The sequence below is a fragment of the Pholis gunnellus genome (assembly GCF_910591455.1).
Source record: "Pholis gunnellus genome assembly, chromosome: 9".
In the NCBI taxonomy this organism is placed as follows: domain Eukaryota; kingdom Metazoa; phylum Chordata; class Actinopteri; order Perciformes; family Pholidae; genus Pholis; species Pholis gunnellus.
Genome location: NC_136535.1, coordinates 23,730,598 through 23,802,415, shown reverse-complemented (window position 1 = coordinate 23,802,415; position 71,818 = coordinate 23,730,598). Strand labels below are relative to the sequence as shown.

Here is a 71,818-nt window from a genome sequence, read left to right as displayed (position 1 = left end):
ATTAATTCAAAACATTTATTTATATGAAAATGCATCGGATAGCATCTTTAAATGTGATTCAACAAAATCTCCGTCCAATTTGCCGAACGTCTTTCCAATCTGCGCTTTCTCTCTTTCATCGGGCCTCGGAGCGCTCTTCCTATTTCAATTTCGACCTGTCAGTCAGTCGCTGCACCTATTGTCTGCCGTTTCCTCTCCTGCCCTCTGGCAACAGTCCGTCGCAGATTTCATATCATATTTTTTTTGTTCTCCAGCATCTGCATATAAAACCCCCAAGCCCCTCCCGTCCTGCAGCTCCCAAGGTGCTGGGAATGGAGAGAAAGCGGCAAAAGGTGTGATTACGATGTCAATTCATAACCGCCGCCGCGCCCCCCCAGGAGACTGCGCGGATGAAAGCGTCAACGCCACTGGAAAATTACCCACCCAGCCGGGACAAGTCATTTGCTACACGATAGAGCAAAACAACAAAAACACTCAGACAACTGGCATACACACAAAGCGAGGGGGTACTAACCGGAGATAAAGGTCAAAGAAAAGTGAAAGAGTGAAAACTGATGGGGGCAACTCAGAGGTGGAGGAGTTCAGCAGGAGATGAGATGTGTCTATATGCAAGTGTGTGTGAATGTGTGTGTGTGTGTGTGTGTGTGTGTGTGTGTGTGTGTGTGTGTGTGTGTGTGTGTGTGTGTGTGTGTGTTTGTGCCTCTCTACAGGTGTTTACACACTAAAGCTGTCCACACCTGGGTTAGGCTTTAGGCAGCAGGGGAGAACTGTCACTATTCAAACAGATGGAGGGAGACTCACCAGGACTGAGAATAGCAAGGCCGGGTGTCTCACACACACATGCACACAAACAGCCATTTAATATGTTCTTGAGCATCAGGTGGTCGACACTCGAGTGCTCGAAAATACCACCTGGGAAATGCCACACGGCTATATAATCTATTTGTTTGGAGACCCACAGCATAGCATAAAAGTAGAGGACTCATTGATATTTAAATGGTGCACGAGTGTGTGTGTGTGTGTGTGTGTGTGTGTGCGAGCGAGCGAGCGAGCGAGCTAGCTAGCTAGTGAGAGAGAGAGAGAGAGAGAGAGAGAGAAGGCAGCAGCTGTGTGTATTCCAGGAGCATTACAGTGTGATTTTGAGACGTAGTGAAGGATTAGAAAGTAGATGTTTCTTTGCATTCATGAGGCAGAGATAGATCGTTTCATATCTTCTCGATATATTCGACCATGACTCATGAGAAACTGAGAAAAAACAAGGTGATAGAAGTAATAAATTATTGTTAGTCGTCTGATCCTGTGACCGATGATTAGCGACAACCTTCACATACTGTTCAGGGATCACTGTAACAGTGACCAAACGGATCTCATCCATACTTGTCATAGCGTGGTTACCGCTCGGAAACGGTCGCGGTAAACATCTTAAAACGTGGTTAACGTTTTGAAACGGTCACTTTAACGTGTTAAAACGTGGTTAATGATGTAAAACGGTCACTTTAACGTGTTACAGCTACAGCGTGGTTAACGATGTAAAACGTTCACTTTAACGTGTTAAAACGTGGTTAACGATGTAAAACGGTCACTTTAATTTGTTACAGCGTGGTTAACGATGTAAAACGGTCACTTTAACGTGTTAAAACGTGGTTAACGATGTAAAACGGTCACTTTAATTTGTTACAGCGTGGTTAACGATGTAAAACGGTCACTTTAACGTGTTACAGCTACAGCGTGGTTAACGATGCGAAACGGTCACTTTAACGTGTTACAGCTACAGCGTGGTTAACGATGTGAAACGGTCACTTTAACGTGTTAAAACGTGGTTAACGATGTAAAACGGTCACTTTAACGTGTTACAGCTACAGCGTGGTTAACGATGCGAAACGGTCACTTTAACGTGTTACAGCTACAGCGTGGTTAACGATGTGAAACGGTCACTTTAACGTGTTACAGCTACAGCGTGGTTAACGATGCGAAACGGTCACTTTAACGTGTTACAGCTACAGCGTGGTTAACGATGCGAAACGGTCACTTTAACGTGTTACAGCTACAGCGTGGTTAACGATGTGAAACGGTCACTTTAACGTGTTACAGCTACAGCGTGGTTAACGATGTGAAACGGTCACTTTAACGTCTTAAAGCGTGGTTAAAGATATAAAACGGTCACTTTAACGTGTTACGTGTTAGCTGAGCGCCGTGTGTGTCTCATACGAACGCTAAAGGCTGCCTTGTGCGTTGGTATCTCGATGCTCGGGGCCTTTGCTGCAGCGGCAGATTTTGCTGTTGCACTTTTGGTTTTGTGGATTTGTGTTTCTCAAGGTTTGTCCTATAGGCCCCAAAAACTTAATACTTTAGTATTCAATCATATTTTCAGCTAATAGCGTCCTTCCAACTTTGTTGCAACACTTCGGGGGAAGCCATTCCTGCTTCAAACAGCTGTGATATCAAGTACAACATCTGCTCTTATTGTGGAATATTCTTCCCAGAAGAGTGGAGGCCGTAAGAACAGAATATTTATGCCCGTAGTTTGAAAATGAGATGTGCAATCGTCTACATACGCCATGGATTGTATATTTTCAACAATTAGTTTCATGTCTCATTCTATATTTTGGGATGTCAAGTTCAATAACTAATCGCATCATAAATAATCACTTGCCAGCCTCCGCTGTATCCTTGAGCAAGGCAGCAAATCCCAAACCGCTCCATGGAGCTTACCCGCATGCAACACTACAGCACCTGGTGAGGCTGAGGCTCGACAATAAACAGTGAGTATATGCTCAGCTTTATAAATATGAACCGAGGGGGGGGGTGTGTTAGAAAATAATGAATTTCTTTGCCCTTGATAAATAAAAGAAGAAAAACATACCAAGCTCTCATCTAATTATATGTACAGAGAAACAGAGGAGGAAATCAAGTCCCGAGTGTTTGCCAGCACAGCCTTGTCATATTATTCTAAAGTAATCCCATTAATTATTAAAACTTCTCTGTGTAATAATTTGTGCTCCTCTAAGTTAAGACCACATTTTTCATGAGCTCATGCTTCCCCGTCGCTTGCAACGGCTGTTGAAACACGGCCCCATTTTTCTCTGTGGTTGCTTTCCCTTTGTCTTTACTCAAGAGGGCAAACATGCTGGAAGGGATTGCATTTCATCAGCCTTTCACTCTTGCCTCCATCTGTCGCTGTGAGAAGCTTTGCAAGCTTTAGCGCTGGTTCAGCTCCGCTTGTTTCACTCTACAAAGTCGTCTCATGTTAAAGCTATAGAGCCTGAGGCCGATACCCGATATTGATACCTGAGAATAATGATAAAATAAAAAATCCAAAAGCATCCACATAAGCACATGCTGTAAACTGGGGGATGATGGCTGAGAGGTTAAGCATCTTTCACACAGGGACGCGGTTCACACTGCCGCTGGGTTCGCATTCACGACGTCGCGGCTCCGCCGTTGGAGATATGATGGTTTCAGAGCGCAGTGGTGCCATCGTAGCGTTCTGTAGACCTTCATGTAAACAGTTGAACACTAGCTGAAAATAAATAATCTCGCCACAAGGTCTATTTAGTAGACGGGCCAAATATGAGACAGGGCCCGGACAGGGCCCGGGTACAGCCTTTTTTGTTGTTGTTCTCTGTCTATTTGTGGTAATTTTGTGCAGTTTTGTAGTTGTAGTTTATCCCTTTTTGGCCTCTTTTTTGAAGCCTCTTTGTGGTCATTTGAGTGTCTTTGTAGTTGCTTTTGTCTCTGTGAGGTTGCTTTATGTCTCTTTGAGGTTGTTTTCCCCCTTTTCTTAGTCATTGTGAGTCTCTTGATAGTCTTTTTTTGTCTCTTTGAGATCATTTCGAGTCTTTTAGAGGTACATCTTGTTGGTAGGCAATGGGGGCCCGTGACGCTTACAGCATCAGCTACTGCGCCCGGTAGGATTCACTAATCCATCCAATGTTTGCTCCCATCTGTCAACGTTTGTTTCTTTAAAGCATAACTATTATCGTTCCCTGACCTTAACTGTGTGGTTATTATTATAAACTTTAACCGTAGCCGTGTACAGTAAAATCAGAAAAAACGGTTCTATTTAACAATGTCTTTCTGCTGATAGAGGAGTCAACACGTTAGTCATTCCTTTGATTCAGGGGACTTGTTGCTCTTAAGCCAACATACACAAGAATTCCTTGAAATTCTCAGAAAGAATTATTGATAATTATATAATTTTGACAACCTGCCAACGTATCTAGTGAAAACAGACCGGATGGCACACAGTATTAAATGCAGCATACCGGTGGACTTATTTGTTTGCAGTGTAATGTTAAAATGCAACATGTAACAGTAGTGAACTTTTGGTTTGTGATGCAGCAGAACTCGGCCTCTCCTCCGAGGGTGTTCCCTCCACTCTCACAGACAGATGTTAGGGCCAGGCTTGGCCGTCCACTCTCACCATAATGAGAACTCCAGGGGCCAAGGCCCACACACGCACGCACACACACACACACACACACACACACACACACACACACACACACACACATGCATGCATGAAAAAATACAAACACCATACCTGCCACATGCACACATGAGCATAAAAATAAAATTGAAGATGCATAACCCCAACACAACACGAGAACCAAAAAGTAAGAGACAGGAGTGGTGAGTGAGTCGGGGGTGAAGTCATGATTTAATAATGATGTGCTGGTTAAAAAAAAATGAGTGACCTTCACACACACACACATACACACAAACACGGGCATCCATGTTAACACACGTTGTCTCTAAGTGACAAGATATTCAAATAGAGGTCAGGGAGAGTGAAGGAGACAGAAAGTGCTTGAGAGAGAGAGAGAGTGTGTCACCTGCCAACCATTTTTGAGTGTTAAAGGAACGAACACGCACCTTAATTATTCACCACCCTATTATTAGCTTCTAGCCCGCGAAGCCTGAACAAGTACGAGCGTGCATGCATGTGAGGAGGGGGAATAAATCATGATTCAAATCAGTGTTTTCTGCATACTTGCAAAATTTTTCATTTTTTACATGCATGAGTTTACATATAGCCATTATTTACATGTGTGACAGAGAAATGCATTAGGCGTATATGTGTAGTATGTGCGTGTACAGTATATGGAAGGATGCTTATTGCTCGACTCTCTCAGTCTCTGCAGAGTGAGTTTGGTCGAAGAATAATAACGTCAACGAAAGCTGCTCCGAGGGCAGAACGAAAACAGAAGTCAGATAAAAAAATATTAGATTTTTAAATGTCCTTAACCCAATGCCTTTCCAAAAAGGAGACTCTCCATTGGGTCCTGGGGCAAGGAGGCAGACACTAGAAGAGGAAGAGGAAGGGGAGAGACATACCCTGAGGGATGGGGAGGACAGTGCGATAAGACCTGGCTAAGCCTCGCCATCGGTAATTACCTCCACGCTAATGCTACACCGGGAAATCCCAGCGGGAGCATGGAAACAGATGAGGACGAAAGATTGAAAAAAAAAAAAAACACAAAATAAAAGAGAGGAGTGATTGAATTGGTGATACCATTGGCTCCCAGATTAGACAAAGGCAAGACATGGAAAAGACATGGAAAATGGTAAGATGTAGGGAGATAGAACAGAGGATGAACAAGGGGGGGGGGGGGGGGGGATGTACAGCGGTGGGAGAAGCAGGTACACGCTGACCCAGATCCTCCTCCTGGTAACACTGGGCGGGGGGGGGGGGGGCTGCAGGACCAGGGCAGAGGATGAAGAGATACAGGACACAAAGAGGTGCTAAAGCAGCAGCTGCCGTGGGACAGCTGGTCTGAATCACAACATACATGTGGAGACATGCAGCTTTGAAAAACAATCACATTTTTGTAACTTCCAGAGCTTGTTGGGCTTGCATAAGAGCTGACAGGTGCTCTCGGTACTCTCTCTCTCCTCCTCTCTCTCGCTTTTTCTTCCTGGGGAGGTAGATGGGAGCACCTTGATGATTTTTCCCAAAACACAGGGACAAATGAGGCCTTGAGCGTCCCCTTAAAAAAAAACGAGACAACCCAGCAGAGAGTTCACATCCCTCAGGATTTGACCTAGACGCAGGTAAACACGTACACACACGCGTTTGGGAATGCAATTACTGAGCCTGTGCAACAGCCACAGGGAACTGGGGTGCATCTTTGCAGAGGGGAGAGGAGGAGCTTGTAGTGTGTTTAAGTGTGTGTGTTTGTGTGTGTGTGTGTGTGTGTGTGTGTGTGTGTGTGTGTGTCAGTGGCCCAGTTACAGCATTTGTATAAAAATGCTGCATCTATGACAGGCCTTCTACACAAAGCTGGTCCCACCTGTTTATTTCCAACGCTCCACCTGTGCATGTGTGCGTGTCGGAGCAAACCGTCGCTACAAATGTCTTGGGATGAAGGACACTGTATATCACATTGATATGTGGTTTAAGTCTTGAGCATTCGTCTCTCAGAAGTCAAGTCACCTTTCCCCCCACACAAAACAAAAACCACAGAGCAGCAGGATTCATGGGTCGATCTGCAGAGATTTCTACAGCAGGTTGAAGATATTGCCGAGCAGCCGGCAGGTGACGATCGTTGGCCACAACTCAATACACTTCAGACTGATGGAGCAGGATTTATTTTAGATGCTTCATGGTTCTTGGCTCAGTGGCCCTGATGAGAAACAGGAACACTCACAGAGAACACATTTCTATATTCTCAATTAGTTCTTTGAGTTTAAAACACCCGAGACAGTATGTCTGCAGTCAGCTAGCAGCGGCTAATGTAGCCTTTAGCCTCAGTCAGTCATTGTTTTTTCTGATTATTGTTTCCAAACTTGTACTTCTCAGCCCCAACTGACTCTGACTCAAGTGACATCATTTAAGGCAATTCACCCAATTTGCTGAAGTCACGAAAGTCTCATCCACTCGAAATCAATGAGAAGATAACAGACAAAAAACCCAAATAAAGAAATCTCGTAACCAAAACGGCCCATCATTCATAGTAAGAAACAGTGCAAACAGGTTTTACTGGCCCTTTAAATGAATGAGAATATCCCAAAATACAGTCTGCCATTAGCACAACGTCTAACTATACGAGCTAACCGTTAAAACAACTACCACTTATAGCATCATCATTGAAATGCTGCACATTCTTTCCCCGGCCACTCTCACCCGTCCATCTGTCACTCATCAATCACTGCTCAGCCTCGACATAGCCGCGACAGGCTGTCAGCTCCCTGGTGTTGTTCTCACATATCTCCGCCCCTCCAATATTGCCGCACATTAGTGTGTATGCAAATGCCCGCTTGCACCGCGCCACACTGAGCCGACGGAAACACAGAAAAGGTCCATCCAGCAAGTCTGCTTTCAGCACAACGGAGAGCTCCAATTGCTGCCGTTTTCTTGGCGAGAGTCTTTATTAGTTTCAGGACCAAGAACAGCGCCTGGCCTTTCCCTTCATGTCTGCTGGTGTAGAACTCCTCCGTTGCCTTATCATTTTTAGTCAGTGTGCATTATTACTTGCAGCAAAAAAAACAACAGCACTCTCAAACAGCCATCAAAACAACAGCAGTGATGCAGCTTTCATAAAAGCCTTTATAGTAATAAGATGCATCAACACGGATTAAATATACATAGGCTTGATGATTACAGTGTATTGAGCGAGATAAATGTTTGGCACCTTTTTGTTTCAGGAATACCTCGTGACTCATATCTCAGTAAACAGGAAAGGAAAGCAGCGGCGGTTTGATAACGGCAGAGATAATGTAAGTAAACAGACATAAGCCCAGCAGACCTTGTCTCCAATCACTACCTATTATCACCAGCACAGAGGGGGGGGGACAGACTTCGTAGCATCTGTTGGCAGGCTGGAGTAACGCCAGGGGCACCGACACTAGTACTGTAACTCACGACAAGCGGCACTACATAACGGGCCTTTCATCAGGGCCGACGTATCCGTGGACCTCCTGCCGATGGAGTTTCCTTTGCCAAAAAGACGTGGGAATAATGAGCCCTGCGCTGCAAGTGGAGAGAGAGAAATGTCGGTATGTGTTTATGTTTCTATGTAAAGCAACAGCGTGTGTTTTTATTATGTTCTTGTGTGTGTGTGTGTTCAGGAATGTTTGGGTGTATAGATATAAGCTCTGCCAGCTCCTGTTCAGCCTCTAAGTTGCTAGCATATGGGATGACAACTGTTGCCTTCATGGGGAAATGGACGGATTAATTGAAATTGAGCACAGACACGCGAGTGATGAGCACTTAACACAATCATTAAGGCTAAATCACACAGGCACGGCGAGTGTGCTTGTTGGTTTGTGTTGGAGCTTTGAGGGGATTCTGGACTAATGACGAAAATAAAAAAAATTACATTTGATTAATTTGTGAGTGCAGGCAGCCCCACGTCTGTGGATAATCGCCAGCCTGGCAAACCGTAAGCAAATACATGGTGCTAATGGGATTGTGTGTGTGTGTGTGTGTGTGTGTGGACTGACAATGTAAAGGGTGTGTTGCTGCTCGCAGTGCTGAAACAGGGAACTAATGCAGGGCTGACCTTAACATGGGAGTGTCCTTAGCAGTGAAACTGCAGCAGCCTCATGTTGTGTTCACACTATGAGCGACACAGCAGCAGCCACTAGTCATTTTCAATGGACGCCGGTGACAAAATAAAGTGGAGCTGGTGTCAACTTGTGTCAGTGCTGCAATGACACGGTGAAGCATCAGCCCATCGTATGATTGGTTTCACTCTGTTCCGTAAAAAAAAAAGAGATATTACACTTGCTTCAAAACAAATAGCATTCCATGCAAGCAAGCATAGAAATAGCACCAAAACATATGAGATATTAGCCGGCGGTGTCATTAAAATGAAGGTCGAACGGGGATCCAGTCAAGTTCAAATGTTGGGAAATAGGCTCATTAGCTTTCTTGCAGAGAGTTGGATGAGAAGATTGATACCGCTCTCATGTCCGTATGGTGAATACGGATACGGAGCCAGACGATTAGCTTAGCTTAGCATATAGAGTGGAAGGTAACACAATCAGTCTACCAGCACCTGTAAAGCTCACTTGTTAACACATTATATTGTCTTTATGTAAAACGGTCAAAGTATTCCTTTAACTCCATGTTTTAGGTAGACATGCTGTATACCACAACATTGTTTAGATTGTAGATTAATTCATAATTAATATTTGTCAGGGCGAACTTAATATACATGTTATGGCGTTGTGACCAATGATATCACGGTTTTTCAGCCTGTGTGCTGGGATACACTCCAGCCCTTGCAAAACTGTAGAGGATCAGAATGTACAGGTAATATGCGGATGGAAAGATGCCTATTTTATTCTTTATTTTATTTAAATTTATTTAAATACGAAATAGACGATATTAACAGACAACTCACACAAAGTGAATGTGAACACGGACAGCAGAGAGGTGTCTATGAGTGGACCGGTCACTCTTGTGTCTGCATGTCCATTCTAACAGTCTGCACTCCACTCAGAGTGCTCCGCTTGTCAACTGTGGAGATTTATGAGTCACACAGACAAAGATCTGCAACTCTCCCTCTGACCCTCTCTCCTCTCACTCCTCATCTAATTCTCTCCATCTTCTCCCTCAGATCATTTCCTCCGAGGTCGAGCTAGACCCAGCTGGCGGAGAGGGACGGGTCAGCCACTATCTGTCTGCGTAACCCTTTGCTACTCATCAGGGCTTTTTGTGTGTCTCACAGATGTGTCATCGCTCGGCACTGAAAAAGAAATAGAAGAGAGTCCGCTGGGGAGATTGGACAGGAGGTAAGTGATTGGTGGGAAACGGGCGCAAATGGATGAGAGGAGGACTGGAGTGGTGGTCCTCTGAACAGCTTAGAGTGTGTGTGTGTGTGTGTATAAGTGGTGTCTTTGTATTTGCCGTGTGCTGTCGGCCATGAGAGCACATCGCTAAAGGAGCATGGTGAGAGTCTGGCAAGACACTTAAAATGTCTGACAAACTTGATTATCCTGAAGAAGTGGGGACAGAGTGTAGCACTGCAGCGACGACAAACGCACACATACCCAGACATAAGTTAGACCAGTCATTCCCACTGACTGGGCCGGGATGACTTATGGTCTCAATCGATAGTTTCAAGTCTTCTTCAATACATCATGATGTTCATTTAGTAAATGATGGTCCATTTAGAGTCAAATAGACCATAAAGCAGGGGATGCTTTAGGGGCAGGGCTACACGGTGATTGACAGGTCGCTTCCACAGAGTTGTCCGGTCTGGGAGTTTTTGTCTTAAAACTTTAACCCGTTCACAGTGTGTTTTCAGCTCAGCTTTGCGTTTGGTTGTACTTAGCTCCACCCCTTCTGTTTGCAAAAAAATTAAAAAATGACTACGGCCAAAACTCTGAACTCCAGGCTTCAGAGGGGCCGTCCACTAACCAGCGGGTTCATTTTGACTTTGGAACCAGATGTCAACAGTCACATATGGGTGTGGTATGCACATACTTTTGTTCATGTCGTCTACTCCATTAATAATAAACAGCATGCGCCCTGAACCATTAGCTTTTGGTGGCTAATGGTATAGCTGATCTTTTTCGAAGTTAACACAGATACAAGAAGATTTTCACCACTGGAACTCTTGTAATAAGTTAAGTTCGGCATTTACTTGTATCACGTTGCTGACACTTGTGGCAACACATTGTTGAGAAAGAGCAGACTTAACATCTCTTTTCTCAGTATTTTGGCAGAGATCTGAAGTCCTTGGAGTTCTTCGTATAATATTGCTAAATTGACATTTGATCTACAATTACTGTGCAAACTCCTGCTGATGAAGATGTAAAATGATTGAAAAAAAATATCTGGTTTTGCAAGTTCCTTTCATTCCTCATTAATTTCCTCGCCCTCTTCTCTCTCTCTCTCTCTCCAAACACACCTCAAAAAGACACAGGAGATTCCAACTTAATTGTGCTAAACCGTCTCTCTCCCTTTCTTCTCTCTCTCTCTCTTACAAACACTTTGTAGGGCAAATCAATGAGCCTTGGCTGTCTGAATATCTGCTGCCAAGTATGGTCAGCCGTGAACACTCAAAAACACAAAAAAAAAAGACGAGAAAACTACTCACTGCGCGGTGCACCCAGTTCAGTCAGCTACTGAACTACATGCGCTCACACACACACACACACACACACACACACACACACACACACACACACACACACACACACACACACACACACACACACACACTCTGTGACTCCCTCCTCCTTCCAACATCTAAAAAGACAACAGAGCAGGAAGAGATGAAAAAATACAGGAGGTAAAACCAAAAGAGTCAGATAGAGCATATGAAGTAAAGATGGAGGAAGATGTGAGTGTACAGGCCACGGTGGAATACCTCACTGCACGCTAAGATCTGATTATAGCTTTCAGGGACAAAATGTCCTTTCATTTGTGACTTTCTGTGTGAGTTTATAAAAGAAGACAAGGAACACCCACTCAAAACTGTACTCTGATTCCACACTTAACACTAAGTCACAAGGGAAAGTCTTTAGTTCTCATTAGCAACAAACGCAGCATTTAGTGATCTCGTATCAGGAATCACAGGAACCCTCCTTCTCCGTCTTAAGCCGACAGATACGCGTACCCACCCTGAGTCCTTATTTACTGTCTGTGAAGGCTGTACAGCTGCGCTGGGATCAGAGGTCGGGCACCCCCTCCGTTGCCTCACACCGCTAAGCCTATTCTCAGATGGCACGGCGCTCTGTGCCGAGGTCGGCGTACCTTCGGGAACGAAGGACCAAGCAAGTGTTTGTAAAGACAAATAAAAAGAATTTTAAAAAATGGGTGATGTTGCTTCATTTCGTTGAGCAATGCTTCCCCCGGCCGCGACAGGCCGGGCAGGATTTGTGTCGCATCCTGTGTCACAGCCTCGTTGGAGGATTTATAGAGTGCTCCCATAATGCACTTCCTCTCTCCAAAGGGGGGGGGGGGCATAAATCTACCTCTGGTCTTTATTTTTGACACTCACCTTTTTTATTTGCTAAAAGGATCCTGAAGTTACTATCCTCTTGGCTTTCTTGATCTACGCACACACACACACACACACACACACACACACACACACACACACACACACACACACACACACACACACACACACACACACACACACACACAAGGGCAGCCCCATCGATCCTCATTAATTTTGTCATTTCATGCTGAATAACTTGTTTTTAAAGAAATTTACGAGCACATCTCTGATGAACACAAGATGGAAAGTGGTGCTTCTGTGCGATTCTTTGTGGAGTCGATTAAATCAACAAATCGAGTGTTACTAAGGGGTTCTTTGGTCGAGGGCGGCCCTACACACAAAACCACCCACACACACATGCAGAAGCCCTCTATAGAAAACCATAAATTATAGAACTTATGCCAATTAATTAATGCTGCAACTTCCCAAGCAGCCCTGAAGCACGTAACATTCAAACTGCATGTTTACAGACTGTAAAGAAGAAGAAAAACATGTACAGTGTGTTTATCTGGACATAATAAAGAGGCAAAAAGGTTCCACCAACAAAGAGTCCCACGGTGGGTAGCTGAATTAAAATACACTGTGCTGGTAATGAGCTATCTAAATTCAGAGTTCATATTGCTTGGAATTACACAAAAGCGGGGCTCCGGGCAGCACTGGCAAAAACCTCTATAGCTCTTTCTGCTTCGCTGCCAGAAGATTCTCCCTGTCGAGCGGCGACACGGTCGGTCCTGAGGAAATCGTTTGAGCCCGAGCGTGCATCCATGAATGCAATAATGCCTTTGTAAACGACATCACCTCCTCTCCCACTTTTGCATACTTTGTGGCTGTCAACATGTTGGCTGCACTCTATCGCTAAAAAAACCCCACGCACACGCAAGAAGGGGTTGTTGGCGCTTCAAGCTCCGATTACTGACAACTCTGAAACACATGCTGAAGTAGATACACACACATTTAGAGACACACGCGCTAAGTCTGACTGGATGACTCGAGGGTGTCGGTGATTAAAAGGAAGTCGCACGACCACGCTTTCCTCGAATAAAAACGGTGGCTAAACAGAAGATGACAGGAGTTGCGGGAGCTTCAAAGTTATCTGGGAAACAGCTCGGCATATTGGCGCCATACGGAGGCGGATCCTTTGCCACACTTGACACGAATGCCGCCGTATCGGTCGTCGTTTTCAAAAGCTGAAAAACAGATCCAGGGGGAAGGAATGGGAAATGATTTGGGTTTGTTGCTTCTGATGAGCTCTGCTTCCTGCCAACTGTGACAGGAAATGGGCAAGGCGGCACAGGGTCAGTTTAGCAACAGATCCTGGAGACAATACGCTCTTATTTTGTCCTGGATTTCACTGCACTGTACAGCGGCCCGAGGGAATCAATTAGAATCATGCCGTGCTTGGTTTTCCCACCCCCATTGACTTGCCAGTAATTTGTTTACTTCACAGCCAAGCTCTGCTTACAAAAGTTTAAAAAAAACAGCATCCTTCCTTACGATGCATCTGTCCTGCTGTGTCCTGCAGTATTACATGTATGAACTTATCAGGTTAACACACAATATCCCCAAACAGGTTACAGTTTCCTGCAGATCCTCCACCACAGCATGTATTAGTGTGGCATACAAGTAAGACCCTAATTCAAATAAAAGTGCATATGAGGCAACAGCTTGACCTCTGGGCCGGGTCACAGCCTGTGACAGGTCTATTAGCATATGATTTCCTTACACACACACACACACACACACACAACAAAGATTGCAGCTTGGCCAGCAGACCAGCTGTGAGGCTCTTTCCTGTGTCAAGGAGGACAGTTTATCACACTCCCGGTGTGTCTCGGCTGCCAGACGAAACTGACAAGGTGTCACCTTGTTATTTGCCTGCACAAAAAAAAAACAGCCTCCGTCTACAGGGAGTTGATTAGCACGAACCTGTTGCCGCGTTTCACATCGGCACCTGCCGAGCTCACTAGAGAATTGAGTGGTCCCGCTGCAGCGGGGATACTGGTGGACCTAAAAATAGCTCGGCGATGGAGCACAAAACAGCCAACAGCAATGGCACACATGTATGACATATGGATGTCATTATTGTTTATTGGTGTCTGTGGGGATTATTTATCATGTGTTGTGGAATTATGTTAATGAGCTAATTGCAGCTGTGAATAAAATGTGCATCTTCGTACATGTAGTACATGCTGGATTTACATATCATGTATACAATGCATATGATTTCAGATGGATTGATGGATTGATGATATGTTTAATGGTGGGTGTTTTCACCTCTAAAATAATCTTCGGCTACACGAGCATTACCAAAAAACACCACGGTTTAAAGGTTTTCAGCCAATTTTCAATCTCAGATATGCTGACAAGGGATTTTGAAGATCCCAAATGCTACTTATTTGCAGGTTTCCACGCAAAAACTGCAGAGATGGTCCGCTCCACTTTCCTTCCACCTACCTTTACCCATTAGTCACAAACAAGAAAGACCCACAGCCTCCTAACATCTCACAGTGGAACACAATGTTTCTACATCCAGCTGCTTCCGATAAATATTAGTATTGTTGCAACAAAGAAGAAGAGGACAACACAACAAGACTGCAAGTCCCTTAAATATCATAGCGATAACACACAGGATTGACCCAATAAATTGTCCTATAATAAATTCCCGGAAAGCTCAGTGTTGAACACCGCTCTAAAGCTTCAACAGGGAGGCTTCGGGAGATAAAACACACACCCTTAAGTGCTATTTGGGGCTGTCCAGTGATACAGATATTATTAAGTGCCCATGTCTCCACAAGTCCAAAGAGCAACACTGCAGGAAAAGAATCAAACACGCACAGACAGACTGTGATCAGCACCGTGGCAAATCAGTTCTGTGTCAGATGGACATGTCTCTGCATCCACCACGCGCAGCCTCTCCGGCCACGTTCACCCCTTATAATAAAGCTGTAGCGCGCTCGCAGATGCGCACCGCACGGAGCGAGCGCGTTGCCCTTCACCTACCGTACCTTTGGTGTGAGCGGCGCTCAACCCCAGAGCCACTACAGCCAACACGCCGGCTATTCTCAGCATCTTCTCGGTGTAGATTCAGCTACGCGGCGACTTCTCTCCTCTTTCTTTCCTTTTTCTCCTCTCTCTCTCTCTCTCTCTCTCTCTCTCCGTCTGTCCGCCCTCTCCCTCTCAGTCAACGCCTCGGGTTCTCTCTCTCTCTTTCTTCAGGCAGAGTGTGGAAACAGTTCACCGTTATGTGGGACAAGCCAGGCAGCGTGGAGTAGAAGAAGAAGAAGAAGAAGAAGAAGCGGAAAATGAAGAAGAGGGTGGACACCGGGTGCCCGCAACGCGCCTTCTCCGCACCGTAACGCGCGCGTCGCACCGCAGGTTGTGTGAACGGACGGAGGCAGCGACTGGAGTGTGGGTTTGGCGCCGAGACGGGACTGGAGAGCAGCAGCGCACCCCGGGACCAGACCGAGCGACGTCACACAGGGAGGAGAGAGAGAGAGAGATGGATTCAGGCGCTCCCCCCCACCCTCCTCCACCCTCTCACTCTCTCTTTCTCTCTCATCCTCCACCCTCCCCTCTCTCCTCCTCCTCCCTTCTGCTATCTCTGGAGCATCCCAGCCCACTCCAGCTCACAGCGAGCCTGCCACGCTGAGGTGGGATCCTGATGAGAACAATTGCATCTTGTTTCAAATGACTCCAAGAGCAAGCGCCTAAAGAACACGATGCTGTTGTCATGCATCTACAATGGGCTCAATCTAATTATTTTAGCATAGACATTCTAATAACTCTTATGTTAAAATGCCATAAATTAAAGAACACTTTGAGTCACATGTGAACTCACAATGGTTACAGACACATTGTGTGATTTAAATATTGCAGTATTATTTATTACTTGCCTGAAGATGCAGCTTATCTTCCTGAAATAGAATCATCATCACGAAACAGTTGTGGTTGTTCATGCACAGAAATGGAATGTTTTCAGCCCAATGAAGAACAACCTTCTGTGTTTTTATTACTTTTTAAACTATAAAAATATTATTTCTTGGGACTGCCTCCCGACAGTGATTTATCTGAACTAAGAAGTGCTTTGACATTGAATCAGGAAAAGAGGGAACGATAGATTGACAGATTTGAAGGACAAGACAATTCTTTGTAGGGAAAACATTAAAACTGCTTCTTAAAATCTCAAATATTGTAATTTTCTTTCTAAAATATGCAAAATGAAAAACAATCTCTGAGCGACATGGCTCGTTTTGCTGGAGAGAAGGTTATTGTCTCTTGTGTTTGTCTAAGGTGTGTGTGTGTGTGTGTGTGTGTGTGTGTGTGTGTGTGTGTGTGTGTGTGTGTGTGTGTGTGTGTGTGTGTGTGTGTGTGTGTGTGTGTGTGTCTGTGTGTGTGTGTGTGTATATGAGGGTTTGGGCAGTAGGATTAATAATAACTTTTTCAATTTTCCTGAGTAGACTATCTCAAAGGAACTTTTCTCTTGGACTATCTCTGCTGGTTTAGGATTATTCTGGGAGGCAGAGAAAATATTGCCAGCGTTATCTAGAGGGAGAGGAAAAATAATAATACAAACAGATGACAATGCACAGATTTGAATCCACACCATCCAGTGATGAAATTAAATTTGGTCTTCTTTTCACCGGGAAACGACTAAAGTGGTTTATAGCCGACAAAAAAAAGGCTTTCAGAGAAACCAAAGCAGCGGTGCTGGGACCCTCGAGGGGCCTCAACATAAGTTATCACTACTTTAATATCATCTATCATGCACACATATGATATTACATACAAAACAAATGAAAATATAGGTCCATTTTAATATTTAGTTCTGTATAATATCAAATGCTGAACATTTAAGGACATAAAGTAAAGGCTAATATATTCCTCAAGGCTTTACAGCCACAGATCTTCTCCAAATTGCAGCCATTAATCAACAAAAACAAATATGGTAACACAGAAAAGCTGCGTGTGAAATACCAAATCTTTATCCAGCGAGGCAAGTCATCTGGGGGCTCGGCGGGGCAGGTTATTTTCTGAGTAATAAGACTTTCTATATACCAGTGACCGAGCTGCAATGCAGGCACACATACTTTGGTATTCCATCAAGGCCATTCTCAAAATTAGAACCTGCTGCAAATGGACAATTTTGTTCCGCTTCTGTTCTGTTTTTTTCCCCCCAATGCTTTTTCAATATTGGCACACATTATGCCCACTAGGACCAGCATATCCACCCACCCTGGGAGTACTGAATGGCGAGCTATAATGCTAATGTAATATCACACTGTGTCCGGCTGTCTGCTCAGAGTCCAGAGAGCGTGGGAGGGGGGGACATAAAATAAAAAGCAAAAAGTTTCTCTCATACTGTGTGTGTGAGGCAATCTAACCTGGCTGAGTGGTTTAATGTGCCATTCTATTTGTCTCCTGTAAGTATTTCACCTTTGGGAAATATCAGTGACATACATTACTGGCAGCCATTTGCTGTTTAGGTTGCTAAATGATGATGGAAACAATAAGAATAAGATGAGGATATTAGTTCCAATTTGATGATGGCTACAGCGTTGGGTAATACATACAATAATGTGGTGTGAGGGCCCCTCCCGAAACAACTAAAGGATTTAAATAAGATGCTTTTCAAAGCGCTGCTGCCTGCAGGGAAGGCAGCTCTACAAGGACGCTTTAAGGTTGTCCAGACTGTTAATAACCTAAAATAAGATACTCATGTGCTAAAAAAACAAAAACCCCGAAAGAAAACAGCATCCGCGATCACAGCGACCCTCGGTGCTGAAGTTACACCAACTTCGCGAAAACATTGTGAATTCTTCGCGCAGTAAGGAAGGCGATGTTACAGTTTGGTTTCCTATCGATTTCTATTCTTAAAGCAAAATCTCGAGGCTGCATTGGGCTCATTCCAAATCCATTTATGATGCTCTGCTGCAGAGCACCGCGCGGCTAATGAGTCTCCCTCAGTGCACCTGGCTGACATTTCCCATAGTGGGGCACATATTAGCTTTTGTCACAAAGCAGACTTACAGCCAGCCAGAGTCTTGTGATGTATTTCAGGCACTTTTGCAGAGATTTATGAGTTACAGATAATGCAGCGGCCTCATTGAACCCAGAATACTCCATAATCAATAGCACACGTACGGTTGGTTCCAGACACAAAGTGGTTGTCCATACGGTCCTTTCACGAAATACCAATACCTAGCTCAAAGTTCATGTTCTTGTCTCGCCATTGTTACTGCTGTACAGAGGCAGAAATATGGAAGTCCATTTCTACGTTTATCTTTCAGTCTGGGGGGGTAAGAAGAGGGAATACGTCCACACCAAAGAATGCTGTTGCACATAAACACAGACTTTGGTGGTTTTTTTCCAGCAGAGCAGGTCTGGGTGGAGGATCCCTCTGTGCACAGCAAGTGTGACAGATAGAAAAGCACACTCATGCATCTTAATTTGATCATTTACTGCACACATGGAGAGAATAGAGAAGCCATCTTCTCCGGTCGCTGAGACCAGCGGTGCGGTGTGCATGTTATTGGGTGTGTTCTCACAGAGAAGCGCGAGCTTTATATATATATATATGTGCGTGCGTTTACATCAAAAATCAAAATGGTTTTCTCTCAGCAGGAATAGATTTAGACTTCAGATTGCTGGAGCAGCAGGTCAAAGAGCCAGGTGGCCGCCTGCTGCTGTTGTTCCCGTCGTCCTCCTTCCTGCTCCTGCAGCTGCTGGGCCTCAGCTCGTGTCCTCGTGCGATCAACCTTCCTCCTCCTCTTATCTGTCCCTCAACTGAGAGGTCATTTTATCTTAACTAATCCCGTGTTTCCATTCGTCCCGTCGTTCAACCCCTCATCTCTTCTCCCGCCCTCCTTCCCTCCCTCCCTCCCTCCCTCCCTCCTGATGCCTCCATCTCTCTCCTCATACAGGCATAATCACTCTACTGTCACTTAATTCAGATCTCTCCATCCACCCCTCTTCTCCGCCCTGGCTCTCCGGTTAGTGTGTGTGTGTGTGTGTGTGTGTGTGTGTGTGTGTGTGTGTGTGTGTGTGTGTGTGTGTGTGTGTGTGTGTGTGACAGAGTGCGGCGCCTCCGCATACTCTCACTGACAGCTGGGCCGGTGCTGTAGGGGGAGGGATGAGAGGAGGTAGAGAAAGGCAAAGAGATAGACCAATCCTCCCCCTGGCGTTTCTCCCGCCGGCTCTTTCTGAGGATGTGTCAGCGGCGGCGGCGCTTTGATGGCGACTGCATCATGGTCTGAAGCTGCGAGAGGGTCTTCTGGTCCCGTTTTGAATCACCTCCTGGCAGGAAGTGGGCCAGAAGTTGTCATCTGCTCAAAGCCTCGCATATCTCTCAATGCCATTACTGGAAAAAAAAAAAAAGTAAATGCCAGTTCCTCTCCAGTATGACACTGGAAATTCACATTTAAAAATGATTCTTTTTTTGTCATACCGATTTGGCTTTACTCAATAACTTTTCTCTTTTCCATTGGACCTTTAAGAGGACCACACCACTGATTTAGCAGCTTTAGCCCAGTTATTACTGCAGAGCATGTAATAACTTCTACCCTCCAGGCATCTATTGTAAAGATGGCTCTTTAAACTTGCTTAAATTGAGAAATCCATCAGAGACAAAGTGAGATTGCCAAAGTTAAATAGTTGTTATGACTACTGTTATGCAGACTTTAAGTCATTATTTAAAAAAAGAAAAGTAAAACATTAACCCTCATCCTATCGACATATTCAACATAGGATTACAGACAAATCAAAGCAAAAGAATATTTTAATTAATGCCATCTGAAGTATAAAAACTAAAGTATTAAATGTAACTTTCCTAAAACAATAATAATTAGTGTTAAATGGAAACAGACAGATCACATGAGTAAATGTGTGTCTGCCTCCCTCTTAATGAATGAGTGTCCCCGTCTCCCTGACAGAGTACAATACTTTAGAACAGAATCATAGATGAAGGGTTTTCCATCAGGCCTAATTTATTGTATCTTCTAAAACTGCAGCTGCAGATCTGGTATTTAAAAGTATCATTTAAAAAAACACTATGGTAAGAAGATAATTATGATAAATTGATTGAAAAAGTCATTAAAAAAAACTGTAGTGACAGAAAAAAACGCACCTGTGAGATATGATGAAGTAGAACTTTGGGGTCTGCAGGAGCCCCCCCCCCCCTGTTTGGACCTGGGTGTTACGTGCCGTGTTGTTTTCTCTCTATCTCAGCCCCGGTGTCCCTGCAGGTGCCGGCCTCTTTCCTGCCTAGCAGCTGCAGCCTGTGAGTGAACGGACTCGATCGCTGATTAGTGCCGTGGTGGTTCAGAGGCGGCAGATCCAGACAGACAATCCCCGTGGGCCAAGTAGCAGCGTTCCAGCTGTGTGTGTGTGTATTGATCTTCTCTGGTGTTTTGAGTTAAACGTACTACTGCAGTGAATTAGTGTCGCTTTCATTTTTATGCATAGTAGTTAGTTAGTTTAGCTGTTGCCTTTGTGAGCATTTTCCATTTATCGTTAATAAATCATTTGTTTATTTATCATTTGCCCGTGATTCTTTTTCCCGGGTTTATTTTTCCAAGAGATTTTGCATTTCCCTACATCCCATCTGTATGGAAATGAATGGAAACCAATGACAGCATCAAACAGTGGGAATACATCCACAAATGCATGCAGTGAAAATATTCAGGAGAGATTTAAGGATTCAAAACGTGCAAAAAAAAAAAAACAACATAGCCGTAGTTTGATATTTTGAAATCAGCCCGAAACCGATCACAGCTTATTCTTAGTTTTGATGTGACATGTGGTTCAGGCCTCTGACATCATCAGTCTAATTGTAGCTGACTGATCAGATGTTTTTTTTTAAATGAGATGTTTCCTGACACGTTTCTTTACAGTCAGCATTGTTCTCGTACGTCTGTGACGGCTCCTCTGAATCATCAAGCTGTTTGAACCCAAATCACACGCTGCAGTTTGGATTGAAAAGGTTTCTCTCTTCATTCCTTTTGCCTTTTGGATAAAAAGCAAAAGTGCAGCCCAGTGATAATCAGCCCTCTACTGCTTATGTATTTCAACTGCACCGTCATTTCATATTGAAAAGGAAAGGTTGGCTTTGTTTGAGCCGACGTTGACCTGCACTTTTGGAATGATCTTTGGGTTCTCTCGAGGCTTCAGTCTCTGGAGGATTGTTGTTCCTCTGCTCTTTGTTGTCTCCTCTGTCCATTCAAGAGCTCAGCATTTTTGTTTTCGTCCTCTTTGCTCTACTTTTGGCTCTTTGTGCTGCCCGACTCTCCACAGTCACCAAAGCTGCTGTTGTCTTTGAATAGCAGTCCTCCTCTGGTCCGAGGCAGACTTGGCTGCAGCTCAACAGGCTTGTTTGTCGGTCTTGGCAGCAATGCTTGCAGACCTTGAATGTACCTGTTTCAGCCTTTTCTTTTGCTTTTTTCGTTTGTTTGTTTGTGTATGCTAGGGGAAAAGAGGAAATAAAGAATCTGTGCGTGTTTCCTCTTTTTTTTACCTCAGGGTTTGAGGGTCAGCTGACCGTGACCAGCAGTAGCAGACACATTCACACCACAGCCAGACCCTTCCCAGTCCCTCCAGATCTGGGATATCAGTCACTTACAGACAGCGAGCTCTAAACAAACATGAGCTCGACCTTGATACACACACACACACACACATAAATAAAAGGTATTACAGAGGCAGAGAAATCCGAACAAACACACACGGAATAGCTGCACGTAGGCAGCTTGGTTCTAAAACCATTTTCCCCCCATGAACACAAATCAAGCCAATTTCAACCACGTACAAAAAACAATCTGCTCGGCGCTGAATAAAGGCTGTCATACACAGAGGCTGTTCGGTGTTGGCCGCGAAATAGCAGCGAAAATTAATTTGACTTCATGGCCTCTGCAGAGTGAGGACCAGACTGAGCAAACAGTGCTGTGGTGTATTATGGCTAAACATCAACACATGAGGTGAGGCTGTATAAAGTTGGCTGTTTGTTTCAGCCTCTCAGCATTCAACTTCCTCCAGTAGAGGTCACACGCAAAGGTCATATTAAACATATATGGAGCAGCTCGTGGGAGGAAACCGCCTCCTCGCTGGTCTCCAATTGATGAAGGGTCATGACAAAAGCAAGATCTTGCCGGCAGCAGCCCTACTGATGACCGGACTTTATTTAGGAGGCGCAGCGTTTAACATACAAATGACTTTTTTTTTTAATCTAAATTGTCACTCGGTCGCTAAATGGAGAGCATGCATTAAAGTGAAGGTTCAGACCACAGATAAGGGAAAGCTGAAATGTGACTTCAAGCATAGTCACACAGGATAAAGAAGTGGTTTCTGTGGTTTGGTTGTGTTCCATCTATGACCTATATAAGAAACAAATACGTGTGTGTGTGTGTGTGTGTGTGTGTGTGTGTGAGAGAGCAGAGCTCGATCATGCTGTTATGTTTCATTGAAGTGGAGGGTTTTACCTGATGTAGCGTGTCCTAATTGTCCACAGCAAAACCCCGTCCAGATGTTTCAGATCTAGATCCTTTTTTGGATGAATTTCCCACAGATGCCCCTCCATTTGGCAAAAGCGTATAAGAGTTGAGAGCCGTTGGCTCCCGAACTGAGACGCTGAGCAAAAGAACAAAAAACAACAACAACACACAAACGCCGCATCTCAGGATTTATAACTAAAGACACACGAGACGGCGCCAAATGATGCTAAAAGTAATCAAAAGAAAAGATAACAAGGATGAAGGAGGATGATGTCTTAACCTGGAACTGAAAGTTTTCCATAAACACACACATTCTTTAGCCTGGCTTTTATTATATTAATTATGTATATCGTATTTTATATTTAAAAGTATGTTCTTTTTAACTTTATGTTTATATGAATAAAGTTTGACTGATTAATCTAACGTTTAACATTAATTACATTACTAGGTTTTATTTTCCGCCCCGCTTCAGAATGAATGCATGACTCGTATTCACTAAACTCATCACATTAGTCCGGTGCAGTTTCTGATCACTAGTGACTCTGTGGAGCAATGCTTTTCTAAGTAAACCGCTGTCTTGACTGTACTGTGCATGAGGACGCACCTGCACTCCCACGAGCACGTGGGTAACCTGGCTCAGGATGATTCATGCTGTGCGGCTCGGTCGGTGGATGGAAATGCTCCAACAAACGTGGCGATGCACTAACAAAAACAGACTTTAGATGTCTTTGTTAATGTTAGCTCATGATCGTTTCCTCTGATTCGAACGGAAACAGTCGTAACCATTATGAGGGTTTGTATTCAGTTCAAACAGGACCAACCACAGCTGTTGTGGTATTTGTGTCAAATGGAAAACCGGCCCCTCCAGCTGAGCTTGTAGCTGGAAAGAAAATGTGACGGAATAATTGCGAGTTGTTTTTGAATATATCTGAAATCTATTGAATGCATTCTGTCAATGGCAGCTCCAATTGGTTGTTGTGTGTTATTGTTCCTGTTGAAGCTCATCCAGCAGACCAAAGGTGACACAGATCTAACAGGATAGTAGGATTTATTTATAATCATGGCAACACGGGGAAGTTTCTGTATTCAATACGAGATGCCTGCGGAGACAATTTCCAGTTCAGATTTTTGCAGCTCAGAAGGGAACTGAAGAAAAACAGTAGCTTCAGGTGGGTAGCTTTTCCTGTTCACGGATGAGAAACAACAGATATGTGTCAAACATGCAGGGGGGGGAACAACCACTGAAAGTCAGTTGTACTGTGAAGGAAACTTAAATATGTCTGTTTCAGGTCATCCGACATCTCTCTGTGAGAGAAAAAACAACAACCAATGTTTCTTTTTTCTGTGTTTGGGTGGATCAATAACAAGACACCGTATAATGTAAAAAGTGAGAATTTTATTAAAAAAACAAAACAATAATTGAATTTTTCACCTTGTGACCTTTCTGTCACTACCCACAAACAAATGCATATTCTGTCCCCGTCTATTCTTCTAACCAACTACGGAAACTCTTGCAACAGAAGAATCCACATCCTCTTTTCTCCTCCAGAAGCCGTCAAAAGAGAAGTAATACAAGAGAGGGTCCAGACAGCAGTTCACGCTAGCGAGACATATCAGCGGCGTGCGGGAACGTCCCCAGCTTTTAAAGAACACGGCCAGTGACACGGGCAAGAAAAATACAGCAAACATCATCAGGTTCATGCCGAAAATCAACATGACGTTTACCTTGTTTTTGACCCTCGCGGAGTCATTCAGATGTGTGCGTAGAGTCAAAGACACCAGAACGGTGGACACAATGTTGACCGCCAGCATGGCGAGCACCAACACGGGCTGAATATAAGCCAGTGTTGGGGTTTGATGACGCCAGTGACGAAACTCAAAGCAGGTGGATTCATTGTAGTCGTTTAAGAATCTTGAGAAGACCACGCTCTCTGGGATGTTCACCACCACCACGAAGAGCCAAACGAGCGCGACGGCCTTCCAGGTGTTGGACGCGGTCCGGAGATGGCGCGACCTCAGAGGATAGACCACCGCCAGCAGCCGGTCCACGCTGATGAAGGTGATGAAGATGGAGCTGGAGCGGATGTTGTTGCGAAAGAGCATCGTGATGCAGATGCACGCCATGCCGCCCAGAGGCCAGGCTCCTGTGGCGTAGAAGTAGACCCTCATGGACAAGGTGGTGACGAGCAGCAGGTCAGAGATGGCCAGGTTGACCATGAAGATGGCACTGGGGGACTTGAGGCTGTGGCGGCTTAACAGGATCCACAGCGAGGCGGCGTTGAGAGGCAGGCCCACCGTCATTACAAACCCAAACGCCAGAGCGTACCCCGTGTTCCTCATGTCCTGCTCCGTTCCATCCTCTAAAGTACCGTTAAGCATGTCTTTCGTTTTCTGTGAGAAGTGCACGAGTGCAGGCGCAGTGAACGGAGCTGAGACGGAGACCACAATCACCCCGCCTCCTCGCCAATCACACCGAGGAAGATCTGTGTGAAGAAAAGGCTGCTGCTTACATATTGAAGTGGGGCTGAGAACGTCGGAAACAGGAAACAACTTTAACAAGGGTTGAAGTAGTGTGCTGTTCAAGTAAAACAGAGAGTGGGTGGGAGTTTAAAGTCATGGAGAAAAGAAGCTTTCTAAAAAACCACAACCGCATGCACTGGAGTCACAAAACAGTTTTGACTCAAGGGTTACATGGATTCGTTCTGTTCAGGAGGTCTACTGTAATAACACTCCATCTGTACTGCACTAGAAGATACATGCTGTGCAAATTCCATCTGAACTGACTGCTAATTAAGCACAATCTACAGTGTGTACACTAATTACTGGCTGAGCAGGGAAGGAAACAAATTACAATAATGTGATTTAGTTGTTTCATATGGTATTTAGCCATGTGTGTGGATGACTGATGTACTCGTGTGCTTATGTTGGACGTACCTGTTTTACACTACAGTGTCTTCAGAGAATGTTAATTCCATAATAACCCTAATTACTCAGGTTTATCTGCATTTTGAAGAGTTGCAATCCACGGTCAACTCACTGACACACACAATATTAATGAATACAAATTGGATATTAAGTACTAAAAAATGATATTTAGAGAATAAAAGTCCAAATGTTCTGAGGCAAAGTACATCCTGCCTTTTAAGAAAACTGAATAATTTAATTTGAGTGCACTTAAATAGAATTCAAACAAAAAAGGTACAAGGAAGCACACAAGGCCTCAAAGATGACACAATGAGTTCACAGACAAAACTGTGAGGAGTCAGAATTACTTTATCAAGTTGTCAAGAGCGTTATCAAGAGCGCTGCGTGCATCCCATCAGTACCTGCCTCAGGGGGAGAACGAGACTACAGCCACACTAGCGGCTCCGTGAGGCTGGTAAGGTTGGTTTACGCTCGCGCTTGGCACTGCAACCCTGAGCTCTGAGCATGAACGGAGGCGTTTACTCTATGCGCTGCGTTATTCTCCGAAATGCCAGAGGGCGTACAAACAAAATGATGTGAGAAGAAACAAAAAGGACAACGTGTGTAACTCATAGATAAACTAACCTCCACAATGCCGAGGAGGGATTGTAATTAAATGTAAACTCATATTCATGGACTACTTTATTGCTTTTGTACAAGCCCAAGTATTGTACAAGTCAAGTATTACATGCATTATGAAGAAACAAAGGTTTAATATCATGTAGCTGTTTGATTTGGCTGCAAAATATTTATCAGTGAAACATTTGTGACAGTCCACGACCCAAGCGCCGCAACCACACTCCGGCCTCGATTACGTCAATTTTCTGCCGTGCGTGCCTTGAGCCACCTTGCCTGAAGGTCTTATTGTGTCACTAAAGCTGTTAGTGTTTCTGCCCGTTTATGATTCCTAGCCTGTGGCTTATGCTTTTTGAGTTCATGCCACCTTCGGCCAAAACACCGCAAGCAACGTCGCAAGAAACTGCTCAAGGCACGACAGATTTCATCAGCCTCGAAGCAGAAGAGGTGATAAAAGTGTGTGAGGGAGAAACAGGAAGCAAATGCGAGACATCCTGTAGTAGCTGCTTATCTGTTATAAAACAGAGAAAAAAGGAAGACAGAGTCACACACACCCCACGACCAACACCTTTGCATGTGTGGCAATGACATATGTTGTGTAATTGCAATGTAGGCGTAAAAGAGAGAAAAAACAAACAAGACAAATTTGTGCCCAGCGTGCTGCAGAGGCTATTAGTGCTGGACGATCAACACATAGTCAGAAGGAAATAAGTCTTTGTGGTAGTAGCCACTAATGTTGAAATGATCAAGGATTTCTACACTAACCTGACATGCTTAATGGTTTGTCACACAAAATAATGAACCATTATAAACAAACTCGGGAGTCGGAGAAGAGTGAAACCAGCTGTTCTACCGAGAAAAGACTTTCGTTCCTTGGTGTTCTTTTAATAAAGAAATACTAGTTTGGAGAGAACTGATACTGTTGCAGCATTCACTACGCCAGCCTATTTGGGAGCTCTGGGTCACATATTCGGTCAAAAGTTAAATTCACTACTTGAGGCACTGACAAGAAGGTCGGACAGGAAATTTAAGTGTTTAGTAAATGCATCTCAGCAATGTTAGAATGGAAAATATAATATTACATGGACCAAATGTTTTTCTTAGATTTTTTAAAGGAGTAATTTAATATTTTGAGAACTACAGTCATTCATTTTATTGTCGAGATTTCAGGATCTATAGCACTCTCTGACCTTTAGCTTAGCTTAGCATATTGACTGGAATCAGGGGGGGGGGAAGCTAGCATGGCTCTGTACATAACAAAATCCACCTGACAAACAAACAAACTAGATATAAAGTTAATTAATGAGCTTTAAGGGTGCTGGTACATTTTGTAACAGAGCAGGCTCCAGTGTTTATGCTAAGCTAACTGACTGCTGGCTCCGGCTACATGTGGAAATGAAAGAGGTATTGACTTTCTCATCCAACTCTCAGCAAGAAAGCCAATAAGTGTATTTCCTAAAAAAGCAAGTAAAATGTTAGATTTATTTGTCGTGAAATATTTCTGTCGAGGTGTGACAGTTCATCTGTATTTCAAGCTGCATCACAACAAAATACACACAAGTAAATATCTGTTATACATGCAGACTACACTGCATACTTTTATAATTACTGTGCTCATTGTTTGCACTGCAGAACAGAAATAGCAAAGCAAAGAAATTACACATAATGTATTGCCTTTTCACATGCAAGTGTATATTTTCAAATGCGAGGGGATAAGTGAAGTATTTGTGTGCAATCACGCCAAAGCAGCTACCGCCAAATTTCATGCCTTTCAACTTATCACTCAATCACCAATTTACCACTTACTCCTTTCCCTTCAGTGTCTCTCAGCCACAACCTTTTGAAAGATATAAATCAAAATGGCTGTAGCGACAGCAATTATGTGATTCTGCCTGACTCGCACAATTAAATAGAAAGGTGTGGATGCGGACGGCTCATCAATGCGTTCAGGGCACAAGAGAGCCTGAATGGAATTCTCTGGCAAATGAAAGGATGCTATTTTCACTGGGGCCTAATATTTAAGAAACGTGAGTGTTTCTCAAGACAGCATCTCTTTGTTATTAGCGCTGTACTGCTTTTAAAATGCCGGGCCTGCTGCTGGCATAAACTGAGAGATGGACAGCGAGGGTTAGCAGAAGAAATGTGGGAGAAAGGCAGGCGTATGTGGAGCTTGTAGCAGCAGGGCAAGTAATAAAGAAATCAAGTTTCCTTCTTCTCTTATTGTTATTTATATTCTACTCAATTTCATTCAGTTTTGTCTGCCTGTTGGTTGTTCAGGTGTCAGTGAAAGTATGATTTCATTCAAAGAGAACAGAAATAACCTCACAACAGGTAAAGGACAAAAAGTAAATAATAGTACTTTGGCTTAAAATGTGTTTTGGTTCAGCCATTCGTATGGTTGAGTCTCAACAGAGCTCACCAACTCATAAAAACCTATTTTTACTCTGTTCATTGTTGATGCTCATTATCTGTTAAGAAGACAGGTACTCTCTTCAAACAGGATGCTACTTTATCTGTGCAAATCTAGATCCTAACATAAATAATGTTGTGTATAGAACCCTTTCAATATATATTTTTGATATCTGATCCTGAAATTATGCTCGACACGAGTGTTGGACAATGTTGTTGGCATGTTGCATGGTTGTTTTGATGTATTTTAGTTTTTTTTTCTTATTTATCTGTTTAATTTAATGTCCTCCTGGTCTTTCTTTGCCAGGTGCATGATATACTAGTATTATTCCTTTATTTGTTTTGGATTTGTTTTTCCTTGCTACAAAGAAAACCTTAATAAAATATTTAAGTATAAAAAAAAAACCTATTCAGTTTCCAGCACACAGCCTCAAGCCAACAATATGGTATGTATGTATGTATGTATGTATGAATGTATCTATCTATGTTTGTATGTATGTACGTATGCATGTATGTACGTATGCATGTATGTATCTATCTATGTATCTATGTATAAATGTATCTATGTATAAATGTATCTATGTATGTATCTATGTATGTATCTATGTATAAATGTATCTATGTATCTATGTATCTATGTATGTATCTATGTATAAATGTATCTATGTATCTATGCATGTATCTATGTATCTATGCATGTATCTATGTATGTATATTACCTGCAGCAGAAAACACCATGCAGCCAAAGCAAACCAGTCACTACGAGGAAAGTTAGAAATCTAATGAACCAAAGAGAACGATATGTTTTGTATGATGCATTGTTATTCTCTGGACGTCTGTCTGAATTATAACACCTGATGTTACATGGTCATTATTTTGTGGATTTGACTGCCCAGGGACTCCTGTTGATATTTAGCTATCAAGCTAACCCTGGGAAAGTCAATAACTGTCAATAGACCCCGTTTAAAAGACAAATACATACTAGTTTATCTCAGGAGTTGGTGGCCCAAACGTCCAGTGAAACACTAAATAGTGGACTGACATTCAAAAGGTGGTGAAATAAACAAAAAATCCAATGTATTGGAGGCTTTCTGCCTCTTTGTGGTCAAAAATCACTTGTAAAAGGCTGACATTAAAATCATTACAAATTAGGCATGTGAGCTTAAAGCGGCATTAGTCAATATTTTTTCTACAATGGCTCACGACTCAAGCACGTCTTAAGAGTCTGGAATTGATTTTGGCTTTGTGCGAAAATGAAATGAAACCAATGAAATAGCAAGAAGAGTCACTTCACCACATCTAAAACTGAAAAGCAGTGATGGTACAACTGGCGGCCACATATGGTCCTCAAAAGCTTCCCATCCGGCCCACAGAATATTACTGCATTCTGTCCCACACCAGAGAAATTCTTAGTAGAAATTGATTAGTTGATACAATGAACAGATCTGTAAAACTCAGTCCTCCACAAAGAATCACACAAAAACATCACTTTATATCTTGTGTTTACCAGAAATGTGCTCATGAGTTTCTTGGAAATAAATCATTCAGAATGGAAGAAAGCTTAAAAAAATGACTCATCAACAACAGAGATCTTAATCAACGGAGAACAAAATGACCGATTAGTAGACTAATCTACTGATCTCCCTTCAGCTCAACAGAGCATTCTAGCATCTTTCAGCACATTCTTTTTGGTTTTGCAGCCCACAACGTCACCGATGTTTCTCAGTCTGACTGCTCTCATCAACCAGAAGTTTTCATCAGCCAGCAAACAAAAGCTCTGATGACACTGTACACTTCCTGCCCAGACAGACAAAGAGAGCATCGAGCAGATAAAGATTCAGACATTTCCTTCAAAACAGTGCTACAGAAGAAAAAGAGAGTAAATAATGAATGTTTGTCCGGTGAAGATAACATGTTGCTCTGTGTCTGCTGGATGTGTAAAATAGGCGATTGTTTGCAAACATGTTAGCTATATAAAAAGGTTGTAAAGCTTAAACTTTAATCAATAAAGCCCGGGACCCCCACTGACTCAGACACTACATCTCCAGGACAATTTCTTACTTTTCTCTTTTAATAATACACACGTGTCAATTTATAATATACTTGTTTTAACGTACTCTCATTTGTTTACCATAATTCATTGTACATTTTCACATCATTATATTTTCACTTATGTCACATTATTACACTGTGTTTTACCGCTGCACTAATCACTAAGCCAAATTCCTTGTATGTGTAGCGTACTTCTAATTCTAATTATGTCATAAACATTCAAATCACAACAAAGCAAATTAAAGGGTCGGTTCACCAAACCAAAATGGTTGAGTACGTGGACCTGTACGGAGGAATAAGTCCCTCTGTGTGTTCTGGATAATATCTGAATAATCCACAGACCTCACAGTCAACAGCTTTCCCAAAGCTACTCTCTACTTAAGAGACAATCTGTTCACAGCCAGCTCTGTGGATTATCCACAGAGTTCTTGGAGAGAAACATTGGTATTGACGTTTCAAATCATTCAACCTTGTTCAGCGTGTTAAAGTCCCCACAAATGAACTGCAGGTATTATTCTGGATGCAGCTGCATCATTTGATGAAGGGCTGTACGACTCAACCATACCACTAATAAACTACTGTGGCACCGTTTCAGGCTGCTGTGCCAAGATGTGAACTATTCTGTATCGTGTCCCTCAACAAGTTGTGTATTTGTGAAAGGGACACACAACACAAGAGCTCAAAGGTATGTTGACCTGAAAGTAGAAGTGGTTAATAGCTGAGCAGGAGTGGATGAGGTCAATGAGTGTGTACTTACCTCTCCCTTAACATGGGCAAAATAAAGGCTGTAGTTATTAGGCTGACGGGAGTGTTTTTGTTTTTTTTACCTCCATCTCTAATGAAATCACTGGGGCATTTTTAGGCCAGCGTGGATAAAGTGCCATTTTCCCACACCAGGAAGGGTGAGGAGACAACCACTGCTGCGCTCACTTCATTAAAATTTCAATTTCTGCAACGGCAGGAGTCACAATGAGCCGTGCTCTTGTGGCCCGCAGAGCAAATGCATGTGTTTGTGTGTGTGTGTTCATGCCTGCATCAGTATGCAGCCGGTTGTTTGGAAGTGACTGAACAGTGACCCGTAGGGCTGGTGAATGTGCGTTTGTGTGTGCAGCAGGATAGCAAGTGTTTGACGAGCCCAGATCGTTGAGAAAATGGCAGAATTCTTTATTTTTCTCTCCTTCTGCTGCTCCAGTCAGGTAAATACCACCGTTTTGAACACAGCGAGTCAATACGGCCAGCCGAGCGATGAGGCAGCTTTCTGACTGTCACTCTCTTTTTCTCTCCTATCTGTTGAAGTCAGCATTGTGGAAGAGCCGCGGATTTGAAAAAGATTATATGCTTTAGACGATTTCTCTGCCATTACCAGCCGGGTCCAAGGCAATTAACTCGCTTCGTATGTTTCATCAGAGGCCAAAAAAACAAAACAAGTTAATCCGACCCGAGCTGCGAGGGACCTCTCTTTATTAGTCCCACGCTAAGAGAGGAAGTTTGAGACGCAGACTCAAAGCGGTGCTTTATTGCCTTCCCTTTTCCAATTAGTGGCTGCCATCTTGAATCCTAACAGGTTCTGAAAGTATGGTCTGATTACCAATGCAAATGAGTAGAAAGCTATAATAAAGCTGTCAACAGAAATAAAACGGGTTTAACAGAGGAGAGCGTTACAACCTCGAGCATTGCAAAGAGCGTCGGCGCTCCAGAGGTGCTTAAGAGCGGAACGGGACAGAGTGAGTTCTTATGATCGTACCTTAGGACCGGAGTTTGGACAGGACCCATGAGTGTCCCGACATGTGAGCTGGCGTCTTCTTCCTGTGGGCGTTCAGCAGGCTTGGAGTCCAGTTCCCTCTTTATTTGAAGCACTTCTTTCGCTAAAAAAGAAGAGAGAAAATAATTAATAAATAATCACAATCAAGCCTGAGATGTAGGCGCCATATGGACCTTTAGCTAATCACAGATCACAATTTCACTATTTAACTTGTATTCTATTGTGTTATGTGATTGAGATTGCTGAAACAATCATTTCAATAATGAAACCAGCAGATTTATCAAACCTGCAATAACTGATGTTATTGGCCACTTGGGGGCAAAAAGTGGTGAACACAACATTGACACATCAGTTGATATGCAAACCTGTTGGTAAACTGTTCGACATATATGGAGAGACTTTATCATTTGTTAAATTTGGAGTCCAACATTCACTCTCTTTTGGCTCCGATATAGTCTCCTCTAACTCAGTAGGAAACTTTGTCTGCCGACAGTGCTGAGCAGTTGTGCTGCCCTCTGCGGCTGAATACGACGCTATGAGACAGTGAGACAGAACCACGGCAGTAAAGTTGTGGCCTGGCAGCTACACAATGAGCTAAAACTCAATATAAAGCTCTGTGAAGCCGAGGGGAGCTGCAGATTCATGGGATGATTCTCTGCAGGTTCATCACTACAAGCGACCCCTTTCACGTTGCCATTCGATACATTGTTATAGTAAAACAATATTGATTAAAGTCGCAAATGACCATCAAAGAATCGGTTTTAATACTGTGTAGCTGTATTCCTCTGAGCTCCATTGTTGACCAGAAATCTAACAAACCAGGTGACGTGTTCCTTCAAGAACGTGATCCGTCCTGCTGCTGTAAATACTCACAGCACCCGACAAATCACACTAAAGCAATGTTGTAGTAACTGTAGTCAGAATGTTCTGATGCAAGTTGTGTTAAAAGGCCCTTATTGAAGATGATTCATGTTTGCGCAATGTTGGTATCTAGCTTTAATCAGTGTCTGTGAGCGAGATGGCGGAGTAACGAATAGCAGTAACTGCAGTCTCGCTGGGTCGCTCATCTTGTAAGCGCTGAGGAATGTGTCGATCACGCTGCCCCTGCAGCCGCCTCCCCGTCGCGCCTCCAGCTCTCACAAGCCAATGGTGGCCTGACCTCCTGACACCAGGTTTGATTGTCTTTGAGAAAAATCAAGACAGATGCAACAAGGAAAACACTGCAGTGCCTCTAAACGATCTGAATTATCTGAAAAAAGGGGAAGAACAATTGAATGAGCAAGTACTCCAAAAGCAGAGGGAGTTTTTGTCGAGATATATTGATATATTGAGCTTTATGTAATCATAACGGCACCCTTTCAAGTCCCGCAACACCAAACCAACAACTAGCGCTCAGCTGTCAGATCTGAAAAGGTTAGCTATATTTGCTCTCGTAGATTGAACTGGCTCGTGCACATTTACTGTGTGTGTGTGTGTGTTTGACGCACATGACAAACTGGTATATAGGGGAGATTAACACTGGTATTATTTCGTTTGAGGAGCTGAAATAGGATGCCGTCATGACTCTGCTGTAAAGAATGTTGAACTTTAATATTCTTGACGCTGTGAGCACACTAGTGTTGCCATTTGTATTAAGTGTGTGGAATATTGACGTTTTTACTGGTATGGTACTTTGCAAATAGACGGACGACATTATTGTTTTTCGACTATGCGCGGCAGCAGTGCATGTGCCGGTCCTGGCTTTACCGCTTATGATAATGCTGGATTCTAGATTTAGCGACCTAAAGATTAGTTATTGCCATTTTATTTACAGAATCACAAATAAACAAACAAACATATACGCTTCTTAAAAATGGCTTAACTGTGAATCTGACCCTGTGATTCTCAGATCACAAGTTGTAATTTATTAAGAGACAAACAGACAAATTGTTAGTTTGGTCTTTTCATGGGATTAATGGACAAGAAAAAAAAAAAAAAAAAATATATATATATATATATATATATATATATATATATAAAATACACACACACACACACACACACACACAATCACTAACCTCTGACTGTTCAAATCTCTGTCTCATTTTCTCTCCCTAGGGCCCTGAAGCATATCCCACAATGCACTGGGCAGGAGGCGAAGCTGTTAAAATGCTATATATTACGTTAGAATAGAGTGATTATCACTTGCAGGGTCGGTGGTTCACTTCAGGTCCTTCCTGTCGTCCTAATGAAGTGTCCCTGTCCAAAACACTGAACCCCAAACTGCCTCTGAACAACATAGCAGCTCTTCTTCCGTTGCTATGTACAATATCAAATGAGACACTGTAAAGCGATTTGTACCGGTTTCACGTTAAAAGCGCGATAAGAAATGGTCCATTTATCTTCTTTATTTTTATTTATTTTTCACTAAAGGGCTTGAGGAGGAGGGCTGCCCACTTTCTAAGAAAATAAGATTTACTGTCGTGTAAATGACTTCCTTCAATCAAGCTGAGCCAATCCCAGACATTCAGAGACATGTGGCGAGGACACGGGGGAGAAAAATCACTTCATATTCAGAAATCAAATAACTGTTTGTAGTCTGCCAGCGGCAAAATCCTTTTACTTTAGTCTGAAAATTTGAAGTCATTCGATTAACATGTTTGTTTTCCATCAGGAACTTCATCTCTTTCAAATGTGCCTGTGTGTGTGTGTGTGTGCGTGTGTGTGTGCGTGCACACGGCCTCGGAGGCTCGTATTAGTGGGTATACACCGCACATTCACGTTAAAAATCATATATTCCCCCCAAGACATTAATAAACATGCATCCATGTAGAAAATCACACAAGGCAAAACTAGAACTGAGCACGCACACAAGAATAATTCACACATATTTGTAATTAGCATAGGTCGCACTAAAAAGGAAAAGCTTTAATTGCACACTATACCACTTAAGTTACGCTATGTGTGAAATTGGCATAATTAATTGTTGGAAAAAATGTTAATCCCAAAAGGGAATAAACAATTCCTCTCCACCTGCTAGTTTTGCTTCATGCAATTCCAAGAGACCACAGATAAGCACTGTAGTGGGAGATAAAACGCCTCAGAGAGAGAGAGAGAGAGAGAGAGAGAGAGAGAGAGAGAGAGAGAGAGAGAGCGAGAGAGAGAGAGAGAGAGAGAGAGAGAGACAGAGACAGAGAGAGACAGAGAGAGACGAGGGGAGTTGGACACGCGCTGTATGGCGTGATGTGGAACAGCTTGATGTAAAAACAATGCACACTTAGCTGGAAACACGTTAAGGAAAGGTCAAGGGAGGGAGGAAAACTAGGAGCTGAGGCTGCAACTGTGTGAAAGAAGAAACAGGTGATGGGGAATATGTGCAAACAGAGAGGTAGCTGCTAAGTAGAAAGGAGGGATCAGAAAGAGAGAGAGTGGGAGAAATTGGCAATGCATGGAATGACGAACAAACCAAGGTGAGAGAAAGTGAATCTGGGCTGTTGGTGAGGGAGACGGAAAGGTAGAGCGAGGAGGAGACGGAGGAAGAAAGAAATAATCTAGTTACTCTACTTGAAGTGTTTGGTCCTCTTTGTATCTCTGGGGTGTCCCATTCTTTCAAACAAGGGCTGCAGACCAACAGCTTGTGTGTGTGTGTGTGTGTGTGTGTGTGTGTGTGTGTGTGTGTGTGTTTGCTGGAGATCACAGTTTCTCTGTGCTTGTATTGTATTTGAGAGTAAATATTCTATTTATTGTATCAGTGAAGTGGAGTTTGTGAGCATGCGTATCAGTGTCGGTGGAGGAGAACAGGGTGGATCCGGTGAGGCTGTTGTGTTTTTACAGGAGAAGGTCCGTACGAGACGGCGGATGCATTGTTGATGGCAGATCGCAAACTGCGATTGTCATTTGAAAGCAAGGTGACTGCGACCTCCAGCACGTCCGCTGAGCGAAATATAAATTCCGTGGGCGAGTTAACAAAAATGCTCTATGGAATTGAAGGGATATTCCAATTTCATGCAGCGAGGGTCTTATATTTTTCTTAGTTTCCTATTCGCAATGTACTCTGCAAGTACCGTGTTATCATGACGCCGATGTGGGAAGCATTGTTACAAAAGAAGTCCAGACAGTGTATAGAACATGCATGAAACTTAAGCTGTCAGACAGGATTTTGAATAAACACCCATTACCCAAACTCGTTTAAAGAATGAAAACTAAACCAGACGGAAAACGGATTTGCCTAGACAGTCGATGTCAACATCTATCACCGTTTAACAGTGATTATGAAAACTGAATACAGATGGCGCCCATTTATTCAAATAAAAAACTGCTCACCCAGCGCATAATCCAAAAAATAAAACTCTTCTCACATCCTGGTTTGTTTGGAGGCCCAGCTGCACATGAACCCATCGAGTTTACATTAGGATCACGTCACTCAAAATTGTTTTACTTGGGAAAGTTTTACGGTTAACCAAATCTCTCGCGTCTACAAGATGTGAGGCTGCACTTTTGCACTTGCTGGTGCTTGGAGCGAAATGCTTCTTTTAGCACGCTAACATGCTCACAATGATAACATTTCACCTACCAGATTGATAGGTTTCAGGCCAATCACTGCTCAAAACCTGCTGCAGTTCAATAAAAAAAAAAAAAGAAAACCAAATCACAACCTTGCCAGACACGCATGTCAAACCGTAAAGCCATCAGAAAACACAGAAGGAGCATGCTAAGCTTCATATCTGAGTCAGATAACCACAGATGAAATGTTAGATTAAGAGGCTATCACAGCCCAGAAAGAGCTCAGTCAGACAATCAAATCCCTGTGAATGATGATGAAGTCGAAGTCGGTCCTCCCTTGTCCCTGAAGACCATAATACAACAACTCACTGCAATCAAATATTTCTTTGTTATTTAGATTAGATATGATATGATTATCAGTTAGTGGATTCAATAATTATAATAAATTGTTTTCACAACATTTCATGTCATTTTTTCCGGCCCAACTTATAATAAAAAGTAGCCCATTTGGGTGTAAACACATCATTGTTTAGCCTTTCTAGCCAATCACAAAGTACAACTGAGGCTGACGGGAATCATACTCATTTCTAGGTATTTGGTCATAAATCAAAGTATCGCATTTCAATTTTGACGTGATAATGGCGCTCTCCAAGGTCGGAAGGATTCACCTTCCAGGGACGATGATGTCTGTACCAAATGTAACGGCAATCAATTCAATAGTTGATGAGCAAAACCAAAAATAAGACCCAGCTTGTATTAGACTAGAGAAACACACACACGTGTAAACCTACTAACTTTGTAGCACATTATCTCCAGTGAAGAGAAAATATGCATTCAGCACTGAATCAGCAACGAACCCATGGGGCACCTCATCCTCAAGTTATTCACTTTCACTCTTCCCTCCCGTCATTCACATCAACACCTATTTAGATGCCGCCCACAATACTGGAACAAAATACCCTCTCTAGCTTTGACGCAGTGTCACCTGACCCCCCCAATGCCTCCCATCCTCGCTCGACTTTTATCAGGGACAGACCTGCTTCTCGGTAGAAAAGTGCAGCACTGAACGAAAAAAAAAATAAAATAAATAAATGTCAAGGCTGCCTTGGCATTTTCTCCCCTTCACATTCCCCTCGCCAAGCTTATGCTCTGCCATTTCCATCCAAGCCGCCAACTCACAGCCCGGCCCACTACCATCTTTAGTGTCGGCCAGGAAAAGTAGATTACAGAGAGAAAATGTCATGAAATCTATGGAGGGGAAGCATAGGTTGTCAATTATACATGTGCCACTGTGCCGCTATCTCCGACTCGCTTTCTCCACCCACTCAGAGCGACTTGGCTGAGGCTGACCCGCTCTCCACCTCTGCAGGCTGTCTCTGTCTGACATCTGTCTTTTATCGCATTGCCACATTGCACACGCAAAACAGACGCCATCCCACATGGATGCCGAAAGGAGACACGGTTGTCACAACCGAACCCAAAATATTCTGACAGGTTAGAATCCAGCATGTTTGGAGTAGTGAGGGGGGGGTAGAGAGTTGCGTTGCAGGAGATGGAAGCGTGCATGTCTACATGCAGATGCCTCTATAAATAAACAACCTCACTGGGACCCACAGAGAAAGATGAAACTAGAGCAAAGCTTTGCTTCTAATGGAAAAAAAAAGGCTGCTTCAGAAGGAGTTCCCTTCATGCCAAGTGCTGTTTGAAGACATTTTTTTAATATTGTTTTGCTAAATGTAAACTGCTTTCTGCTTTGACTTGGTTTATCGGTGCAGTCATGAGCAATACCATTCAAACCCAGGTGCTTCAAAACAAAACACAACAATACACCTTAGAAAACAGATTTCCAAATGGGCAAGCTGACTAACGTATTCTCACTGCATTACACTGTGCTATAAAGACCTGGTTGCCACCTGTGTCTCACCTTTTTGCCGGTTAGTCAGCCCACTCAGGAGGCGACCAAAGCTAGCGTTAACATCTGAGCTGAGGTTAGGGAAGCGGGTTAGCTCGCTAGTTAGAAATAAGCTGACAAAATGAGGGGAATTTACAGCGGATAGGCTCGGCAACTGAAAGCAGTCTCATAGGTGCAACATGTCAAAGAAATAAACATATTTAACTTAAATTATCATTTCTAGTTCATAGGCTACAAGATGAATAATAACATTGACAACAACAAGGCAGAATACTACCAGTGATGCAGGAGCCGGCAGCTATATATGCCTCCCTATCCACATCATTTTTTCTCTTTAATAAGCCAACTACATATAACCCCATAAAATCACACACCATATACTGCTTGAATGACTGCAAACTTACTCTTTCCAGAGGTAAGAAGACCTTCGATGTCCATGAAGGAGGAACATCCATAAATCCATTTTTTTATATAACAAATAGGGTGCTTCTTGTAACTTCAGGCTTGGTTCAAAATAATCTGTTTTTCTGAAAAGTGATTGGGTTTGTGTGCAGAGCGATCAAGAACTGCCACAGCAGCAGACTTTCCACGGTGCAGATTTGCAAAAAAGGTCAAGGGAACAGAGGCTATAGGCTAAATACAGAGAGGTGTGGAGAGGTTCAAAACAAACCGGCAGACAAAGAAAAAGGTCGGCACACAACAGTAAACTGACAGGGAACAGAGGGGGAAATGGCTGGTTTACATATACTCTATATATATATACTGAGGGAGCTGATTAGGGGAATGAGGTGCAGGTGTGCAGTGAGGTGGAGATCAGGTGACCGGGGGATGGTGGGAGGAGCCGACGACACATTTTATTTGTTTATTTCTGATTTTATAATACGGCTCTAATGAGCAGCTATGAATTTTTTTCCGTGACGAGCGTTCTCATTTTTCTTTTAACGCAACATCAACCGTTTTCTTCTTGGCCTCCTTCCATTATACACACGACCAGCTTTCAAAGAGAAACCGTGCAATACGGCCCAATAATGAGCCCAGTCATTTATTCCACCCACACATTTAGTACTTACGCAGCTTTAGTTTAAAGTGTGTCCTTCATTGTTTTATATTTTTTTATAGAGGTACAGAGATCATGTTTTATTGTTTGTTAAATATAGGTCTATGGCTCAAATATTGTGTTATTTGCATATTTTTCCAAGTAGAAATAGAATACAACAGTATGACATATAAAATGAAGCAACCTAGACGCTTCCTGACACCCTGCAGGTGTACGCTCGCTCACCTGCAGTGTAAATGTGATTACAGAACAGTGAAATAAATGAACGGCGACAGACACATTCACCAGCTTTCTGTTACACTGCGAGCAGTCCCGGCCTTGGACTGTGTCTAAAAGCAGGTAAAATAGAGATACGCAATATCCGCCCCCAACTCTAATAAACTCAAGAATTCTTCAAGCCCACCCCCCCGGCATACAAATGAAGCCGCCGCACAGCGTTCCTCCTTTTCTCTCCGAGGGGTTATCAGAGAGGTCTAGTGATTAACACTGAGCGCCGAGGAGTCACTTCAACATGTTTCATAACAGCGTGCTACACTGAATGTGATAATCGCTCTGGCACAAGTGCAGCCACGTCTATTGTTGGGAGGCGACATGGAATATAAATATGTGCCTTTGAGAACACGACGAACGTGAGAAGTTTTCTCCCAGGTTTACACTTTTTGAAGACTGTTTTTTTTTTTTTCTGTTCTGAGGCCAATAAACAGAACAGCTTCCGTTTTAAATGTCACAGACATCCAAGGATCCGGCATTTTCTGTAGATTCATTAGTGCCAGAGTTAGTGTGTAGAGGCAGGGGCTAAGCTGCAATCTTCTGCACACTGAGATACGTACGCTCATACACTCATACATTCAAGATTCACAGCCTTCAAGTTTACACAAATGTTATTTGCTCTTTGCATGTAAATGGCCTCAAATGACATGTTCTAAAGACGTCAAGGTTCTGTGACATCGGGTCACTGTCAATGTGGTTCTTTCTAAAAAGGATAATTTGGTTGCTGGTCCGAGCGGAAACATTTTTGGGTCTTTAGTTTTGATTTATCATTACCATGTGTCTAAACCTCTACAATCTACAACATCTGCTCATTCAACTTCCAACACTTTAGTATTTCCATTTACATAATAATGATGTTCAACAGCAAAGCAGAAGAGGCCAAGATGTCCTGACTTTGAATGGGACAAGCTACAAAAAACATCACGTTTCTACATTTCCCATCATGCCACCAATAACATCTATTGTTAGAGCGTCCCTGCCTGATCAGTGGCCACATTTTGAACGTCCACAAAGCCAGTTTGTCAGCGTCAAAATCAATATCACCAGTAAATAACACCTACATTCTATGATTCTGCTAAAATGGCCAATTATTTTCAATGAATAAAGTTTTTTTGCTTCCAATGCCAAGGTATTCTACAATATTAAGTGATAAATGTTTTGTCGTTTCATCGCCAAACAGCGGCCTAGTATTAGTAATTAAAGTTAGAATGTTGTCAGCAGGTTGAATGGGTGTTATCAGCGGTTATCACCGTTCTAATGCTTCAGACGGGACAAGCTGCCTCTTCCACGTTGTGAAAGTGAAAATTAACGTTCTGAATCGAAGCAAAATGACTTTAGGTTGAGGCAACAAAAGTTAATTGGTTAAGTTTAAGAAAAGACCATAGTTTGGGTTCAAATAAGTTGTTTTAGTACATAACTAACGCTACGCAGCCGACTTTTGCTACATAATGAAACAAAAAGTCCTATTTGTGTTTGACCCGTCCATCGACTCCAACCTCATTGCTCTTCATACTTCACCACCTGATAATTACTACGGCCACTGGAGGTCATTGTTGTCTTCTTGTATCTAAACCGAGGATCAAGTGAAGGGATGATAACAGTTTTCTGAACCTACTTGTAGATGTAAGTCCCCTCTAACCCGTATCTATGAGGCTCATAACCTCCGTTAACACCCGTTCAATCGGCTGATGACATTCGGTGGAGAGATCGTAGAAAAATAAATGTTCATTTCAGGTCGGTGACGAGATGCAAACTGTATATGAGAGCCAGACGCACTACTTCGTCATCCATCATTCCACTTTACATAAAGATCACACATTGGCACTAAACATTGGAATTGGAAGTAAATCATGAGGTGTGGAACCGTCCAATAATATATCACAAATATAGACTCTCACTACGGCTTATGTGGAGCAAATATTCAGACTCAAAACTCAAAACTGTCTAGTGCTTGACTACATATGAATTCAGTCAGTGCATCAGCTAACTCCTCGCTGATGGATATTTCCAACAGGTAACTGCCCTCTTTGAAAAGTCTTTCTCTTCCTTTTGTTCGCTCTACAATATTGTTCGTAAAACTGAAATTATGAGCCGTGTTTTTTTATCTTTTTACTCATCTGCAAAGAGTTCTCCTTGAACAAACTGCGGAGGATGTTTACCCTCTACATTATCATGACAAGGAAGAGTGGAGTAGATTCCATTAAAGATATGAAGATGAAATACAGTGTAAAAAAAAAAAAAACCTTCAATGTGAATTTGTTTTCTGTGTCTTTGTCTGCTGAGTGCTGCTGCTCTTATTCTGCAGAACAGAGCAGAGCACAGAGCTAGATCTCCACGTATCAAATCAAATAAATCTGCCCGTCCTTTATTCATTTCTCTTTATTGCTGTTTTGGGAGCCCAAAAGGTGGAGGTGATGAGGACAGATGAGTGTGTGGGGGAGGGGAAAGAGACAGAAATCTAGACGAGATTGACAAGACACAAACAAAAAGATCAGTTCTCTGTGTGTAACTCATCAGCGTAGCCGTCTCTCTATTTACAACAGCAGGATTCCAGCTGTCAGTGGGTGATAGGCTTCCTTTACTAAAAATAAAAAAAAACCTAAGCTCCTGAGCTCTGCCAGTGTGCCGTCTTCTTTTCACATCGCTCTCACATCTCGCTGCTGAGCAAATGCCAGTGCAGTCAGAGGAGCCGTGGAGTGTACAGAAACAGACTTTTTTTTTTTTTTTGCCGAACTAACTTCGATAGTGAGAGGGGGTTTTTCAAACGCTGGTGTTCCACCGAACTCATCCGGTGATTTCACAGTGGAAGGAGCAGGATAACTGCTACAACATGGGGGTGAATTGTTCATTACGGCGCTGATGCTGGACTGAATCGCACACCAACCCGTGTGTGTGTGTGTGTGTGCACGCGTGTGCGTGTGTGTGTGAGTGTGTGCGTGTGTGTATAGGCCTTATTGGATCCACATTCTCTGTCTTCCCTGCAGCATGTACACAGTCTAACGATCTGCCACTCTGAAGCTGGATCCAGCCTGTTGTCTGGGTCGAGCACCGTGAAGCACCGATCCGCCGTACCTCGACCCCTCCAGCCACACAATACACACACACACACACACACACACACACACACACACACACACACACATGTACACACACACTTAATCAATTGGACTACCTCTGCAGACACAGAGGCCCAATGTGATAAGCATTGATCGCGGTGTTTGGCTCATATCACCAATAGATGTACTATGGTACCGCGTCGTTGTTTCCAAATGATCCCCCTGGTCATGACACTGAAGGGCCAGTCCACTACAAAACCACAGAGATAAATCCTCACCCCCGCTATCCGCTATTGGCCGACGCTGGCGTTATCCATCATGGTGCTGCAGCTACGCCTCTATAATACCCTTCATGCCGTCTGGAACCATTCCAGGTTCTTAAAATAGTGTCAGGGACTTGGGAGAAGGAACGCCGCTTTAAGAGAAAAGGAAACGAAGGGGAAGACATGAGAGAGTATGAAAGGGAGGAAAAATGACTGCGGTACAGCGGGTAAAGAAGGCTCCTATTAGGGCAGTGGAGGGAGAAATATTGGTCAGTGTAGCCCCGTACCATTTGTCCTCGTCAGGATCTTAAATAGAATCGAGATCAATTATTCATAGGGTCTATAACTGGCAATAAATGTTAGCCGAGACAGTGCAGCCTGGGGCAGGGAGAGGCAGAAAAGGGGTTAGAAGCAGTTATAGAGGACCAAGTTTAAAAGTCTGGACAAAACAGCTGAATAACCAATTGTAATTTAGACCAAGAAGTGACATTTAAAAGCCCCTTTTTCGCTTGCTTGATGTGCCACTTCAACTGCATGATAATTTGAGGAAACACAATGCATCCTTGAACCCAAACATTACATGAAATCAGCTCGGCACGCCGCGAGAAGCAAACGGTGCCCTCAAAACTCATCGTTTGGCTCGGGAGTAGTGCTTCACGCCAGGTTTAGGCGAAGTCCTTTGGGACTTTCTTGCATTTTTCTCAGAAAGTGGAGAGAGTAGGTGTAAAATGTGAAGTTAGCCCATTGTGATGAGAATGGACGGCAGAGACCAAAATCCCTCGTGTCCTTGATGGATTACTGAGTTACTAACATCAGTGTACACAGAAGAAATGGACATAAAAGAGTGTAGAATGATTATAAGTTGTGGACATCTTCTTTTTCAGCCAACGAGTTTGTCGGAGGACCAAGGACAAGTGTTACTATGGATACCATTCAACTGTCATCATTATTTGTAACCTCATCAGAGCACAGCTGTCCCTAAACTGAGGGACTTACATCAGGCAGCTACAGCCTGTCACAATAATTACTATATCGTACAATATAAGGACATTAGCTCATATGCCAACGTATGCATGTGTCATTTTGAAAGAAACTCTTGAAATGTTGCAATCTTAAAGATCAAACAGGACTGAAATGTTGGGGATTCTAATATTTAGAGAGACAAAATGAGAACATATAGTAGTATGAAAGCTGAATGGTATTTAATACGAGGCGAATGTGTCTTAGAATGCCCGCAGTATATCTGATGAACACACCAGAGGCCTACTGATTATAAGTTCTGTATCAGGGTTTACTACCAGTGCCATACCTTTGTTCCAACAGCCGATTGTTCTGAGACCCCAATAGTCCAAAAAATGTCCCATTGGACCGAAAGCCCATTTGTCCAACAGCCATTGTTCCAAAGGCCCATTGTTCCGGAAAAAAAGACTCTCCCTAATAGAACAGAAGCATGTGGCTAATTATTAGAGAGAATTACGTTATCAGAGCTTCCAGTCCAATGTTTAGACGACAGAGTGCTGCAGGGAAAACGGATTATTGTCGGTCAACCCCGGAAGTTAGCATCGCACTGGTTCCCTCGGCAAAAAGGAAAATAAGCTCTGTGGCAAACACAAGTTTGTTATACTTTCACGTTTTTGTTCAACAAGACAATGAACACAACGTTTATGATTTTTGAAGAGTGAAAGCAATCGGCAGAAGTAAAAACTAATGTTTGGTTATTTAACTGACGCTGCACCACACTCACAGGGTCGGGAAAAGGCTGTAAAAGCTAAGACTAGTCGACATGATGACTTTTAATAGTCTCATTCAGACACTCATTCCAAGTTCACCAGAGAGGTTTTTACTCACATGTTTTATATCTTACAGCAAACGTTAAAATCTCTTAGTCTTGTGTTCACCACAGACTTTATTTCAGCCTTCGCCATAAATAGAATTAGGACCATTAGATGACGTCGTTCTGCATAATTATAAGTCTGTTGCAGGGTGAGTGTGTATTTTCGGCAGCAGTGGGCCTTCAGGAACAATGAGCGTATGTTTTCGGGATAACGGGCTATCGGATAAAAGGGCTTTAAGTCCAATTGAACAATTTTTGGATTGTTGGGGTTTCTGAATAGCGCTCAAATGTGAGGTCAGCAATGAGAATGCAGTCATTCCCATGAAATAGCACCACCAATAGATTCTGTCGTGGCTACAATGTGACTTCATCTCATATTACATCCCCACAGAAAGGCACACTGAAATATCCCTGCGCACACTCACACAGTTACACCAACATTTGCAAATCAAATTTCACTTTGTGTTGTGTTTCTTTAAAAAAAAATTGGCTGTATAATTGAAACTCTGCATTAGCCACAGCTAATTTAATTAACGCTACCTGCTTTGTATCAATCAAGCTCAAGAGTGAGTACGGAGCAGTGATGACTAAATACTAGGCTGAAATCTCGACTCAAAACCTCCATCAAAATGTCCCTCGTATACCCGTCCTGGCGCGGAGACACAAGCCTGAGGCGTGAATTATCACACAGAGACAGTTCTGTTGATAATTGACTGAAGGAATGCCAGGCACTTACATGGAATCACTCCACTGTGCATCTCCAAATGGCTTTAGTGAGCTAATGGTGGTGTGTGAAAAAAAAAAAGAAATGAGCTCACGTAAGGCAGGGGAGGTAATGTAGCTTCCAGCTCAGCTCATTTTCTCCAAACGAAAGAGATAATCTGGACCCCCCGAAGGCCTGCGAGATTGAAAGCTTCACAAGCGTAAAGGCCAAATAACTAAGAGAAATTAGCCGTGAACCTGGGCCAAAGTTTCCTCATTCCACTCCCACGTCTCACATCATGAGGCTTACAGTGAGGAATAAAAGTGAAGTAACAATCAACCTTTATTTGCTTCCCTTCATTTCCTGCCTTCCTTCTCTCTCTCTCTCTCCCACTCTGCCTTACATCACCTCTTGTTGCACTCATTCCTATCTTCTTCCCAGTCTCCCCATCAGTGTTTGTTATAGAGAGCACTTTCCATCTCTACCCAGATGGACTGGCAACCAACTGTCTCAGCAGAAGAGGCTTTCATTCCCACAGCTCCTCGCCTTCCCTCCCCTCGCCAAACCCTGAAGAACCATTGTGTTGGAAAAAGGGGTTTGAAAGCAGGAACGAAGAGAGAACCACACCAAGGTTTTATTGAATGTGTCTGGAATTCTTCGGAAATTCCAGACACAGAGTTTGTCTCCAAGTGGTTTTGTTTTATTTCTAAATATAAACGTGTTTAAAGCGCTTAATCAGCGGCCCTGACGTTTTTAATCTACAACACTTTAGATACCCCTCTAGCTTGCCAGCAGCGACGGCATATCAGAGCCAGAAACAATAACAAAAAAAGAGTTTCCTGATTCGGCTGAGGTGGAAAAGCTGGCGTCTCGATAAATACATACTGTACCAAAGCACACAAGAGTCAGACTTTGAGAATAAATCATGACTGACGCGGTGCACTGAAGAGACGAAAACAAACACCTGGTCTGTGTGGACAATGAGGAGACTGTAACCTTTCTCAAATTAATAACCGACACAAACATGGATGCCATATTGAGTATGTCTCCATCAATATGTTGTACAAATTGCAAGGTGTAGTTCAATCAGGAGAGACAAGTCAGTAAGACAAGTGTTTATTATTGACAGATGATATGTGATGATGGAGTCTTTGGCGTCTGTCCCGAGCAGCAGCAGGATGAAATCACCCCCCGTGAAGTCCAGACACTGGTGGTGGTGGTGGTGGTGGTGGTGGTGGTGGCTGATGAAGCGGATGAATCTGCAAAGACATGGGTGGAGATAGGGAGGTGGAGGGGTGCGTTACAGCAGCATGAACGTACTGAAGGTAGAGAGACAATCATATTTAAAAAAAGAGACAGCAGCCAGGTGATAGGCTAATGATGTCATTGTGTCATTGTGTCATTGTGCTAGTGGATAGAGGAGACCAGCTGATCAGAACAGCTGATATCATGATTGACAGTCCCGAACAATGACAGCAAGGAAATAATGAGTGAGCCTGCGTGAATGGCTGATGTGTGAGAAATAAACTGCAGGCCTAGAGGCGTGCACGAGCACAGTCTTCTTGAATGAGCTTCATTGAAACACTTCGTCAATGACTATGTGTACATGCACACTCATATTCCATGATTATTCCAAATATGACAATTTCCTGTATTTGACATAGCTCATGTACTTATTCCGAATGCAGCATTTTCTGATTAATACATTCATTAATTATTCAGGTTTTAGAAGCATTCTTTGAACAGCGAATTCAGAATATGCGTCTCGTCGTCGGGTCTTTTCGGCACTTTGCGACACACGTCCTCTTTCCTGTTTACGACCAGCTCTGCAGCAAAGAAAAGCCCACAACATCTCTGGTTGGAAGGAGAATCACACCTACTTGTAAACATTATGAAGGACTCGGATTAGGCAGGTTTGTTTTTGGATATGCGCAAATATTCCGTCGAACTTTTCCAGAGGGCTTGAAGGAATGAAAGAGAGAGGATGCGTTTGCACAGTCGCAACAAGTCGGCCACTGCTGGAAAGAAAACAAAATGGCACAAGGGGCTCACTTTTCATCGACGGGCATCGACGTGGGATTTGCAGGGCCCCCAGTGATGTGGATGTGGCACGGGGGTCGTTCTACGTGGATCGGAATATGCACGGTTGCATGTAAACGGGGAATAAGCGAAATAGCACTTTTCCCTTGCCATGTAAACAGCTTATTAGGAACATTGTCTTCTTCGGTACAGGGGGCAAAACAGAATATTTGGTGCATGTAAGCGTACTGTCTGATTCATAAGAAAACCAAAATAATCACAATTTACAGGAGTGATGCAGAAATCTGTACCACGAACACAAAAACACAGGAGTGAGTACGGGGCAGAGAAACCCCCCCCCCCCATCTCCTATCACTGCAGAATGCGAATCTGGACACCCTTTCCCTTGGCTGATCCCTCAGGACCCACAGCCCTTTCCAGCTCAACATAGGAAGCCCCATGCATTATGCATCACCATCCAGGCCTATTTCAGTGCAGAGAAGCAAAAAATAAGAGAGAAACACAGAGCTTCCCGGGCTCCCTCAATCAGTCCCACAGTCGCTCGTGTTTCTGTGGAAAACAAGGTCTCGTTCCGACCGTACAGAATTACCAAGAGGAAAACATGAAATATTTAGCATTGTCATCCTCTCTATTTTCCAGCTCTTTCCAGCAACTTCCTGAGGGGAACAAAAAAAAAAAAGTCACCAAAGAAGAAAATAGTGAGAGCTTCCAGTATATGTTTTCCTCCTCTTGATTATCTGGATGCTCCTTTCTGGGGTGAGGAACTACACACACAAACACACACAAATTGGCGGAGGTCAGTGTGGCAAGATGTCCCCCCTCGGGACGGGATGACACACGCAGAGCTGGAACATGGGATTTGATTCACGCTCCATGGAAGTATAGGGGAGGAGAATGGGCTTCTGCGCGTGCTGGTATTGCTCGGATCAAAGCGGGTCGCGTGCTGGAGAGTGATGATGGTCCGGGACAGCAGGGCATTTTAGCATGCATATAATGGACAAACAACCGAAGGCAAGCTACGGTAGGCCTACAGTGCATGCATACATTCAATGCACAGGGCTTCAGAGCTTCCTCTGGGCTTCTGTTTGAAGCGGCACACGCTTGTCCACACAGCGTGATCTTGGCACAGGCTCTGAGCATGTCTGCAGCACTTGAATGGGCCTCGACTATTGACATCAAGGCTGTCCAACCTGCAGACTTATTATTTTCCTGCTCTCCAAAAGGACTGCACACTATTTGTGTGTGTGTAGAAGCCATGAAAATAAATGGACTAGCACTCACCTAGCTTTTGTCCCCCTGTCTGGAAATTGAAAAGGTTTTAGAATAGAGGGGAAAAATGAAATTTTCTGGGTATATGCCGGCATGCATTCCTTCTGTATGTGCAACCTACTCTAACATGGATACTTTTCATCCTGTAGTGACGCATGTAACACAAATGCTGTGCTTCTTCTTCCTCTTCTTCTTCCTCCTCTGAAAGGCTTCCACAAGAAGGATAAAAGCAAAACTCATTCAATTGTGTGGGAACACTGGGGCCCTTTCTATTCTCACTGGGACATCAAAGCACACAGCAAGGCGCTGCACTATTAGAGTCCATGGGTGGGATGAAAATACATCACAAATACATCTACTCTCCGCTGATATACATGACTGGGGGTTTCGTAACAAAGGGCAGACTTCTCTCAATCATTTGTGTCCTCCAAGGATCGTGATTAATCACACCTTTGATGTTTCCGAAACAACGGGGAGGAGGAAGAGATGGGAGCGATGGGGGGGGGCCGCTGGGGGAGTCGCATGGGGGGATGACTTAGTGATGCGCAGCTTTGAATGCAACGCTAATGAAGCAAATGTAATTGAATCACACAGGATATCGGGGATGTGTTGCCGGAAAGTGACGAGCCTGCGTGAAAAGCGCGATGCACAACATCTTACTGTTAGAGGATTAGGCCGAGATAGAGGGATAAAAAGCAAAACCTCAGCTCTCAGAGGGAGAGAGGAGAAAGAGTCGTAGCCCACTGACTGTGATGTGTGTTCAAAAAAAGGAGGTGCTGTGCGTATATCAACGTACACATCTTGTCCTGGGAGAGATTAGATGAGCGGGCGGGGAGGTGTGAGTTGTAACCAGGTTGTGCAGCAACGTGGAAATGCATTCGACGTTGAAGACTTGTACGATCAGCTCGTGTGTGTGTGTGCGTCTGTGCACGCCTCCAAGGTTGCAGGGGTTGCGCAGGAAGTGCCATTAGGTGTGAATTAGGCAGAATTGAAAATGAATCCGCTGTCATGCATTATTAAAACTACCCTAATTGCATTTGCATAAGTCTATTAGATGCTGTGTACGTGCGGCCCCATCATGCAAGCACGCGTGTGCAAGTGTGGACGCAGTCCGTGGCACTTATAGGGTTTCTTGTTGTTTTCTAAATCATCAAGTGCAGTTTCAAATTCCCTCGTCCTCGTCGACTGTAAAGCAGTTATTGCTTCTCTTTAAACTGTTCTTACAACTCACATATTCACCTGACAGAAGCAGCAACCCACAGAGAAACAGGTTTCCACCACGCCGACCCTCGGTTAGCAGATGGCTGTGTCATCTTAACTTTGATCACAGTATAACGTGGCGCTGTGTTGCACAGAGCACCAGGTATCGCTTCCTCTTCTCAAGAGGAGCTTCGACTTATATGCAGCAACATTGCCCCTGTGTGGTGGAAGGAGCAAAACAGTCTGCCAACCCTGAAGTTGAGTTGAAGTAAAACTTGGAGAAAAACAATCCCCACATCAACAATTGTATTCTGGCATTCTTAATGTAAATATGTATGTATATGGATCAAGTGTATGTGTTTGTGTGTGTGTGTGTGTGTGTGTGTGTGTGTGTGTGTGTGTGTGTGTGTGTGTGTGTGTGTGTGTGTGTGTGTGTGTGTGTGTGTGTGTGTGTGTGTGTGTGTGGTTTGATCACATTTGACTCACAAATCAACATAAGAAAAACAGCCAACCAACCGGCGTGAGATTTGGATTCGTTACTTGACGTCAGCTTATTCCAACTGTGCCCCGCCCACTTCAAACCAGTAGAAAAAGAGCACAAATACAAAAAAAAACAGACAGAAATGTATCATGTAACATAATGAAAAGTGTTCCAACTTTGACAGAGAATTATGCATTAATGGAGTAAGAGCTTACAGCAAGAAGCTGATTAAGAAAATGTGTTTTCAGGCCCGTTAAGGTTTCTGTCTTGAAGACTCCACCTGCCCATGTGACCCAGGCGTTGCAGTGACAGTTAGAACCAAAACTACTTCGGATCATCTTATCCAATTTTTTACAGCATTCCAAATGTAATATTTTTTTATCATTGCTGAACTATGATTGAATTCATAAGATGATTTCCTGAGGTGAATCAAATAACATAATATTCCTTTTATCTATGTAACATATGAACACTTCGTATTGAACCATCGACTGTTCATAAGAAGTGGACGTAGTAATCAGTAGTCACCCGTTGGTTTGTGGACGGCCATTTTGAAGTCTCAAGTTCAGCGATTTCGCCGTCGCCATCTTGGTTTTTAAGCAACCGATCAACAGAAGTTTCCATATTTGGAGTGCAGAGGAGTGACGTAGAGACGCCGTCTATGTCTCTGGTAGAGACCTGTCAATCACAGTAAGCCCCGCCCTAAAGCATCCCCTGCTTTATGGTCAGCTTGACTCTAAATGGACCATCATTCACTAAATGAACACCATGCTGTATTGAAGAAGACTTGAAACTAGAGATTGAGACCATAAACTCATGTTTATGATGTTACACTGATTAGTGCAGCTTTAATTTTGCATTGCACTCCTACAATATCTGACTTGATGCTGCAAATGAGAGATAACTTACTGCAAATCAGTGCACTTTATCAGCTGTGATAAAACACAAGACACTCCGCACGCCTTTGACCCTCCACATACAACCCCGTCTCCTCAAGACCGAACAGGTTCAGTGTCAGTTACAGCACTGTGGTTGAACTTCTTTTTCATACTCTTTGAAAGCAAACTGTATTGATTGCGGCTGCAGCTGAGAGACAGCCTCTGTTGATGTCTGCGATAGAGAACAGAGAGGTATTAGAAGGCAACTCGAGATCAATTTCCCATTTCCCGAACATAAATAATGAACAGTGGCTGTAACCTCGATACAAATCAACCTGCAGCTTTGCATGAAGCAACACTGAGACGCTCACATGTTCTTCACACGCAACGCTGATAACGTGGTAAAGTGATAAAAGTGTCTCCGGCTGATTCAAGCGTAAAGTGTTTTATCTTCAGTTCCCTAATCTTCAAAAAAAAAAAAAAAGGGCTTTAACTCTAAATTCTGCTGCGGAGTTGCATTTGAATCAACGGAATTTTCTCCCTTGAACTTTGTCTCTTGATATGAAAGCAGAGAGGAATCTCTCCAGCGCAGGCCCCCGGGGAAAAAGGATTCAAGGAATGAACTGAGGTGCAGGCGGCTCAGGTAATCGGCGCTCGTCTCCGTCCTCCATCTTCCCTCCATTACAGTGAGTGATTGCTGTAGCCCGGCTTTGTTGGAGAGGAAATGAGGAATGAAAAAGAAAGCTCAGGAGACTCTTTAAGTGCATCCAAGTGCGTGTGCACGAACTCTCCAGCCGGTAATATGACGACGTACGTACATGTGTAGCATGTTGACAACGCACGGTGTGAGCCTGGACTTGTTATCATACAAACACACACACACACACACACACACACACACACACACTGTTCGGAAAAAAATTATCAGGCGGACCCTGTCCTTTGGCACACACACACACACACACACACACACACTGGGCAGTGTATATAAAGGGTTGAGCATGAACTTCCTCTCTTAGTGTGACAGACAGACCTAAAGGAAAACTGCTACCTCCACTCACCAACCAGTAAACAAAAATGCCCGCCGACTATAATGGACGCTGGGAGATGGTGAGCAGCAAGAGCTTCGAGGACGTCCTGAAGGCCCTCGGTAAGTTGCCCCTCTTACAGCATGGCATAGAAAGGGGGGGTGGGGGGGGGGGGACTGTGGCTTTGTAACCTCTCATTTAAATCAAGAGGCAATTAAAAGGTTGCGTTTAAAGATGCAGCCAAGTAGGGACGGAGGCCAGAGAGCAGAACATTTGGAGGGAGCGTGACAGAAAGAGAGAGAGAGAGAGAGAGAGAGAGAGATAGCAGCAGTGTGAGGGAGGATAAAAAGAAGAAGAAGAAGAAGAAGAGGAATGCTGTGGCACTGCTTCATTTCCTCATTGAGCTGCTGTCAGGCCAAGTTAACCTCCGCTCCGTGAGCGGTTGCCGTCTGTTACCGCGCCAAATAAATATTGATTCACTGCTTTCTGCATTTTCATCTTCCTGATCCGCAGAAAAGGAAGACGGATTCCGACCCTGGATCAGTCAGCGGGCCAGCTCGTCATTTAAAATAAAATAAAAAAACAAGATGGAGAGAGAGAAGAGAGAGAGAGAGAGAGAGAGAGAGAGAGAGAGACCATCGCCCGGCTCTCCTCCCTTTTGACGCGTCGTTGATCAGGCCCACAAACACTTTCATTATTCACGACTCTATCTGCAATTCATAAAACAACCCCGGTACACTCGGCTCACACAGAAATCCGGGAAATCCTGAAAGCCTCCCCCCTCATTTCCATCGAGCGGACGGGAAAATGACATCCTTATGGAAATGGGTCAGAAATATTATTTAGATGGGTAAATATAGGGGAGCCTCATCTGTAAGAGCGACGGCAAGAAATTGAATTTTCCCATTGAGGCAAATGGGATATGAATATCTAAACGGTCGGGGGGTGGGTGGCTCTCGCGGGCCCCGTGCCGAACAGGGGCGGAGGAACTCATTTGACTCGGAGCGAGGTCATTTTTTAAAGGGTAAATGAGACTGTCAAGAAGGACCAGCAGGAGAGGAATCATAATAAAAGGCCCGAGGCGCCGTGTATGTGTGTGTGTGTGTGTGTGTGTGTGTGTGTGTGTCTGTCTGCACATGAGCCAGCTACACACCAAAGAATATGATTCATCCTGCTGCCACTGATCCGATTCCCTGTTCGTTCACACCCGCAGACATCGACTTTGCCACCAGAAAGATCGCCTCCCACCTGCACCAGAGCAAAGTGATCGTCCAGAACGGAGACAAGTTCGAGACAAAGACCCTGAGCACTTTCAGCAACTACGAGGTCGACTTCACCGTGGGAGAGGAGTTCGACGAGCAGACAAAGGGCCTGGACAACCGAAAGGTCAAGGTGGGAGAGTCGTCTTGTATTTTACACCGAACTACAGGTGTAGTTATAAAACACTCTGTTTGAGTAATAACCATTTAACCACTTATCAGACGCTGGTCAACTGGGACGGGGACAAGCTGGTGTGTGTTCAGAAGGGGGAGAAAGAAAACCGTGGCTGGAAGCAGTGGCTCGATGGAGACCTGCTACACCTGGTGAGAGAGAAGCGAGACACGTTGGCTGAATCACGGGAGAGACGTCCAATGTTTTGACAGGAATAGTAGATGTTCCCTCTGTGGTCCAAATTCAGTCCCTTTAAATTGGCTCCAGAACTGAAATACAAAGCAAGAACATTAAAAAGAATATGAAAACTCGTTCGACCTTCACTTGCTTTAAAGGAATATTTCCCAACCATCAATTATATCAGACTATCGCAAGAACAATAAACCAGATAATGAATCGCTATCTAACACGCATAGACGTGACCTCTGCCTGATTGTGTAACGAAGAAAGACATTTGTTGCATCAGAGTTGGACTCGCGGTCTAAAGGTCTGTGTTTTCTCCCTCAGGAAATCATGGTGCTCGACAAAGTCTGCCAGCAAGTATTCAAGAGGGCCTGACAGCACCAAGAAGAACCTCACCTGTGAAAACTGCCCGTCGAGTGCTGCACGTTTCTGCCTATTTAAGTAATTGTGAATACCTGTAATAAATGTCCTTAATACCATTGTTGTTTTTTAATTGTTGTTTTTTAAATAATATTAAAATATGTATTACAAAGGAGTGCTTTGTGGTTATCGTAGAGACCACCGACATGCGGAGAACACGCAAACTCCACACAGAAGGGCCGTCCAGCCCGGGATCGAACCCCGGTCCCTCTTGCTGTATAAAAATATTATATTTTTATTTTAATATATATATATATATATATATAGGGTTCGGATTTATACATATATATATATATATATACAAATAATCATAAAAACTACACTTCATTTCTATCACTATGTATATATACAGTATATATAATAATAATGAATTATATATACATAGAATATTTTTTTATATATCACAATATATATATATATATTTTTTTTTAAGACTAGCACATATTTTACACTTTAAACCGATTTTTATACTGAAAATATTCTCTTAATTGACAATGATGTCTGCAACATGTGTCCAGTAGAGTCTGTGATGATGTAATGAAATAAAATGTCAAATAGGAACTAGTTTCATTTCGACCCAAAATTCTCTGAGAGATTCGCATTAGACCAAAGACCAAGAGGTCATCTTAATTCGTTCAGTAAATTGTAAAGATTTAGAGTCAAAAGTAGACTTGTTGGGTTGTAGCTTGTGGTTTCTTTTCAGTTTTTGAGGTGCAGCACGCGCTGACAGGTACAACATGTTCTGCTTCTCTGCCGGATCTCGAGCTGCTCTCACAGGAAGCGCTGAAGGATCCACGTCGCCAAAAGGCGCTGCGCACAAGTCACACAGCGACAGAGAGATCTCAACCGGAAACGGGGTGTATTCTCTTCAAAATAAAATCCTTAAAACAGTAAAATCATACAAGTAAGGGATGTTTTTAATTATATTATATTGTTGGGTCCAACACTTGTTAGTTAGTGGTCACCACAAAATTAGAGCTTTGGTAGACCACTACTTACACATACAAAGACACGCCTCCAGCTTCGTCTCTGCTGCAGCTGAAGATTCATCTCCTTTATTCTGTTCCCTTCTCACAGTTTATCAGGACTTTTTCATGTGACTTCTGTTTTCAACCCTGAAAAAAAGAAAATATTCAAAAAAGTACATGTAGACAGAGAAACATAACAAGATAAATTGTTGCTCTTCTTTGAACTGTGTACCTAAAGAGCTAGTGGAGGCTGGAGTCACCTTTATTTTTTGCAAATGAGGAGTCTGATTACTACAATTAATTCCCAGCTAATTATCAGAATCAGCTTTATACGCATGGATACACATGTATGCGTATGTATGCGTACGCATACACATGGAATTTGACTTCGGTTTTCACGTTGCTCTCAACGTACATAGAATATACAAATAAACATAAATATAAAAACAAGGACATTAAAGACAACACAGTACAACAGAGAAACTAAGCATACACATTTAGCATTAACTATAATGTACAATATAGATATAAATATGAACATAAAGAACAACAACAATGACAATGGACAATGTTTGGGATATTAGTTCAGAATGGTGGTAATAGTGCAAATAGTGCAACATAATATTATTATCAATTGTTTTAATTAATTTTCCGGAATAATGGTGGAAACTACAAAATAATAAATGTTGTTATAATAGATTAAAATGTTTACTTTGCCTTCGGTGTAGTTTTCCGTGTAGCTTTTGAGATTTATTGTGAAATTAAATACCGGAAGTTGTTGTGTTTACTCTTATTCACTTGGTCACAAAACTTTCTCCACAGACTTCCCCACAGAGGAAGCCCGACGAGGGCTACAGGGACGCCGGTCATTTTTCTGGACATCACTGCAGAGACTCACTGACGTGGAATCATGGTAGGAGAAGAAAACACACTACTTTAGCAGAACTTTGTTCACGTGTTGGCTGCTGTTTGGGAGCTCTTTGGGTCAGCAGGACGCGGAACCGTGTTGCGTTCACTCACTACCCGTAAAGCTCAGTGTGAGAGAATTGGAAACTCCATTCAAAACACACATTATGAGCAGCAGCAACGTCAATGCGACGACAACAGAACTCCAAACGCTGCGAGTATTTTAAGATAATAAGTTAAAAAAAAAATGAAAAAAACTTTATTCATACGTTCCATGACGATGTTTTTGTTTTTGTTTATGGGAGTTGTTGTTTTTAACATGCCTCCATCAGATAAACAAATGAAAAGGTTGCGTCTTTGTCTTTGACGTGATTAGACTTTGAAAGGACTCATTCTGAAGCAGCCACGCTTATGAAATGTGGAATGGGAAGTATCAACAGGCACACCCCCCCGCCCTCCTTCAAAACCTGAGATAAAACACAATGCAACAGTTTATATACAATGTGTCCACCTTACAAGATGAAACTTACTGAATTAAAAGTGTCTAGAATGCAAAACATGCCTGCTTTCTGAATGTTTTTTTACCATCTTCTGTCAAATAACATCCACCGTTGTTGAGATGAGCTCATAAATTACCCGTTTAGATTGATGCAGATCATGTTTTTCTTTTGTTTAATCCTCCATTCTTTCTATTTTATCCCCTCATTTTCATATTATAGCCTCTGCGGCTGGACATCAAGCGGAAGCTGACCGCCCGGTCAGACCGGGTGAAGAGTGCCGACCTGCACCCCACCGAGCCCTGGATGGTGGCGAGCCTCTACAGCGGCACTGTGGTGGTCTGGAACCACGAGACACAGGTCACTACCAGCCATCCACACGCTCCTCTGATCACTCAAATCATTTCCTTTTGATCACTCGCACAATCGCTTCATATTTAGTCTGTATTATAACGTTAACCTGGTCTGACTCCTGTGTGTGTGTGTGTGTGTGTGTGTGTAGATGATGGTGAAAACCTTTGAGCTGTGTGACCTGCCCGTCCGAGTGGCCAAGTTTGTAGCCAGGAAACACTGGGTCGTTGCTGGAGCGGTGAGTGTTTCATGCCAGTTACTGTTGGCGGTTGACTCGTAATGAGCATATTGAGCATATTTCCATCTCTTTTCAGGGGTCGCTGTTTGTTTCAGATTGTTAATGAAACTCTGTGTGTGTCCTTGGCAGTTTTTGAAATTTCATGCAATGCATTTGTGACATTGTGGCCAGATCCGTCAGTGGTTTTGTGTTTTTTTGTTTTGGACCGAATTCACTCGCCAATCTCTCTCTCTCTCTCCGTCGGTCCCCAGGATGACATGCAGATCCGTGTGTTCAACTACAACACCCTGGAGCGAGTTCACATGTTCGAGGCTCACTCTGACTACATCCGCTGCATCGTCGTCCACCCAACGCAGCCCTACATCCTCACCAGCAGCGGTACCAAAGAACCACACACACACACACACACACACACACACACACACACACACACAGAGAATATGTCTGCCTAGCTTTGTACACGAGGGGTTCTAAAACTAACTAGAAGAGTGTAGCATTTTCTAGTGTCTCTATTTCTACGCGTGTGTGTTTTCAGACGACATGTTGATCAAGCTGTGGGACTGGGACAGAAAGTGGACGTGCAGTCAAGTGTTTGAGGGACACACTCACTACGTCATGCAGATTGTCATCAACCCCAAAGACAACAACCAGTTTGCCAGTGCCTCTCTGGACAGAACCATTAAGGTACACACACACACACACACATGTAAATGCTTGTAAGAGCACATAAAAGCAGATGGCTTTGGGGCACAAACAGAAGACGGTGGCTGCTGTTGTTCCAGTTTAAATGAAGGTAAAAGCGACAGAAAAGGCGGGGACGTTTTCTTCACAGCCGGAGGTGACGGGGCTCATGGGAAACGTAGTCTCAATTTTGAGAAACGCTAACGCCCCTTCTGGGAGGTAGAAGGCTTTTAAATCGTCTCGAACCGAGGCCTCGTTTGCTTACACTATGTGCAAAATAATGACACACCGATGCTCGCAATGCTCCACAAAGTATCCTTAAGTGCCGCGTGTTGCTCACTGCATGTGTCTCCTCTGCAGGTGTGGCAGCTGGGCTCCAGGACTCCCAACTTCACTCTGGAGGGCCATGAAAAGGGGGTGAACTGCATTGATTACTACAACGGAGGGGACAAGCCCTACCTCATATCAGGGGCCGACGACCGCCTGGTCAAGATCTGGGATTATCAGGTGCTGCCTGCCCGTTCTTATTGCTCTGTGTTCTGCAGCAGTGTAGCAGTTTACTGTGTGTCATTAGGTAATGACAAGTTATTTCATTATTCCTGTTTGTTTTTATTTCTGTCCTGACGTCCACTGCTGTTTTGCGAAACATTCATCTTCCTGTAATACATATAAATCTAACAGGAACATCAGTTATTAGATTACTCCTGTACGCTTTTAAATCAACATATTTACGTGTGAAAATTCCAAATGAACTGCTCACTGAAAAGCCTTAAGTTTATTCTGATAAATGGCTTCTCTTCTCTTCTCCCAGGCTCGCTCCAAGTAGCCGTCTCATTTAAATGTTTCATGTGCGAAATAACCAACTCAGTCTTTGTGCATCGCCCAATTTATCTCACTGAAAAAAGGTATTGCACAGTTTGCAGTAGGACGACGGAAAACAAAATTACAAAACTCATTTTCTATGTCATTCTGACGGCATATTTCATTTTTCAGATATACAAACCGTTAAAACAAACCTCTCTCTGTCGGCCAGCTCTCTTCCATATTAAGTCAATTATTCAACAACAGCTGTAGTTATCTTCCAGCCAACCTCACATAGATAATCTCATCCCATATGTACGTACGTGCAGCAGGAGAAGTCGGTGTAATTAGATCTGTAGAGGAAGCGATATGCATTTCTGCAATGCTATGAGAACATGTCCGTGACCTTATGTGTTTTTATCTCCCAGAACAAAACCTGTGTTCAGACCCTGGAGGGTCACGCCCAGAATGTGACCTGCGTCTGTTTCCACCCGGAGCTGCCGATCATCCTCACGGGCTCCGAGGACGGTAGGCGACGTTCTTTAAAGCTCCACAAACGCAGCTGATCTACAACACACACACACACCCCCCTCCCACAGAAACCACCGCAGCGTCTCGGTTCCATTCTGACCTCTCTGTTGTTTTTCCTTAGGCACCGTTAAAGTGTGGCACTCCAACACCTACCGGCTGGAGAACACGCTCAACTACGGCATGGAGAGGGTGTGGTGTATATGCGGCCAGCCGGGCTCCAACAGCGTGGCTCTGGGCTACGACGAAGGCAGCATCATCATCAAGGTATTCTCTCCCAGAAGGCTGTGGGTATTTTCAAAGTCTCACATTTTCATTTAGTTCATCTTAAGGGGAGACGTAGATGTCTGAAATGACAAATGATGAATTCTACCGGATATGTAGGTCAAGTGTCATGGTCTTGGTTATCAGAGCAGTCATCATTTAGTTTGCACAGTTTTTCCTAATATCCTCCTTCAGCTGCGTTCAGCCTCTGAACGAGGTCCTATCATTGTGCTCTTGGAAGCCTCTCTTCTGTCAATGGGTCCTTGAGGACAGCAGCGAGAAACCACAACTTGGGAAATAATGTCAATAATCTCTCCTAAATAAAAGAATGGAACGCTGACGTTCCATTTTAAACCATAAACAACACCTCTGGTTATTAACACAACCTCTCTATCCTCAGCAGCAGCTGCGGGCGCTCATATAATGCACCTTCAGTTGGAGTCGATTATACAGCAGATTGCATTGCGTGAGCGGAAAGGAATATTTCTTGACCTGTAATATTAAAATGTTGCCGGGCCTTAACACCCCCCCCCCCCCGTGTGTTTCCTCTCCCCCTCTCCGCCTCAGCTGGGTCGGGAGGAGCCGGCCATGTCCATGGACTCCAGCGGGAAGGTCATGTGGGCTCGCCACTCCGAGGTGCAGCAGGCCAACCTGAAGGCCATGGGAGACGCCGAGATCAAGGACGGAGAGAGGCTGCAGCTGGGCGTCAAAGACATGGGCAGCTGTGAGATCTTCCCCCAGACCATCCAACACAGCCCCAACGGGAGGTGAGACGCCGGGCCGTCACCAAAATGTGCTCTATCACATCTCAGTCTTTCTAAATTTAAATTTGAAAGTTTATCCCCCGATAGAGGTTGTCGGTTCGTGTTACACAACTACACTTATCCCAGAGTCAATGCAGTCATCAAAGCATCATAGAGCAAATTATGGACTTTTTCTTTTACACAGTTGATAATGTCAGTCCTGGTTTGATCCTTTTTAAAGAGGGGTTCATATTTATTTTAAGATTTGGAGGGACAACACATTTAAGTGTAACTATCCAGGTCACATGTGAGTGCAGGTAGAAGAAGAAAGTTACGTGGATGTGATGTGTGTTTGTGTTATTTTGTAGATTCGTCGTGGTGTGCGGAGACGGGGAGTACATCATCTACACCGCCATGGCCCTGAGGAACAAGAGCTTCGGCCCGGCTCAAGAGTTCGTCTGGGCCCACGACTCCTCTCAGTAAGTCCTGAAAGGAACAGCTCGACATTCAGGGAAATACACGTCAGAGTAAGATGAGGAGGTGGACATTATTAGCTTAGCGTGAAGATTTTCTTTTCAATTATGGACAGTTCGCTTTAGCCGTTTCCCCTTGCTTCACGGCTTTACAGTATGCTAAGCTAGGCTAACCGTCTCTTTGCTTTAGGTTCATATTTAGTGAACGGACATGAGTTTAGCATCTATTTAGTATATTTATAAAAGTACATTTCCCGAGATGTCAAAACTATTCCTTCAGCTTGTAAGCACTGTAAATGATGTGCAATAAGAGTCATTAACTTCACCCTCCCATGTGGTGAGGCACATTATAATAAAGTGTGTACATTGTTTTCTATACAGGTGTATATTTATATATATATATGTATATTATTTTCATAGGTATGCCATCAGGGAGGGCAGCAGTAGGATCAAAATATTCAAGAACTTCAAAGAGAAGAAGACTTTTAAACCTGACTTCGGGGCTGAAGGTGAGCTTTATTTCCTATTCATTCAGTTTGTGTGGATACAATATGTATATGTGTGTGTGTGGCTATGTCTAATGCTTGGTGTCCTGCTGTCCCACAGGTATCTTTGGTGGCTTCTTACTGGGCGTGAGGTCAAACAGCGGCCTGGCCTTCTACGACTGGGAGAGTTCTGAACTGATCCGCCGTATCGAGATCCAGCCTAAACACGTGAGTCACGCCGTTCTGGCTCCAGCGGTCCGTCCGTCTATTGCCCTTATTATTATTATTATTATTATTATTATTATTATTATAATAATAACGCGTGGTCCTCCTGTCTTCAGATCTTCTGGTCTGACTCTGGGGAGCTGGTGTGTATCGGTACAGACGAGTCCTTCTTTGTGCTGCGCTACCTGCCGGAGAGAGTGGCAGCGGCCCAGGAGTCCAAGGAGGAGATAACGGAGGATGGGATAGAGGGCGCCTTCGAGGTCAGAGAAAAGCGTAGTTTCCTAAACGAACAGGCCGAGCGTAATCTCCAGAAACACATAATGGAATTTACACTAACATAAGAAACAAAATAAAGAAACGTTTGAAATGTTGTCCTGGAAGACGCAGATAAACTGCTGATGAATGTATGTTGTTCAAGCAATAATTTCCACTGATTATTTGATTCTTTCTTGTTTTATTCCTGCCGACCAGGTGCTGGGGGAGGTCCCTGGGGTGGTGAAGACCGGGGTTTGGGTGGGAGACTGCTTCATCTACACCAGCTCTCTGAACAGACTGAACTACTATGTCGGAGGAGAGCTCATCACCATCGCTCACCTGGACAGGTACAATGCATGTGTATATATATATATACATTTACAAAGATGAGTACCCCATCAAATCTGCTGTGCCGTGCTGCTTATCCATTTCTATCCAGTAAATTAGGAATACCATGAATACATTCTCAAAGAAGTGCCTTGAATCGGTGTCTTTCTGCTGTGCAGGACCATGTATCTGCTGGGCTACATCCCCAAGGACGACCGCCTCTACCTCGGAGACAAGGAGCTGAACGTCATCAGCTACGCGCTGCTGCTGTCGGTGCTGGAGTACCAGACGGCTGTCATGAGGAGGGACTTCGGCACGGCCGACAAGGTCCTACCCACAATCCCCAAGGAGCAGAGGACCAGGGTGGCCAACTTTTTGGAGAAACAGGTGCGTTTGCCCACCAGCTCCGTTTGTGCAGCTCGGTGCTGCTGCTCATAGATGTATGAGATCTGGATATGGAATGCATAATTTGCAGAACATCAGGCAGCCAGATGGAGTAAAACCTCCGGGCAGAAATCTTGTGTGTTACTTTTTCCACATTCACATACCTGATCTTCCACTGTTGGCAGCTGTCAGACAGAGCGGAATGCATGGAACAGAATATTCATAACTGTCGATTGTGGGGGGGGTTTTTGTGTGGCGTGTAGGGCTTCAGACAGCAGGCCCTGGCCGTGTCCACCGACCCGGAGCACAAGTTTGAACTGGCCCTGCATCTGGGAGAGCTCAAGATGGCGCACCAACTGGCCCTGGAGGCAGAGGTCAGAGCACACACGGAGCCTGTCCCACATCTGTAACACACACGAACTCTATGCACACTAATCGTGATAGTGTATAGCCGTTAGTATACAAAAATATCCTTCACCATTTTCATACTAACAAGAAACGATGTGTGACTTTGGAAACGTACTATTTAATTTCACTCTGGAGTAAAGACGTGGACCGTGGGCAAAATAATCCTGCACACAATCAGATTTGTTGTTGTTTTAAATGATTTTCTTTGATTAGTAGCTGTGTACATTTGCAGGATAATGTATGAGGAATCATTTTTACTCGAGCAGTCTTACAGGGTGAGTCACACAACCGTGGCCACCCAGACTTAGTGGCTGCTTCACAGTGTATTGTTGTAGAGGTTTCATGCTTCTCCTGTGATAATCCTCTCTCTCTCCTGTCTCTTTGGCACCTTGGCATGCGGGGGGATCCAGTCAGAGCACAAGTGGAAGCAGCTGGCAGAGCTCGCGACCGCAAAGTGCCAGTTCAGCTTGGCTCAGGAGTGCCTGCACCATGCTCAGGATTACGGGGGATTACTGCTGTTGGCCACCGCCTCGGGCAACGCCACCATGGTGGGCAAGTTGGCCGAGGGGGCAGAGAGGGACGGGAAGACCAACGTGGCCTTTCTCACCTACTTCCTGCAGGGAAGGTGAGTGGAGGGGAGAGGAGGAGGAGGGGGGGGGGGGGGGGGGGGGGGGGGGGGGAGCTGAGGTTGAATCCAGATTTCAATCAACTTAACTCAAGTTAGTTTATTTTATTATTCATTTCTGCATTGGCCCCAGGTTGGACAAATGTCTGGACCTTCTCATCGAAACGGATCGGTTGCCAGAGGCTGCATTTCTGGCAAGGACATATCTGCCCAGCCATGTGTCAAGGTACAGTTGTTTCCATTGAGTGCACAGTGTTGTACGTCAATCTTATATTCATACGTGACCTGCAGAAACTTTGCACACACTCTACCATTCTGCCTGTAATTTGAAATAAATACAATTTCTTGTTTTCCCTAGAGGACAAGAAATTTACTCCAAATCAAAATCTGTAGATGCAAATACTAAAAGTTTTTGATAATGGTAATATCTATATCTGTGTGTGTATATTTACATATTGCATCATTGTACACGCTTCCCTTCTTCCAGGGTGGTGAAGCTGTGGAAGCAGAGTCTGTCCAAGGTCAACCAAAAGGCGGCAGACGCTCTGGCTGACCCCTCCCAGTACAGCAACCTGTTCCCGGGCCTCCAGCAAGCCCTGCTGGCTGAGGGGTTCCTGAAGGAGACTCATGTCGGGGTCAGGCCTGCTGCAGAATACCCACTCGTCATGGTCAGTGGAAAGCCAGAGGAGCTATGCTTTAGTGACTCTATTCTAGAACCATGCACTTGGTTCATTGCTGCACAAGTTGTAAAATGTTCCGGTTTTTTGTTCTCTTGTTATTTCATCATCTGATTTTAACTGTTCATACTTTGAGCGCCGTGTTTGAGATGACTTTTTTGCCTGTTCTCTCTGTCTCTTCAGCCAAACGAGGACCGCAATGTTCTGGAGGAATCTGCAGGTTTTGAGTCCAAAGGAGAGCTCACAGAGCCAGAGGTGAGGACCTGTACCTGTCACACCAACATGGCGCTTCTCTAGCTGAACCTGTGACCAAAAAAATCGAAATGTATAATATCTGAACCTAATACAGATAGTGGTCTCTTAAAGAATAGGTCCACATTTTTACAATCATGTATTGGTATTTGTACTTTTTTTAAAGGTGAACCTATCCTTTTTAAAAGATCATTTGTATGTCTTGCTTGTTCTACAGGGAGTGGTGGAGAGCATAAATGAAACCGTCATGGTGGCAGCGGTGACTGAGGCTGCACCTGCAGAAACGGCAGTGGTGGAGGAACCCATTCTTCTAAAACAGGAGATCGTTGATCCCGTTCCAGCAACAGAAGAAGAAGCCATCCCAGCAACAGAAGAAGAAGCCATCCCAGCAACAGAAGAAGAAGCCATCCCGGCAGCAGCCGCCCCTCCGCCTGTCACAGTAACGGAAGAGCGTGTTGAACCAGAGCAAGCAGAGTCTGCGTCTTCAGAGATCGACGCCGTCGTTAAGTCAGAGGAGGCTTTCATCTCTGTAGAAGACGACGTTTTGGAGTCCACCACAGAGATTCCCCCCGCAGAGCCCGAGATGGTGCGATCCAGTCCCGTGGAAGATGTCCTATCGTCAGTTGAGACAGATGTTCAGGAGATTCCTCCAGCGACTGATCCTGCTGCCTGTGAGTCAGAAAGCATCACGGCAACGGAGGAAACACCAAGTGAAACCATAGCAACAGAGAGTGTCCCGGTCAGCACTGGTCTGATAGTTGATACCGATGTAACGGAATCTATAGCGCCTGAAGGAATGCCTGTTCATGAAGAACAGGAAACGGGTGCCATCTCCTCAGAAGCACCAGCGGAGGAGACTGGTGTCCCTGAGGAGCTTGTGTCGGACACAGCGGCGCTACCTGTAGCAGTGGAGGAGCTCATCTCCTTTGAAAGCACGGACAGTCCGCTGCTGGACGAGCCTGTTCAAAGCCAAACGCTTCCAGATCTGGCCCTCGATCCGCTGCTGGACCCACTCCAAGACACGATGCCAGCGTTGAAGCCGGTCCCGGCGCAGGAACCGAAACAAGCGGAGCAAACCACAGCACTCCCAGTAGAGCCGGACGAGAACCTGGAACCTGCAGTGGTTCTAAAGCCAGAGGTTCTATCCCCCAAAGAGGGGAACGAAGTGGAAGTGGAGGAGGAGGCGGCGGGTCCTAAGGAACCTGCAGAGGACCTCGATGCAGAGATGGATGAGGTGAATGTCGGTTTTTAATCATATTGCAAAAATATTGGCACGACTATGGAATAAAATATATAACTGTATGGAGCCATGAACTTCTTGTTTCCCTTAACGCAATGCATTTTGTTCCCTGTAGATCCTGGATGATCTGGATCTGGACAATTTTGACCTGGAAGACATCGACACCTCCGATGTCAACCTGGATGATGATTGCTTGAGTGAATAGGAAGAAGAATCTTTGTCACGAGCCACACAGTTCTGTTTTTTTTTTTCAGTGACCAAAGAACTCAAAAGGGTTTCCTAAGACGCTAAGCGGTCAGACTAAAATGCCTTTCAGCTTAATTGACAAGCATTTGCTTTCCTTGGTTGTAGGACTAAATTGTTCTAAAATTACACCTACAAGGCAGAAATGAAGCCGCAGCCTTAATTAACCATTGGGAAGTGTCCAGGCTGCATTTAAAACTTAAATGGGAACAGTGTGTGTTGGGAAATATGGGATACATTGCAGCCAGTCAACATAGCCTGCTCAGCCTGTTGTTGGGGGACCTTTTTATTTTTTACACTACAGATTTACTTTTGAAACACTGCAACACAACAGCTTGTTTAACTAATTTATAAGTTTAAAATAGAAATCCATATTTTAGGGGTGGAATGTCATATGCTTCACCAGCTGACTGTTAATGTTCACCAGTGATAAACAACTCTCAGTACCTCTTCTTCCTCGTACCTCACAGTGGGACACCGCTGTTGATCAGGGTGTTATTGAAGCCTTTGAGGAATTCTGCCAGTTTGAATATGTTTTTTTTTCTTTGACATTCCTGCTGATACAAGGCCGCCTGTATCAGGATTTTTATAAATAGTATGCAATCAAAAAAAGAAAAGTTGCACAAGCCTGCGATTTGGACAAATCCCCCCCCCCATTCGGTTACATGCGATGTCTTAAATACCTCTTTGTTGTAATATTTTGGTGCACGTCAACTTCTCAAAGCTCGTATGAACACAGACCGCTGCTTTTAGTTTGTCGGATGAACTTCAGTGAAAACAGTGTTTCTGTTATAAGTGCCTTACGTGTGTGTGTGTCTTAAAGGATGGGTGGTACTGTGTAAAAAAAATAAAAGCTTCAATCAAGTCTTCTGTGTTGTCCAGGAAGTTATTTTACTCCAACACGTTACAAGTACAAAGATCTTTATTTTGGTATGTACATCATTTGACTCAACAGGTTTGACTCAGAGCTCCAAATGAAACACAATGAGGGTTTTTTTTCCCCTCTATGGATAAATTAGTAACTTTCTGCATCGTGTGTGTGAAGTGAATAGCTTTCCTTTCAGTCAAGGAGCACATGTATTAGTGGGAGGCAGTATTCAGTCCATTCCTGTGGTGCTGTGAACCATTCCTCATTGTGGATAAACGTGGATATTCCTATTTAGCAGCGGGTCGGTCATTCAGCAGAGCTCTTAGCAGCCAGCTGCTCGTACGCCTGCAGGGCCAGCTCGATGTAGCCCGACCTCTGGGACTCCTTCTGGGCATAGATCTGCAAAAGGACAAGGGGAGAAAGGTCACCCTAAAAACTTTGGAGGTTTGCAAAAAAATTCATTATTTTAGTGGCAGACTAATAAAAACACGGCTATGTGCTCCACGATCATGCGTGACTAACTGAGAGGCCTTTTGTGATAACAGAAAGACACAAGCGTGTCTCCTGCCGCTAACCTTTCACATTAAATGGCTGTCATTCTTAATGCCCCCCCCCCTCCCCTCCTCTCTCACTGCTTCCAGGCCCAGGGGCTGTGAGCACTAATAAGACCTGATGTGTCCTGGGCTTGGCCCCGCAGTTCCCACGCTGGAGACAAACCCAAAACCCTCTCACATAGGAAACTTTAGGAGAGGCCTTCACTTGACCTCTCAAAAAGAGCTACCCTGACTCCTGATTTACTCCCAATACCCGGGAGACACAATTTATACGAACCCGGACAATTTCTATAGATAATATACACACACAGCAAAGTGAGTAGAAGTGTAAAAAACGGCGCTACGTCAGCAGATATTTCCAGCTAAAGTCGAGTTGTTGTTCTCACCTTCAGCAGGTCGGCGCCGGCGGCCTGCTGGCTGGCGGCTTCCTGGGCCGACTCGCTGAGGGGGTGGACCGCGTGGAACAGAGACACAAGGCTCACCGCATCCTGGAGGCTAGACACACACACACACACACACACACACACACACACACACACACACACACACACACACACACACACACACACACACACACACACACACACACACACACACACACTAGGGCTTAGGTATCAGCTTTACACTGGCTGGGTTGACCAATAAAAAGGTAGATATTCAAGCCTTAACATTGGTTGCACGCATTCGTGTCTCTCTCTCACACAAACTCACAGCTCTCTCTTCAGCATGTCCACTATGAGTCCGTCCGCTCTGCGAGCGCTGAGCAGGTGCCAGGCCAGGCCTCCAAAGTGTCTGGTGGAGCGCAGCAGCTCATACTTGCCGTGCTTGTCCAGGTCCTCATAGGTGGCTGCATGTACCTAGACAATGAGGGCACATCGAATGGGACGTGATCCTAAATCCACTGGACGTTGTAGATACTCGGCACAATGCTCCTTACATCAAATTCATGAACTTCCATTTTACCCTCCGTATCAAGTGACCCAAAGAAAACACGGGACCGACTGTGGAGATTTCACGGTGTAACGAGCTACATGCAGCCTACAGATTCCAGCGCAGGTCAAAATAACAGAGAGAAATCAATGTCATCTTACCCTGATGTAGTCTGAGGAGTCTGGTTCAAATTGGACCAGACAAAGGTCCAACACGTCCTCGTGGCGGTCCTGGGAAAACACCATCTTAACAGAGAGGGAGAATGTGAGGATTAAAGCCTCCGGACACCCACACAGGTGTTCCCACTCATTCTGCCTGATTAGCTGCTCTTCTCAGGACCGTCTCAGTGTTCACAGAACTCACGATCCTGTAATGGCTCTTAGACCAGTTCAGAGAAACCGAATCCTGCTAGATGGGACGACTACGAACTGCAATACTATGGTGTGTATGTCTCTTAACCAGGTGTTTGTCTGCCATGCTTTGTCTGTTGATGAACTGCAGGAGCTGCTACAAAAAGCAGGCCCTGTTTTTACCAACAGACATTTGTACGTGTCACAGTAGGAAACGCACAGGTGTTACTAATAACATTAACAACGGCTGAATTACATTTGGCTGCTTCAGTTTCAGGGTATTGTGCCGGGCGGCTCGCTGTCACAGCGCACTGGAACATTTGAACGGACCAGAGACCTTCGTTAGTGTTATTAGAAACACCTGAGCTTTTCCAGCTAGGAGTCAAAATACGAGCTGTGACAAAGAAGGCCTGAAGAGTGAATTGAAAGTGGTAGAAAGAAAGATCTGGAGGTTCTAAATCACAGCATTGACATGTAGTGACTTCACACGTTTCTCAGCATAACTACAGGTGCAGACAGAATATCAGTAAACCCCTGTGTGAGCGTCCGGGGCCTGAAGACTAATTATAGGCCGACGCTGGACATATGGGCTGCAACAGCAGGAGCGAGGGGGGAAACTAAAAGTTTGTCATTTCTTATTAGTTTAATCTTCGTCCTTAGGACACCAAAGGAAAGACTCATCTCAGATCTGCTAAGTTTAACTGGATACAAATAAAAAACCAGCCTAAGTATCATGACACTTTGCAACTTCCCACCTTGAGGTTCTCCTCCTTGAAGATGAGCGGCGCTGTGAGTTTGCGTCCGTCCTTGGGGAAGTAGACCTGAACGAGTCGGTCTCTCTCCTCCCACGACGCCTTCCTAAGGGTCCCGTTGGGTTCCCGTACAACAATGAACCTCTCCTGGGGGGGGGGGATAAAATATGTAAGGATACATTTGAGAAATGTTCTGGTCCAGAGTCCCTTATTAACGGAGTTCGTAATTCAACACAATGTGCGTACCCTGTGTGGGATGTTGTAGGTGATGTCTGTGAAGACGTATTTGGCGGTGTCCATAGCATCCAGGATCTTGTCCTCCGACAGCACATCGTAGATGGGCTTCCTCTCCGGCAGGACGGGGGGCATCTGCAGCAACTTCTTGGCCTGCTCTGTGGCTAACTCGACCGCCTGCAAACACACAAGGGGTTAGATGAAACGTGTTACTGTGACTTGTGAGTGCCTGATTGAGATGGGCTTTCATGGTTTGTTTAAAAAAACGAGCACCTGCTCCAGTTGCTCATCGGTCATGAGTTTATATGTGGGCGGGTTCAGCTCCTCTTTAATGGGTCGGAACACTTTCTGCAGGTCCAGGCCGGTGATCCCGGTGAGGACGTCCTGCACAGCTGGATCGGTGAACTGAGGTTTTGCATCGTCTGAGAGGGCTGGAGAAACAGATGCACACGTCAATCGCGTGCACAAACTACAGCACGATGAATGTCAAAAGTTACCTTTCTAAACAATTTCATATTGGTTTATATTGTTAGCTGTTAAAGACACAAGTGGAATGCATCTTTGAGGAGTTAGCTTTACAAGAGATCTAACAAATGTTCATTGTAGTAAAAGAAGACAGACCAGACCCTTAACAAATATTGCCATTTTTGACTGAAAAGTGAGGGGTCTAAATATCGACAAAAACTATATCTATAACTCATTATTAAGACCTGTGAAAACTAATACAGCTCCCCTCTCCAGTACGAGATGCGATGTGTACACTAAGCAACGTCTCTTGTGATTAAAACTCAACTTTCATCATCATCTTGATCATTTCTTCCTCGGTTGAAATGAAAATGCTAACCCTGTAGGAAGCTAGCACTTGATCCACTAATATTGTATTTTATTACAAAGCTGCGAGCATTTCATTTACTAACATAATGCCGAATTTACCGACAGACTGTAATCATTTGTTCAACACATTAAACATTGTTCTACAGGGTCTATATCTTGGCAAATAGGTACGGTAAGGTAAAATTGACATATTTCTTAAGCGAGTTTGACACCCGCACCGATGCTAACGAAACACGCTACAAGGTCAGTGTTATAGTGAAGAAAATAACGCGACTACAATGATATTCATCGCGTTAAAACGCACCTTTGTCTTGTGTCCCGCTACAAAGCGTCCTGGCGCCGCATCGCGCCAACATTTGCCTGCTCTTTTGCACATTTTTCACCCGAGAGTAGGTCCGCAATAAGCACCGTGCCGTACCGAGCGCCGCCATGTTTGTTGTGACTTCATTCACGCGACATGACCTCACAGTTCAACAGCCGAGCGCTGCTGGGATATGTAGTCTGTTTTCCTGCGTAGACGTTGTGTTTGTTTTTCTTTCCCACGAGCTACCATGGGCCATTTCATCAACAGGAACAGACTAAACAAGCAGCTCAAGAAGCAGAAGACTGCTGGTTTTTAGTGCTGCAGAGCATTTTTTTTATCTGCGTCTCTTTTTATGAGCAAAGAACCTTTAAAAACATAAGAAAAGCAAAAAATACATATTTTTAGAATCAGAATCAGCTTTATTTGGTATGTAGTATGCGTATAAGCATACATTGAATTTGACTCCGGTTTACACATAGCTCTTAACGCACATACATGGAATATACAAATAAACAAGGACAATATAAAAATGAAAGACGTTAAAGACAACAAAGTAGAACAGAGAAACTAAGCATAAACATTTGACATTTAAATACTATGTACAATATCAATATAAATATATATCGAAGAATATATATGAACATAAATAACAACAACAATGACAATGGATTTGGGATATTAGTGCAAATGGAGGTGCAGTTTGTCTGATT

The 71,818-nt window shown here is 43.9% G+C and overlaps 5 protein-coding genes across 5 annotated transcripts in view; 2 read left to right on the top strand and 3 right to left on the bottom strand.

The window, feature by feature from the left end:
- Positions 1–15,168, bottom strand: part of LOC306701636 (calsyntenin-2-like) — a 211,127-nt gene extending 195,959 nt beyond the window's left edge. The window contains exon 1 of the mRNA XM_079166997.1: positions 14,966–15,168. Within this exon, the coding sequence (XP_079023123.1) occupies positions 14,966–15,029 (64 nt within the window). The 5' untranslated portion in view covers positions 15,030–15,168. The remainder of the gene's footprint in view (positions 1–14,965) is intronic.
- An 8,706-nt stretch (positions 15,169–23,874) lies between these two features.
- lpar5b (lysophosphatidic acid receptor 5b) lies at positions 23,875–24,820 on the bottom strand (the record flags this gene model as incomplete). Its single annotated transcript, XM_079166941.1, has 1 exon — positions 23,875–24,820. The coding sequence occupies one exon, from the start codon at positions 24,818–24,820 to the stop codon at positions 23,933–23,935; it is 888 nt and encodes a 295-aa protein (XP_079023067.1). The 3' UTR covers positions 23,875–23,932.
- Positions 24,821–52,650: 27,830 nt separating this feature from the next.
- Positions 52,651–54,770, top strand: LOC306701347 (retinol-binding protein 2-like). Its single transcript, XM_079166631.1, has 4 exons — positions 52,651–52,799; positions 53,891–54,069; positions 54,159–54,260; positions 54,616–54,770. Exons 1-4 carry the CDS (start codon positions 52,727–52,729, stop codon positions 54,664–54,666), a joined length of 405 nt encoding a protein of 134 aa, XP_079022757.1. The 5' UTR covers positions 52,651–52,726; the 3' UTR covers positions 54,667–54,770.
- A 1,715-nt stretch (positions 54,771–56,485) lies between these two features.
- LOC306701520 (coatomer subunit beta'-like) lies at positions 56,486–67,138 on the top strand. Its single transcript, XM_079166842.1, has 22 exons — positions 56,486–56,592; positions 57,305–57,442; positions 57,585–57,671; positions 57,923–58,049; positions 58,207–58,355; positions 58,713–58,859; positions 59,582–59,681; positions 59,806–59,948; positions 60,513–60,712; positions 61,057–61,167; positions 61,582–61,670; positions 61,768–61,874; positions 61,988–62,131; positions 62,343–62,473; positions 62,633–62,840; positions 63,101–63,211; positions 63,656–63,870; positions 64,004–64,096; positions 64,358–64,538; positions 64,731–64,802; positions 65,017–66,033; positions 66,155–67,138. Exons 1-22 carry the CDS (start codon positions 56,590–56,592, stop codon positions 66,242–66,244), a joined length of 3,663 nt encoding a protein of 1,220 aa, XP_079022968.1. The 5' UTR covers positions 56,486–56,589; the 3' UTR covers positions 66,245–67,138.
- A 71-nt stretch (positions 67,139–67,209) lies between these two features.
- mrps22 (mitochondrial ribosomal protein S22) lies at positions 67,210–71,235 on the bottom strand (the record flags this gene model as incomplete). The annotated part of the gene is made up of 8 exons (XM_079166761.1): positions 67,210–67,549; positions 68,091–68,199; positions 68,416–68,561; positions 68,796–68,879; positions 69,740–69,883; positions 69,983–70,147; positions 70,244–70,401; positions 71,109–71,235. 8 exons carry the CDS (start codon positions 71,233–71,235, stop codon positions 67,457–67,459), a joined length of 1,026 nt encoding a protein of 341 aa, XP_079022887.1. The 3' UTR covers positions 67,210–67,456.
- Positions 71,236–71,818: the final 583 nt, after the last annotated feature.

Excerpts from the sequence above, each read along its gene's own strand:
- LOC306701347 (XM_079166631.1), top strand. The coding sequence starts at position 52,727 with ATGCCCGCCGACTATAATGGACGCTGGGAGATGGTGAGCAGCAAGAGC. Across the intron at positions 54,070-54,158 it reads TGGACAACCGAAAGGTCAAG|ACGCTGGTCAACTGGGACGG; the intron begins GTGGGAGAGTCG and ends ACCACTTATCAG. Across the intron at positions 54,261-54,615 it reads ATGGAGACCTGCTACACCTG|GAAATCATGGTGCTCGACAA; the intron begins GTGAGAGAGAAG and ends TTTCTCCCTCAG.
- LOC306701520 (XM_079166842.1), top strand. Across the intron at positions 57,443-57,584 it reads TCTGGAACCACGAGACACAG|ATGATGGTGAAAACCTTTGA; the intron begins GTCACTACCAGC and ends GTGTGTGTGTAG. Across the intron at positions 62,132-62,342 it reads GGATAGAGGGCGCCTTCGAG|GTGCTGGGGGAGGTCCCTGG; the intron begins GTCAGAGAAAAG and ends CCTGCCGACCAG.